This window comes from Rosa rugosa, chromosome 5 (assembly GCF_958449725.1).
Source record: "Rosa rugosa chromosome 5, drRosRugo1.1, whole genome shotgun sequence".
In the NCBI taxonomy this organism is placed as follows: Eukaryota; Viridiplantae; Streptophyta; class Magnoliopsida; order Rosales; family Rosaceae; genus Rosa; species Rosa rugosa.
This window is the reverse complement of record NC_084824.1, coordinates 4,936,914-5,005,670: the sequence shown is the minus strand read 5'-3', so window position 1 is coordinate 5,005,670 and position 68,757 is coordinate 4,936,914. Positions and strand designations below refer to the sequence as shown.

Sequence of the window (68,757 nt, the reverse complement as noted above, 5' to 3'; positions counted from 1 at the left end):
GGCTGACCTCTTGTTCTAAAAAAAAAAGAGATATGTCTACAAATTCTTTTACCAATATTTTTCTTCATTTATTTAAATTCTTTCCTATAATTTTTCTTTCCAAATAGCATAAATATATTAAATTAGGTGTCAAGAAATAGGCAATAACTTTTCTTTCTAAATATTGATTAATTTCATCCAAAAAATAGCATTAATAAATTGAATTTGGAAAATACGTATGTCTAAATTAAGAGGTAAGAAAAAAATTTCATGTTAATAGCAGTCATTAATTATCATTTACAATCTAAATATAAGGAGGAAAAAAAACAAACAGAAAATAATAAACTAAAATATAGTGTTTAAACCCTAGCTACATAAAGAGAAAAGAATGAACAAAAGAACATATATAATCACAGATTTGCTCACCTAAGGGACAGTTTTAAGGGACAAATGCATCTCAACCACATGCATTAAATATAAAAGCAGAAATTATAACAACTTAAAACTGTGCATTTATTTTCAGCCGTCAGATTCACTTGTCCCTCACAATCCCTTAAAAACTGTCGCTTAGGTGAGCATGCCTTTATATAATCATATAACTATGTATTTTTCACATTATATTTTCAAAATTTACAGAAACGCAATAAAGGTTGAACTCATATATACATGTGTTATGCAAATCTATTGATCAAATGTATGTGCAAATGTATTGACTGAATTACATGAAATTTTTTCTATTCTTGACATTGTTATTTAAATCTAAACATGAGTGTAATGAAAAGAAAAAAAAAGCCAAAATAATTTTTTCTTTTAGAAAAAAACCAAAATAACTTAAGAGTCATTAGATTTTGGAAGGATAAAATAGTTTTTTTTCTCAAGAATTACATGGCATGATTTGACAAATAGATGATGTGTGTAGGTGACACATGGCATGACACCTAATATTGAGGCCATAAATCTTAGGCCTCATTGAGGCCACAAATCATTTTCCTTTTAGTTTACTTCAATGTCTAAGAAATTTTACATCTCACACAATTCACAAAGTATACGTAGATGAGCTATGGTGGTATGGTAATCCATGTTTGTCTCATATACTACATAATATAGTGTGATAGTGGCATGTGAAACTATATTGGCATGTAAAATCACACAGTATATATAAAAGTAAAAAAAAATTAAAATTACATGTTAGATCAAACACAATTTTTGAATGACAAGAAGAGACGGAAAAAAGATGTAAGAATTGATTGCTGAGGAAATGAAATTCCCAAATATTCATTTGTTTCAGTCAAAATAATATATATCCATATAATTACCCCAAGAATGTTAATGTTTCACAATAAATAGAGAAAAACCTAGCTCTCTCTCCTATAGCGGTCCAGGTCTCCTTTTCTTCTTCTAGTGTCGCTCATCCGGCGGCGGCTCGGCGTCGGTGTCGACCTTGGTTACGCTGATGCTATGGAAGCTGCTGCCGGACAGGTGGTGGTTGGGCTTGCTTTCGGGCCTAGGGTGGTTTTTTGCTTGGAGGTAGATCAATGGTGGTGTCGGGCTTAGGTCTGGTCTCAGTGCAACGTTTGAGGCGGTATGGTCATGATCGGTTTCATGGGACGGCGCTGGGCGGCGTGGGATGGTTTCACCAAATGGCAGCGACTGTGTGTTGGCGTAAGGTGGTCACCAGACGGCGGCGGCTGTGTTTGGTACCTCAGAGGTGGCGGATCGGGGTGCGGTTTTTGGGAGGATTGTTGCGGGAAGCCCTCTGGAGATGGTGTCGAGGTCCGTCTGGCTTTGATGGTGCTCCGTTTTGTGAGACGGAGGTGGCGGTCGTTGGGTCTGATGATGTTGTACAATGAGGTAGGGCTGGGCCAACTTTTAGTTTGCCTCTGGGCTGGGCCTCTCTTGGGCTCTTGGACTGCTGCTCTTAATTAGTTTTTTGCTTGTTTTTATTTGTCAATAAACCCCTTGTTTTACAGGGGATTGTTTTAGTGGGCTTCGGCCCGGTCTAGGCTTTTTATTTCTTGAGTCGTTAGTTAGGTGACAAACCTCGGTCATTTTTAGCTTGATCAGGTTTGTCTTGTCTATACTAGTTGAAGCTCCTCTAGAAGTCTTTGTAGAAGTACTTGGTTTCAACGTACCACAATAGCGTGCTCGGCGTTTGGAGTCAGGTAGAATAGATTCCCTACGAGGCGAGGTGTTTTTGTTAGCATAGACTACTCTGAGCTACCAGTGTCAAAATAGAGTAGTCTTTTTTTTTTTTTTGAGAAAAGGAGATAATATCATTCAAATATCCATGGCCAGAAGGCACGTACATCAAATGCTGTCTTACACCACAATCATACATGATATAAGCTACCAGGCAAAGGACAGGTGACCCTCACTGTTAACAAATGCGCTCACTTATTGAGCCTATATACAGGAGATCAAATCCTCACTACAAAACCTCTCTTTTGAAAAGTAAACCTAGTCGCCTAGAGACCTCAATTGGTGTACAACTAGAGAGAACTAAGAAGCAAGTAGTAAAAGACTCAAAGTCAAGTACTAGGCAAGGAGACCCAGGAACCAAAATCTTCCCACGTCCTTATCTCGAGAATCCTCCGGCTTAACTACTCAAGAGGATTTGCTAAAGGCACGAAAGTGCGTAGTTCTCTAACAAAATTAGAGAGTATACAAACCTAGGATTCCCAAAACAAGGAAATAGTAGAGTAACTAAAAAATAAAATAGAGTAGTCTTCTTAGTCCTATTCTTTACCCATGAATCAGAGTCATTTTAATTTATGTACTCTTTACCTCAAAAATATATATCCATATTTTGCGGTTTCCAATATTCGAACCAGCTGTAATGCACACCGAGTGAGGAAGTCAAATCAGACTGAGTTACCTGCTGTTGAACTTAAATAATGGAAAATTGCATGGTAATGTTACAATCTGTGGTCACTATTTTCACACAGATGCAGAATCCATATAACTAATTTATCAAAAAGTGGAATATTAGTGGTTGGAGAAAAAACGCTTACAGGTAGTGGAAGAAGATCAGTCGAGTGGAACTAGCATGAGAGCTAGTGATGACTGATCAGGTTGGCACGACAAAGAAACAAAGAAAGACTCCCAATTATTTACCTTATATACTCAAATACTCTTAACTTGTCAGGTTGGCCGACCTTGAACGATAGCATATAAACCTAACCCTAAAGCTCTGAACTCTTTAATTAATTTGCTTGGAACAAAAGCATCCAGCTAGCTTTCTGCAAAAGAGTACTACTTGTGGTAATGGATGATTGAGTTCAGACTTCAAACTTCACCTGCACAATCAAAAGGTTGATTTTAAGTTAGTAATGGAAGTTGTGGCTGGGAATTTCTTTTCTTTCACTTTGATTGTAAGCAAAAAGAGATAAGTGGACAAACTGACTTCTCTCGATTAAGTACATGCCATATTTACACTAGAACAGCTGGGCGAAGTTGAGTAGGCTAATTGAGAGACACTTTCAGATCAATTTGAATTTGTTGGTGTAGGTAAACCAGTCCTTGATAGAAGTTTCAGATGTAACATGAAACATACTTTTGTGCAACGAATAATATCCATGTTTTCCTCGCAGTTTCTATTAGAGGTAGAAAAGTTAGCATAAATTTTAATCTGGTTTGAAATAAAGTAAATGAAATGGAAAGAGTATAGTACACCATCTTCATTAACATGTCCAGCGAAGAACAGTGGATAGATTGCTTCGTTTAGTTTCAGGTTTGAACCATAGTGATAGGCTGATAGCTAGCCATCATGTTTCAACTAGGAGTTAGGGCCTAGTTATTACTGAAGTCTTATAAATACTGATGACGCGGCTGCACTCGACAATCTGCTTCCAGTTTCGTGGAATTAGTATATATATACACTCTTGCATGCAGCCAAAGAAGATTGGTCTCTAGTTTCTACATGTCTTCTGCACAAGACAGCTATTAGCGCCATATCTTAAGTCGTTAACTTGGTAATCAACCAAGTTAATTGTAAAAGTTAACCTTGATACAGAGTATTTGGAACCATCTTTTACCAGTTAACATCACACGAATTTCCCTTTGATTCAAAAGAAAACCAAACCAGCGCTCCATCTATATTCTCCGGCTGTATATCTCATCCATGAATGATGTATGTTATTGAACAGTACTTCTTTGAATCCCTTTGATTCTATCAATATCACTATATCAACTGTCCATCTTGTTGGCATGAGTTATGGAGAAGGAATTGTAGTATAATTAGGATTGTATAGTTAAGGAGAATATTGTGTAGTTAAAGGGGAGAATATATATCACGGTGTAATTAGTTTCCTATTAGGATTGTGTATACTTTGTATATGTATTCCGTCTTTGGAGAAGATCAATACATCAGAAATTCTCAAACTTCGTCTTTGCCTTTGTTCTGTTTGACTTGATATCAGAGCAGAGATCAGACTGGACTCTGTTCGTTTGTTTCCGCTGCAAATTTGTCTTTGTACTCTTTAAGAGTTTGTCCTTTGTCTTCGTCCTCTGTTCCTTTTGATCTAAAACCCTAAAGTTTGCAACACCTTGCCATTAGCCTCACCTTGCCATTAGCCTCTCCTTTCTTAGCCGTGTCAAAGTTTGTGATTTGTGTTACTGTTTGAAGAAGAAGAATGACAGATTTGCCCCTTAGTTCGCTGTTCAATGGAGGAAACGAGGGCTCTCCTTTCGCCCCTCATGATGTTGTGATTGTTCAAAACATCAACAATCAAAGGTATCAACCAAGTCAGAATTATAACAGGGGACCAGTTTCATTCAATAGTCAGGTGAATTGCAACAATTGTAAAACTATTGGCCACTACAAGAGTCAATGTCCCAAGTTGCTAAGACTCAACTCTAATAACTCTGGTTGGAAAGGGAATAACATTGGTCAGAAAAGCAAGGCGGCAATCCAATTGGTGCAGGTGCAAGAACATGATTTCTATGGTGTGGAGGGCCAAGATCAAACAATGGGTAATGTTTCCCTAACTCAGAAAAATTGAGGTAAAATTGGTGCTGCTTTAAATATTTCTGGTTTTACTGGTAGTAATACATGGATAATTGATTCAGGTGTGTCTGATCATATGACCTATGATAAGTCTTTCTTTGTTAAGTTGTCATCCCTATCCATAACACATGTCTCTAATTCCAATGGTGAGTCTTTCCCGGTCTTAGGAATTGGGTCTGTCCAGGTTACACCCCTTCCATTACTCTTCATAATGTTCTCTTTGTACCAATGTTCTAAAAATCGGCCTAGGCGGCCGCCTAGGCGCTAGGTGGTAAGGAACCGATCAGATTTTGGCCTAGGCGTTGCCTTTAGGCACTGGGCTACTAGGCGGGCTAGGCGGTGCCGCTTGGGCGGTGCTAGGCGGCCCTAAACCCTAATTTATTCTATATTTTGACTATTTTTATATTTATAATTAATTTTTATACTTTAAATATTTTTATTTATATTATTATAGGTCATAAAAATAATTTAAAAATTAAAAAAATAAAAACCGCCTAGTCCTCGCCTAGGCTCCTAGGCGCTAGTCCCCGGGTTACCGCCCGACTAGCGCCTAGCGTTTTTTAGAACCTTGCTTTGTACTATCTTTGTCTCATCATCTCTTATACGTGTCTCAGTTGAATACACAAAACAAATGTTCTGTAACCTTTTATCCTATATATGTCATCTTTCAGGATCTATGCACTCGGATGATAATTGGCAAGGGAGACCTGAGGGAGAGACTGTTTCACTTGGATTGCATGTACGCAGGACAGACACAAGCGCTGCCAAGTCTGCAAAACCCTGTTGCCCTGACATTGAGTTCTAATCGGTTGAATGAGTTGTGGTTGTGGCATCGCCGTTTAGGTCATCCATCCTTTGGAGTTATGAAGAAGTCCATGCCCTCTTTGTTTTTGGGAATAAAGGAGTCTAGCTTGCATTGTGAGACTTGTGCTGTAGCTAAAAGTCATAGGTCTAGCTATCCTTTCAGTTTTCATTCTAGTACAATGCCATTTGAATTGATTCATTCGGATTTATGGGGACCTTCCAAACATTTAACCCTTTCTGGAATGCGTTATTTGTTTTATTCATTGACAAGATTGACTTGGGTTGTTTTACTTAAGTCAAAAGATGCAGTCTTCTCTGCCTTTACAGCTTTTCATAATCTTGTCCGTACCCAATATGATGCTTGTATTAAGATATTTCGGTCTGATAATGGGGGGGGGGGAGTTTGTTAATCATTCATTTCGTGATTACTTCCAATCTTATGGAATTGTTCACCAAACCACTTACCCACAAACACCAGAACAGAATTGGGTCTCTGAGCGGAAGAATCGTCATTTGTTGGGTCGCATCCTTCTCCTTAGTGCCAATATGCCTAAATACCTTTGGAGAGAGGCAGTGTTGTGTGCCTCCCATCTTTTTAATCGTCTCCCATCTTCCTTTCTTCAAGGTTGTATTCCATTTGAGGTATTGTCTAGTTATGTCTCTATCCCATCTCTTAATACCTTCCTGCTCGTGTCTTTGGTTGTGTAGCCTATGTCCAATTTATAGAACCAACGTTCCAAGTTAGATGCAAGGGCTCTCAAGTGTGTCTTTGTCGGGTATGAGACTCAGCAGAAAGGATACAAGTGTTATCATCCTCCCTCTCAACGATTTTATGTCACCGTGGATGTGACATTCAATGAGAATACATGTTATTTTCCACTTCTACGACTCATAGTCAGGGGGAGTAGGGTGTTTTTTTATGAAGGATAGTACCAAACAGGGCCAACGATCGATCGCTTTATCTCAAACGATCGATCGTTTAGTGAAGAGGAAATGTCCAGTGGCCCAGAAACCAACGACACTCCTGCAGAAACAGAAAAACCGATTGCCGAACAGAGCATTGCGAGTTTCGAAATAGAAAAGGCAATTGCTGAATCGTCTACCCTTCGCCATGCAACTACCGAATAGAGCATTGCGAGTTCTGAAACAGAAAAGACAATTGCTGAATCACCTACCCTTCACCATGCAACTGTCGAACAGAGCATTGTGAATTCCGAAACAGAAAAGACAATTGCCGAATTGTCTACCCTTCAAGAAGAAGCTCCTAATCATTCAATCTCTCCCTCTCCATCAGTGGTCTCCCTTGTTCAATCTTCATCTGAAGTACGTAGTAGTTTGCCTTTGTCCCATAACCCACCTTTGTCTAATAGTGTTACTCCTTTATACGAGTCTTACCAGAACGGTCCAATCGTGGCCAGCCTGCCAAAAAATATGAACAAAGTTTGTGTGCTAAGGCCAAATATCTTGTAGCTAATTATGTGTCTACTCATAGGTTGTCTAAACCATATGTAGATTTTGTGAATCAATTATCTTCTGCGTCACTTCCTAGTAAAGTGCAGGATGCAATGAAGGACGAGAAGTGGGCAAAAGCAATGGCGGTGGAGATGGATGCTGTTAATGCTTGGATCCGTGGGGATCTAATTAATGATAAGTAAAGAGAGAGAGAGTGACACAAGCGAAGTATAGTGGTTCACCTCCCGCCTTAGCGGGAGACTACGTCCACTTGAAAGCTTAACTAGTGTGTGTCGAGCCTTGCGGCCTAACAAGATTACAAAGTGTGTTGTAATGGAGTGAATGGTGTTTAAGTGGGAGGAGAGTTCCTTTTATAGGTGAATGAGTGCTCTTCCTTTACATTGTTTTCGATGTGGGACAAGTAACAACTATTCTAGTATAGAAATGCCTAGTTGTGAGGGCATGTTGGCAAGGCCGGAAAGGTGGCTTCCCGGCGACGGATTTGCGACTTCCGGATACCGTAGCGTAGCTTGAACATAGGGCTACAAGATGCAAGTCTCGGTTGGGCCTCACCATGGCTTGTGGATGTCCCAAAGAGGGTGTTACTTATGCTTGGTGAGATAGCAAATACTCCATATTGTTGGAGGTATGTACAAGTCCCCGAAGTCCCCAAGTAAGAGGAGCTTCTTGGTTGGGGAGTTATACACATGATGTCACCAAGCATAAGTAACCAGGTGGTACGGAGCCCCTACAAGTCCCCGAACTCCGTAAGCAAGAAGAGACTCGTTTAATCCTGCACAATGAGACAAAAAAAAAAACGCGCATATGTAGAATGCTTGTTGTATTGGTTACCGTTCGTATTAATGGAATGCGAAAAGAATTCGATTTGTAGCGAACAACAAATGGTAGAAGAATTCAATATTCCATTAATGTGTATGAACATGTAAAATATTGGTAGTTGTATACGTGGATCTTATGGCCATTAATACGCACAATAGATAGTGGCAAGTGTAATGGGTGTCCATAGTAATTTTGTGGGAGTAGTCCCGGTGACATAGTATGAAGCGTTTGTGAACTTGGGGCTTTAAGTAAAACATGTTGGACATGATCGAGCAAGTTGGGTGTAGTTGAGTGTGTAGGCGCTGTGCGAGCATGCGAGGCGTGGCCCAAGCGTAAGTCGTGGCCATACTCGATACCCAAGCAAGTCGTAACCCGAGCAAGTCGTTTATCCGAGCATGTTTTAGTAAGTCGTAAGTGTCACAAGCTTCTAGATGAGTGTCACATATTTATTTAATTGAGTTGCAATTAAGTAGTAGCATGGCATACGCGTATAGCATGTACTTGTAGTAAAGTCGCTAATAACATTTTGTAGGCATGCGTAAGGGTCTGAAGACATGTATAGTCATGGCAAAGGCTCTAATTGCAAGAGCGGAAAAGATAAGATATAGTTACTTATCTTAAGCAAATTTGGAGCGAGTTGGAGTTGAAATTGGCACAGGTATCCAAATCATGTTGGAGTTGTCCAAGCATGACGCTCCATTGCATCGGCGAAGCACCATAGTAGGAAGCTAATGATTTCGTTGACTGAAACGGTGCTTGTGCCTCCTTAACATAAGAGAAATGATTAATAACTAATCCATGTAGTTTAATTGATTAAACATGTGTATATGTAGCCTCGTGTTACGATGTTAAAAATGCTACAATTCTACGCAATTGCTATCTCACATATACGCACAACGTCAATTTACAGTTACACGCTTGAATTTTATAAGCATGGCCATGTGCAAATTTGAACTTTATTTGAATCATGTGACACAAAAATCTGAGATCTTAGGTATTGTGCGGTCAAGATCTGTGACCAAACATCACTAATTATCAAGGACAATTAAAGAACTCACAGTAAGGCCATGTCCATGAGGTTAATAAAATATGGCGGCAAGTCTTGGTTTAGATGCCTAATGCTAGTTGAAGCATGAATAATTAATGAGCTAGTCTTTGATGCATGCACAGAAGCTATTCTCTACAAGAGGACAAAAGAATGGCCACTGATGGTTTGTGCTTAATTTGAAAGCAAAAGATAAATATATGGCGTGATATGTGCATCAGAGTATAGCAAGCTAAGTGGCTAATGTAATTAAATAGATGATAGTGGTAGTGCATCAAGTACCAAGGTATGTGTCAGGAGGTTATATACTTAACTAATAGCATATGAAGACATCAGGCCTGATCCCCTGCTCAATGAAAGTCAATGCTCATTTGGTCACTCACCGTCCGATTGAAAATCAGACGGTTGACAAGTAAGTGACTAAATGAGTGCTTATCTGTCAACCGTCCGATTGAAAATCGGACGGTGAGTGACCAAATGAGCATTGACTTTCATTGAGCAGGGGATCAGGACTCGATAGACATATGGTGTAGAATTTGAGAAAGCTATAGTACCTGCAAAAAACGATGAAGTATATAACATTATTGATCGGTGGGCATCACATTGAAAGTTGAAAACTGAGACTCCTGCTTATGTTCACAAGGAAGCACGTGGTGTGCAACTGTGCATATCAGTAAAGATGGGATAAAGTAGAGTGAAGGAAAACTCAGCTTTTTGAGTGTTCTGACCACCACAGATCGCCGAAGCGCGAAGCCATGATTGAAGGGAGGTGCCCAGATGACCGCCAGTTGATGAATTATATTGATGGAGAACGTAGCTTGATGGCCAAATCAATCTCAGGTATCAGAGCAAAGTGAGCTCCAGAAGGCGAATTAGACGAGTTTAGGTGGGTGGAGATCGAGTTCAGTTGACCGTGGTGAACCCTTCACGTTCAGTTGGCGAACCCGTCAAGTTTAGTTGACAGTGACGAGCCTCGTGGCGGAGTCGATTGGCGAGCATTCCTGGTGAAGCTTTGTTTAGTGGAGGTACAGTCTAGCGGTGTTGCCTTTAGCCGGCGGAGGCAGGCTAGCTGAGATTGTCCGGTGGAGGGGGGTTAGCAGAGGAGGGGGGTTAGCGGAGGAGGGCTAGCTGAGGTAGTCCGGCGGAGCGGAGCTTTCTCTAGCGGTGGTGATCGGCGGAGCGGAGCTTTGGTGAAGCTCAGGCTAGCGGTGAAGCTCGGCGGAGATATGCTCAGCGGTGCTCCTGGTCAGCGGAGGAGTGTCGGCAGAGCATGGTTTTTGCCAGCGGTAGTGGCCAACGGAGGAAGCCTTGGTTGGAGGGAGTTGTGGCTGGCGGACTGGCCTTGTGCTTGCTGTTGCCTGTGGTTGCGGAGACTTAGGCCAGCGGAGGAGATGGTCAGCGGTAGTGGAGCTCGGATGTGAAGCTATCCGGTGGTAATGGCCAGAGGAGGCAGCCTTGGTCGGCGGAAGTTGCGGTCAGCGGCGTTTTGGTGCTCACCGGAGGATGGCTTTAGTAAGCAGAGAAAGGTTAGGCCAGCGGAGCAGGGTGTTTGACCGGCGGAGCGGAGTACTGCCCACTGGTTGCAGATAGCAAACTACTAGTCTAAGCGGTTTGTTGGTTGCCAGCGGGGGCAAGCGAGCGGAGGTGACCTGCGAGCGGTAGAACTTGCTAGGCTTGGAGGAACTGTGTCCGGCGGTGACAGCACCTTTGGCGTTGACTGAGCAGAGAAGAGAGTTGAACCATCTGGGCGGCGGTGGAGCTGTAGCCAGGGTGGGTGCCTAGCGATGCTGTGAGCGGAGAATGATGATATGAAGGTGGGAAGGTGTCCAGATAAGACCGCTGGGTGTCCAGAGTAATTTGGGCACCAGCAAATTATTATTATTATTATTTTTTTTTTGTTTGCTGCCGTTGACTAAGTGAATAGTTCAGCGTTGACCAAAAGTTGATCAAGCCTTGTTCGGCGTTGACCGACTCCGCCGGGCGTTGACCAAGCATTGACCGGCCCATATGTTGGTGTTTTGAGCAGTTTCTGCAAGTTTTGACCACTCCTTGGGCGTTGACCACGTGTTGACCGGCGTTGACCATCCATGTTGGGCGTTGACCGGCCCCGATGGCACAAGTTACCGCTAAGAATTTCAATTATATAACTCAAAGAAAGAAATTATTTTGAGCTCGGTTAATATGACTTAACTCAATGGTAAGTGACGAAGCCTTTGTGTTGGCTTCCCACAGACGGCGCCAATGTTAATGCTTGGATCCGTGGGGATCTAATTAACGATAAGTAAAGAGAGAGAGAGTGACACAAGTGAAGTATAGTGGTTCACCTCCGGCCTTAGCGGGAGACTACGTCCACTTGAAAGCTTAACTAGTGTGTGTCGAGCCTTGCGGCCTAACAAGATTACAAAGTGTGTTGTAATGGAGTGAATGGTGTTTAAGTGGGAGGAGAGTTCTTTTTATAGGTGAAGGAGTGCTCTTCCTTTACATTGTTTTCGATGTGGGACAAGTAACAACTATTCTAGTATAGAAATGCCTAGTTGTGAGGGCATGTTGGCAAGGCCGGAAAGGTGGCTTCCCGGCGACGGATTTGCGACTTCCGGATACCGTAGCGTAGCTTGAACATAGGGCTACAAGATGCAAGTCTCGGTTGGGCCTCACCATGACTTGTGGATGTCTCAAAGAGGGTGTTACTTATGCTTGGTGAGATAGCAAATACTCCATATTGTTGGAGGTATGTACAGATGCACTTGAGAAAAATTAAATGTGCGAGTTAGTATCACTATCTCCTGGAAAGAAAACAGTTGGGTGCCGATGGGTGTATACAGTGAAGTACAATTCAGATGGTTCGGTGGACAGACATAAGGCAAGGCTAGTAGCGAAGGGTTATACCCAGAAGTATGGTGTGGACTATGATGAAACTTTTGCACCAGCAGCAAAGATCAATACAATCCGGGTACTTCTGTCTCTAGCAGCTAATCTTGATTGGCCTCTGCAACAATTTGATGTTAAAAATACCTTCTTGCATGGTGATTTGAATGAAGAAGTATACATGGACTTGCCTCCAGGATATGGTACTTCCACTGGAGTCAAGGTGGTGTGTCATTTAAGGAAGTCCCTATATGGTCTCAAATAATCTCCAAGAGCTTGGTTTGGTCGATTCATGACATTCATGAGGAGGATTGGGTACAGGTGACTTGATGCATATACTCTCGCATGCGTACGAATCGTGTCAAGATAAGGAAGTATTAAACCCCAAATTATCGTACCACGGAGATTAGTGGCTAACCCACAATCCTTGGGTAGTCGGAACTAAAGTCATTTAGCATGCAAAAGAAGGACAAAATAAACAAAAATTCTACTCTAAGGCACCAAGCCTTAATAATGCTCGGCTTTGATATTCACCAAAGCCTAATCAAAACTAAGAGCCTAGTGGTGGATATGCACAAATGAGTGGAAGAGTTTAATGTTTGGGGGTTGATTCTAACTTAACAAATAGTAATGAAATGTAAAGAAATAAAAATAAAAATTAGAATGCCGGGTGTTAGGGAGGTTCAATCATCAAATCTCATGTGTCAGAAGCTAATCTAATATAGATGCAAATCTCCTACATTGGCGGTAGTCGTATCCAAGGCGGTTCAAGGCTCAAGGACCGAAATTCCCTTACATGGTATTCCTACTCCGGTTCAAGGGTCGTAGGAACTCACTTGACATGAATTAGAGCCGGTTCAAGGGTCCCTAATTCACATTAACAGGCCTAGAGATCGAGGAATTAGTTTACTAAGTGACCCGCCCGCGCAATCACGCAACGGGTGTAAATCACCATGTTTATAACTCCTCGAATACGAAATTGAAGGTTTCTAGCTTAGGAATTAGAGGGGGTCAAGCCTCTAACTCCGTCCTAAACATGCTCAAAATACACACCCTAGAGTTGACTAAGCTCCTAGACATGCATTTCAACCCAACAATAATTGATATAAGCATCCATCATATGAAAATTGCATCATTACATTAAATTAAACATCTTTTACACAAAATTTGGGTTAGGGACACAACTCTAACCCCCAACAAGAAAATTACTCACAACCCATAATTATGAACATCAAAGATACAAAATTTAAAGGGAAAAGAGTATAGAAGTGTAAGAGAAAACAAGAATAATCACAAATAGCTAAAAAACTAGCATGACTAGTCTTGAATTACAACTCCCACAATTACCCAAGTCTTGAATCTTGTAGAGGTAAAGGCCTTTGATGAATTCTTGAAGTTTTGGGTGAGTAATTCTTTAATTCTCTAAAATAAAACTAACAAAAATCTGGAAAATAGAGAAGGAGGAGAGGAATGAGAGCAGCCCTGTTTTTGGTGCGGCGCTGCTGTTGTTCTCCTTCTAGGGATGATTGATTCCATATATATAGAGTCATGGTGGCCTATGGTCAAAGAGAGAGGGATTGGGAATGCATCTCGTCCGTTGGTGGAAAGAGGGGATGAGAAATTAATGGTGATGGCTGCAGGGAATGTAGGGATAAGGAGCACGTGGGTGGTACCTGGGGATAGAAAGAAGACAGAGAAAAAATGTGGCAGTTTAATTAGCTTAATTAAACCAATAGAGACGTACAGCTCCATTTGCAATTAAGCCATACCCTTTGTAATCAAACCACTCTGGCCTATATAATTATTAAGCTGCTACCTTTTTCAATTAAACTAATATGTAATTAGTTTAATTAAATCAGCTTCAATTTCCTTTCTTGTCTCATTTGTTGATCCATTTTCGATGATGTAGACTTGTAGTTAACTTTTGTCTTTTGGTTGAAAATTTTACTTTGCTCCAATTCGTACTATTTTCCTCCGATTTCCGATATTCCGCTTATTTCCTACAAAGAAATAAAAATAGATTAATTACATAATAATTACTTTAGAGATTAATTAGCTTAATTATAGTGTTTAGAACGTAATTACGCGCATAAAAATGTGTGTAATCAACAGGCAGAGCAATTCATATCATACCCTATTCCTTAAGCATCAGAAGGGTAAAGTTACAGCTTTAATTATTTATGTGGATGACATGGTGGTGACAGGTAATGATCTTGAGGAGATTAATAAGTTACAGAATGCATTATCAGTAGAATTTGAAATGAAAGACTTGGGGAGTTTGAATTATTTCTTGGGAATTGAAGTTTCTAGAGGAAAAGATTGTATTATGTTGAGCCAGAGAAAGTATGTCCTTGACTTATTAGCAGAGACATGTATGCTCGATTGCCAACCAGCTGACACACCCATTGAGCAGAACCATCGGTTAGCTGAGTATCCAGATCAAGTACCCACGAATAAGGCAAGATATCAGAGGTTAGTTGGAAGATTAATTTATTTGTCACACACTAGACCAGATTTAGTTTATGCAGTTAGTGTTGTGAGTCAGTTCATGCATAATCCTAGTAAGGCTCATATGGAAGTTGTAGTTCGGATCTTGAGGTACTTGAAGTCTGCTTCTGGAAGGGGTTTGGTGTTTTCTAAGCATAGACATTTGGATGTTTTGGGGTATACAGATGCAGACTAGGCAGGTTGTATAACTGATTGACGGTCCACTTCCGGATACTTTACGTTTTTAGGTGGGAATTTAGTTACTTGGAAGAGTAAGAAGTAGAAGGTGGTGGCCCGTTCTAGTGCTAAAGCAGAATATAGAGGAATGACTCGTGGAGTTTGTGAGATGTTGTGGTTAAGGCACTTGTTGAGGGATTTGGGGTTCAAGCAGAAGAAAGCCATGCCCTTGTTCTGTGCTAACAAAGCTGCAGTTGAAATTGCTCATAATCCTGTCCAACATGATCGCACAAAACATGTGGAGGTTGATAGACACTTCATCAAAGAGAAGCTGGATCAACAAATCATCTCTTTTCCCTTCGTACCTATTGAGGAGCAGCTGGCGGACATTCTTACAAAGGCAGTCTCTAGCAAGGCGTTTTATGACTCACTTGACAAGTTGGGCATCCGTGATCTGTATGCTCCAACTTGAGGGGGAGTGTTGGCGTGAGTTACTCTCCATAATTATAGGAATTGTGTAGTATAATTAGGATTGTATAGTTAAAGAGAATATTGTGTAGTTAAGGGGGAGAATATCACGGTGTAATTAGTTTCCTATTAGGATTGTGTATACTTTGTATATGTACTCATTCTTTGGAGAAGATCAATACATCAGAAATTTACAAACTTCCTCTTTGCCTTTGTTCTAACACAAGTTACCCGGAACAGAGGATTATTTTCTCGAAGGGAAGATCTTTCTCCTAACTAATGAACTGTCTATGAAACCATTAGTACTTCAAATTGATGATATACGACAGACATCATTTTCTTTTGTCAGCAACAGAACATAAATATCCAATTGTCTCTGATTTTATTAGTAATAAGCAGCATAGCAACAATGAAACAATAGTGCGTATTAGTACTGCGTTTGATTTTGGTGTTTTGAAATTTAACAAAATAAATCAAGTAAAAGCTTTAATGACTTAGAAAGTAAGTGAAAGAGTTTTGACAATTCAAGAAAGTATGGATGCTAGGTTTCATTCTTGGCACATTTGATCAAAATAACACATATCCAATGAACATTGTCAATTTCAATGCCTCTTGCCAAATCTTTAATTTCAAGGTATCAAATGCTATAATTTTTCTAAGGTATTAACCATCCTTTATAGCAATCGAGTTAAATCACTAACATATAGAGATTAGCTCTTCTAGGGGTCTAATTCTCGTTCTTAGTGGTAAATGATCTAAACATATTCATCAAAGCAAACTAATCCTACATCTAAGCTAGGATCATAGTTCATCAAATTAATAAAAAAAACTCTCGGTTGAGTTGGCCCTAATTGTACATAATGCCTTGATAGTTTCTCTCTACTATTCCTTAGTTACCTCATTTTCTGCAAATAATTTGGTTTCCTTCAGTATCTCACAAAATCAACAGAGTTTTTATACCTTGGTTCAGTACATGCTAATTCATGTCTATCTAGCATGGAGATACAATACAAATATATAATGGGTGCGGCTATTGCCACCCTACAATTTTCTTTGTTCACCCATTTCTCTTTCCAAGAATATCCTTATATGACATATCCAATTAGAAAATAAATATTTTTAACGAAAATCTCTCATTTAATTTATACTCATAAAAAAATTAAAATTTATTAAAGTTTCCTAATAAAATCATAATCTGATTTACTCCCATTTAAAAAAAAAATTCTTTCAATTTCAATGTTCTTTTTTTTTTTTGATCAGGAATTTCAATGTTCTCTATTTCAATCTATAAGAAAAGATTAGTAAATTTACAACTATGATCAATGAAGAAGATATTGATTTTTTTTTTCTTCGTGTTTTAAATTTTTACTTTCAGTGTTCACAAAAAATATTGCAAAAATTTTGATGAAGTTAAAGGTAATGGTTTTGTGAATTGAATAACGAATTAACGATGAGGAAGCAACAAAAAGACAAAAAAATAGTAATAAATTCAAATTTGGGTTGAGAAGATAAAGATTAATGTTATTCAATGAGAAATTAAGAAGTCTTTGTATTTAATTAATTACTTATATATTTATTTTTTCTTACATATTTGGATTTTATAAAATTAGTGTACTTATTAGTCATTTTACACTTGAGTAATATAGTACGTCTTTCAATAATTCAAATGTTTGAAGGGTGAACTAAGAAAATGGTAGGGTGACAATAGCCGCACCCATATATAATTTATGAAACTATATATAAAATACTAAATGGCCCAGTATATATGAGTACACAAGAAATAAATGGACATGCTAGATCCACAAAAATTGAATGAGGAAACACAACGTAAGACTTACTCTAGTCAACAATACCAGACCAAGTTCTAACACAAATTTAAGACTTGATTAATTCAATATCCAAATCTACAAATTCAATCGAGTTCAAATACCACATATATTCTTGATTTCTCAGAGTTAATTTAAAGTTGTAATACATATTGACGAGTCTGTTTGGACCCAAAATAAGCATTTTGGCCTGACAAGGTGTGTCTTGGAGAAATTGAGCCAATGTCAGTGGCTCAAGCTATATATTGTCGACAAGTTCGAAATATATATTTAGAGGCTAAATAAAGCCTACTATGAAAGCATGGAAGCATGGAAACATGAAAAGTCAACTTTAGCACATTTTCCTACTTCGGCTAGGAGAAACCGAGCTAAACAAGGAAGGAGGGGCGGCAGACTGACCAAATGAACTTGAAATGAGCTGAAACTCTGCAGATCCATTCTAGACAGCCCAAGGATCATTTATTATGAAGAGTTCCAGAGCTTTTTTTGAGTGGAAGGCCTTCAAACAATCAGCCCAATTTTCTACAGAAGCAAAACTGGAAAACTGGACCTGTAAGAGGTTCAGCAGCATTTTCGGCCCAACCACATGGAATAAAAATCTGAAAATTTTTCAGGATGATCTACACTCATAGTGGAACATTTCATATGAAGAAGTCGAAGGCATATAATGAAGTCTTGTTGGAGAAATAATTGAAGGAATAAAGGGGCAGAAACTGACCTAAAACCAGCTCAATATTCACATGTTCATGTTTCCTACCCACATGAAGAAAGCTAGATGTTTTTCTCTTTTTCCTTGGATATATTTTTCTTCTACAATCTCTTTAATAGATCATCACCACTTCCATGTTGCTGCACCTTCATGCTTTGCTTTCATTTCATCTTTTCTCTATCTTTTCCATATTTTACAAGTGAACTTAGATCTACTTTCATTATTTTTCTTCCACTCATCATTTCACTCTTCTTTTTCTTCCCTATATAAACACCTTCTCCTCTCATTCAAAGAAACACACCCATTCACAACATCAAAACATCTCTAAGATGATCTAAGTTCTCTCTAGAGCAAACCTCTCTAAGAGCAACTCCTCTCCTTCTCTTTCTCTTAGCGGTGATCACACTCCTAGTCCTAGTCTTCTCAGAAGCCGACTTTCAGTGCCACCAAACCCTCTGTCAACGTACTTCGGTCCTAGTCTCCTCGGGAGCCGACGGTAGTGCCGCGACCACAACGGTTACAGAACCAGCCAAGCAAGGGTAACGCCCTAGCAACCCAGCCAAGCTAAAGTCACGCTTTAGCAAGTTCTCCTCACTTCCCAGTGGTTCTCGCTCTGCTCGATCTACAACATCGAGTATCGATTGTGATTTTCAAGAAGCTCAGCAAAAGTCCTCGCCACGAGGCACAAAGAATCCCACGACGAGGTTGGTGCTCTCCTCGTCCACAATTGCTTGAAAGAAGTCAGGTCAAGGGACACCCCCGACGACCGCACCCGAACGGTGCTGGCACGCCCGCGCAAGAAAAGAGACTGTTGACCAGCTGCAGCAAAATTGGAGCCAAACAGAGTCAAATCAAGAATAAGTTACAATATATCGTCATCACAAAGATGCAAAAATTTCATAATATATTGCTATCGTCGGTCTTGGCGACATTGTCGGCCTGGTTCTTGTCTTAGCTAGAGTTGTAGAGGATGCCGGAGCTGATGGTGGTCCCCAACTTTGTTTGTGTGTCCAGATTAGTGTGGCAGGCCTTTTTTAGGCTCAAAGTTTGCAGCTAATTTTTGTCCTTGATGGGCTTTTTGGGCCGCTAGTTGGGCATATATGGAGCCTTGAAGTTAGTTTTTGAGCCTGGTCTTCTTGGGTCGAGAAGGGCTATTGAGTTTTTATACCAATTTTTTAGTTAGTTTCTGTTTAAACTTAGCCGATAACTATGTGTTATCTTGTTTATAGTTGAATAGGCTTGCTTAAATAAGTGAGCCTTAAGATGTATAATGAGTGGACCTATTCCTATGTATCACCATGATACCACCACAACTTCTTATAGTGGAAGAGTATGTAATGACTATTCTAGTTTGAGTATCGATCAATTAAATGTTTATAACGATTTATTCAAAATATAAATAAATTAAAAAGCGGAACTAATATTGCTCAGATCGAGAAACGATTGTATCAATAAGTGGAGGTCTAAGAAGATCATTCAAGTCGAATTACAACGTCTATGGATGAAAGTGGTTGGCAGGCGCTTAGTGCTGAACTGCTGATGCCACAAAGCACAGTACGTGTCTCTCTTAATCTTCCTGTTATTTTTTTTAAAGAAAGAAAAATAGGCTTCATATTTATATGGCCATAAATGCTGTAATGTGTCATGTTGGCCGAATATACATAGCATATCACTACTACTATAAATGAAGGCCATTCTTTTGGTGTCAAAGGCTTCATCAAAATTTGGATTGCCATATATACCTTTTGAATATAGTAAATTGAATTCATATAAAAAGCATGTAAAATGTCATTATGGTAAAATACTAAAATTAAATAAAGAAAATTAAAAAAAGGAAAAAATAGTGGTTGATCGAGAAACACAAATTCAATCTAAAAATTACTGTAGATACCTAATTTTTATTCTGTTTAGTTATTGAAATTTGAGATCAAAACACATTAAATTCCTGATTATTACCCGAGTATCGAACGAGTATAACGCTAGTATTGATCAACAAGAGCTTACAAGACAAATTTGACTTCTCTCGATCGAGTAAATAGTTATTTAGACTGGGCAGTTGCTCAAATTCAGGTAGGCTTGAGAGACTTTCAGTGGTGTACACAAAGCACTAGATCAATGTTTAGACAAGTTATATATAAACAAGCAGATAATTTACTAAAGCTGCAAACTACATGTACCTAATAAATATATAGGCTAGTTATCCCATCGAAAGTATATTTCACTGGATCTTTAGAATCATTAGTATAAGCTTAGCATTTTGGTCATTCCTGCCTTTTATGCAAGGGACTATTTAGGACTATGTTTACACACATGCATGTTTTCCTCACATTTGCAATAGAGGTAAATGAAACGAAAACAGTCCAAACATGCATGTACTCGTTTGACGTTTGAACCTACTACGTACCGTCTTATATATTGATGAGGCAGCGAGAATCTGCTTCCAAATTGTCTTGGAACTCTAATTAAGGAAAATAGTTTCTACTTTATTACTATTTCCAAAAGGGGATCGAAAAAAACTACTAAACCTGTGAATGAATTAAGCTATGAATTATTGTTACCCTACTTGTTTTCTTGAAAATTACTATTCAACTACTTATGGCCTTCTCTCTCCAATCTCCATGTACATGTGCTGATCGATCTGCTACTATCGTCTCTTGGATTCGTTCATGCCAACCAAGAGGTAGTATTGCATCAGCTGTATCATTTTGTTGGAGAGTTAATTAACTTAGTCTTGCTTGAATTATTTGAGGGAATATTATTAATGATTGTATTTTGTCTCAGTTCAGCTGTGGGGGTGTGGAAAAAGATGTTTTGCCTCGTACAGATTCCAGAAATGAACATCACTCACTCCGGCAAGTGTGAGATGTATGTACTGTCTTGATACATCGACCACATCTTAATCAAATATGCTCTTGTATATCGACGTGAGATAAACATGAGCATCCCATATCTCATGTGGATCATCATTAGCTAATTAGAATCCCATGTGGATTATCATGAGAAGTAATATTGACAGAAAGTTCAACAGCAGGTTAACGATTCAACCAATTCCATACTTCATTGTCTTAATAAGACACTAATCAGCTACTAAAGTTTTGATTATTTTTGTATGCTCAAGGGTAATGCTATGGTATACATGTCCTAATTCATGAAATATTTCACTTTTGAGGACATGAGTTACCACTCCTACCACTCATGTAGTAACTGGGAAAAAATCTTTGTTAAGGTAAATAAGGTCCTCATCTGAGTAAACTAGGTTCTCGTTTTAGTAATTAAATCCTAAAAGTAATAGTTGTATGTATGTCTTATATTAACATATTGTAGAATTTCTGAATTTCCCATATGGTCAAAATATATAGAGATAATTCATTGAAGGTTTCCTGCTTTGAAATTGACAGCTTGCCACACTTTGTTTACCTTCACATTTTGAGATGGCTGAATTTCCTGCAGTTTGTGGCTCCATTGCAGTAAGTTCATTTTCGAGATCGTAACAAATGGTATTTGTCTTTCAAATTACTTTCAATAATGTGAAACTATCTTCATCCAGTAAAATGAGATATAACGTACCCTTTCTTTCACCTTGAAAAAAGTCCATTTGGTGCATATTTTTGTTCATCTGATGAGTACAATCCATGTATGAACAATAACAGGAGCCTAAAAGCACTATATGTTGTTCGTCCAAAAGATAGAAAAGAAAACATTGGTCATAATTATTATCATGCTTGTATTACAAATGCAAGTGTGCATGCAAGAAAAGTATTTAAACAGATATGTTTTTCTGTATAATTAATTCTTCCCTTTCTTACTGGTTCCTTGGTGATTGATTAGTGACATATTGCTCGCGTCATTTTCAGTAGGGCTGACTGTGATGGACACAATGTTAATGCAACAATTAGCTTTCATATTCTTTGGTGGGATCGATTTTGACAGGTTCCTTTTGTTGATGATCTCTTTTTTCTTGATTCCTGAGGCCATCCATATATATTCTTCTCATCTTCTATCCTACATATGCTTTTTATATATTGCGAGATCACCACTATTGGGACCCCTGAGGAATAATAATTGATGAGGCTGAAGAGGAGGAAGAGGGGTCACCTTTGTTTATGATGACTTTTTGATTCACTGGACCTTCTCTTCTCCTACTGAGAGACCTAAAAATACCAGGGGCCATTTGGCATCATCCTAGAATCTCCTTTACCTGCTATGGAATATATTAAAGCAAAGAAAAAAAGGAGCTTCAAGTACAGCAGCTAGCTAGGTGCTTAAAGAGAAAGGTATTACTACTACTGCTACTTCAATAACACTCTCTTCCTTTTTTTCTTATTTTTCAAACATTCGGGCCACCTTACCACAAGAACTTGTGCAATAATTATATTCCTTGCTTGCAATGTGATCAACTACGTATGAGCTTAATCGCTTACTCAGCAAGAACTCCCCTAACTTAGTGGAATCAATTAGTAACTACGTATGATCTCTCGATGCTTTTGAATAGCGGGACATTTGTTAAACAATGCAGCAGACCAAGCGAATGTGTAGCACTGGGAAGGCAAGGGTTTGGAGATCAATTAATGATTGGATTTTGATTCCAAGTGATCAAACCCTTGACCGAAACCCGAGAAATACGAAGATCAATCGCATATGATTGACTTTTACGATTTGTTGTTGGCCATTGTGGCATGGCCTCTTTCCTTTCCTTTTCTTCTTTTCTTTTTCTTGAGTGAGAAAATTTCTTCTTTCAGTTGAGCTTTGGATATGGATTACAGAATTAAAGCTAACAAAACAATCCCTTTGGAATATAGTTCTTTCTTTATAAGACTTTTTATGCAGAGTGAGCCCTCTTGATTGGCCTTTATGTCATTTCATTTTGTGTTGGCATTTATCACCTACAGATCGAATGAGAGAGATTAGTAAAGTCCTACAAATCACTACTAGTTTTTAATTATGCATGAGCTAGCAACTAAAACTAATAGACAGAATTATGTATAATAGAAAAAGAAAACAGGAAAAAAGGATAATAAGTTCAAGTCTATGTTGCAATTATAGTGGATTTGAACCATTGTTGATTGATGGATGTTACCCTCTTCTGGCTTTTAGTGTCGTTTTTCAATATCAAACCAGGTAAAACTAGGCTGTATGACAGGCTTGCTGTGAAACTCAGTACCAGATTCTCCTCCTGTACTTGGATGTAGTCTTACAAATATGAACATATTGATTCCTTTTAAATTAGTTTCCAGAAGAAACTCTATTCAATTGTTGATTTGATTCACTTTCTATGGAATACTTCTTTTGAAGATAAAAATAGGTAATGGCTTGGGGTCCTAAAATCTAAGGTTAGATTCTTTGATTCCTCCATCCATAAGAAAGAACAAAAGGAATCTGCCAATCACACTACATCCTCCTCAGAAAAAGAAATAAAAAAGAAAGGGAAAGAAGAAAATAAAAAAGAAAGAAAGACGTATCTCCCTTTCAATCACCAAAAGAAATATCCATGATGAAGTTCCCATCAGCTTAAGCAATTAGTTATTTAGTTTAAGTTATATTGTACATGTTGGTTCTCACACTATTAGGAAAGTTGCACCACCATTATTCATCATGGTGGGGGCACTGGGGCTTGTTATTCACAAGGGAATCAAGAGGGAGAGAGGTGGGAAAACAGCAAGATAAAACAAACCATACACTTTTCCTCTTTTCTCTCCTTTTAAGACTCAAATTGAACTCTATGTTGCTTTCTGTGTTTTTTGCTACATCACAGATTCTCTTCACCTCTTTCAAGTCAAAGAAGAAAGAAAATGAAAATGAAAAACCAAAAAATAAATTTAAAAAAAAAGGGAAAAAGAAAAGTTGGTATGAAATGAGAGATGGAGGAAAGAAGGTTACTACAGCTCATGGCATATATTCCCCCAACATAACCCCACTTATGTTTCCAGATATGGAGTGAGAACACAGTACAGGCCAACTAGTCCCCAATTATAAAGAGCTATAATAGCTGCCACAAATTCGGATCAAAACCAATATATATGTTTTTGGGTCTTCTGCTATCTCTTTCTCATCCACAACACCAAAATGGGTCTGCAGAATATGCAAAATCAGAATATGAATTTGGTTTTGTCCACTGATGCAAAGCCTAGGCTAAAATGGACTCCAGAACTTCATCAGAGATTTGTTGAAGCAGTCAATCAGCTTGGAGGTGCAGACAGTTGAGTATATAAGCTTGATCATTGTATTCTCTTTTAAATCCATTAATATACAGAAAGTTCTCATGCTTATGTTTCATATATGGGCAGAGGCCACACCAAAGACTCTGATGAGGGTGATGGGAATTCATGGACTCACTCTGTACCACCTAAAGAGCCATTTACAGGCATTTTCTCTTTCAATTTGATCATATGTAATCTATTTCCATACCATAATGGAAAAGAATGATTCTAATTCTATTTGTTTTCTTGTGCAGAAATATAGGCTAGGGAAAAGCCAACAATCAGAAAACTGCAGTGACAGTTTGCAAGAAGGTAACTCCAATGCATTAGATAATCGAAAACTCTAAAGGATCATCATCTGTACTCATTTGCATGTAAGTGAAAATCTTAATATTGTGATGCAGATTACAAAGAGATTCAGAGCAGTGATGGCCATTTCTGCACAGATATCAATGATGAAACTCACAGCCGGATAAATGAGTAATATATAACTAGATCCCATATTTTTTTTATGAAATTCGATTCATATATGTTCCACACAAAAAACTCATATTAACTATGTGTTAATGTGTAATGTTCATCAGAAGCGCCCAGATAGCTCAGTCTCTCCGATTGCAAATGGAAGTGCAGAGGAAATTACATGAGCAAATCGAGGTAACACCATCTTCCATCCATTAACAAATTACTATGTCCACAATATATAAACCAAAAAAATTAACCAAGAGTCCTATTTTCAGGTGCAGAGACATCTTCAGTTACGAATCGAAGCTCAAGGGAAGTATTTACAATCAGTACTAAAGAAAGCACAGGAAACTCTTTCTGGGTATAATTCTTCATCAGTGGGTGTAGAACTTGCAAAGGCTGAAATCTCTCAGTTAGTTTCAATGGTCAACAATGGCTGCCCCAGTTCTTCATTCTCAGAGTTGACAGAAACAGGAACTCCAACCCTAAAAGACATTGAAAGGAAGCAAATTAGAGGCACAATTTGTTCAATGGAAAGTTCCCTCACATCTTCTGAAAGCTCAGGGAGAAAGGAAGAAAAGTCTAATACAACCTGTGTAGAACTACCATTAATGGAAATTCACCCAGAAGTGAAGTCATTGAATAATGTTACAAGCAACAATCAAAATCACGGGATTGGGAGGAAGAGAAGTATAAGCAGTTCCATTTCTGATGGGATGTGTGTCGAGCAACCAGTTGCTAAAAGATCATCAGCAACACACAGAGATAAAAGTGGCAACCATCTGAGATTTGTCACAATTGATTTGAATAGCAAGTATCAGAATGACATTGATTCTGGTTCAAAAGTACTAGACTTGAATTCCAAGGGAATTTAATACCTTAAAACGGAAACCGTCTGGGTTTAGAGCAAATCTTGTATTATATACTATGTACATTGTTATATGTATGGACCCTTTTGAAAGGATATTCATATCAAAAGAAGGTATTGTATAATGTATACTACCACCAACCACACCTGGAAACTGCTTAATGCTTGTTTTGCAATTAAACTTAAAAATCTCAGTTTTGGGTACATTCCTGTATCTATTGCAGGAAAGTTCTAGACTCAATTAACGTTTCGGTTTATCAAACGTAGACCAACTCCCTACTTTGTAGCTTTACATGTTGCATGACTTGATGGAAATGAATGTGTCACATTTAATACTAGAAATTCTAGTATTCTCTGAAATATATGTATTCTATATTTGTTAGAAACAAGAAAGCAGGGTATGCTTAGGCTCTGAGCAACATCCAAACAGCTCCACTACGTACTTGTTTGCACTAAAGTGCCTTAAGAAATACAACTTCCACTAATCATAGCAAGTTTAGGAACAAAATCATTAGGGGTTCCAAGTATGGATCATTAACTAAGCCATGCGCATACTAACTAATGAATGCTTTAGAATATTATATGCTACCAGCAAAAGAAGTTGATTACTGTGTCTCCCCCACATGTCTACTCGCCTTAATCTGGTTATATGAAAGCACCAGCCTTGAAGCTTCTACAGTTCTACTGTTGCTGATCACATTCATGCTGATGGGGTTTCCATTGCATCTGTTGCTTCTATTTGTTCACTCGGCTATATGTTCTTCAGGGCAAACATTCCCCTATATGACTTCAGATGTCCAAGAAGTCTCCGGTAGGTTCTTCGACTACATTGTGGTTGGAGGAGGCACTGCCGGCTGCCCCCTGGCTGCAACCTTGTCTGAGAAATTCTCAGTGCTGTTGGTGGAACGAGGTGGCTCGCCTTATGGAGACCCCTTCATCTTAGAGTCAAAGAAGTACGGATTCTCATTGCTCCAAACTGATGAATATACATCAGTTGCACAAAGCTTTGTCTCGAAAGATGGTGTCAGCAATCTCAGAGGAAGAGTGCTAGGAGGATCATCTGCTCTCAATGGTGGGTTTTACAGCAGAGCAAGTGAAGATTTTGTCGAAAAGGTTGGGTGGGATAATGGAGGAGTAACGGATGCTTATGAATGGGTGGAGTCTAGAATCATCTCTAAACCTGATTTGACTCATTGGTCGTATGTTGTTGCCTTTAGCTTTCTTGAAGCTGGAATTTTCCCTTATAATGGTTTCAGTTTGGAGCATATTCAGGGCACAAAGATTGGAGGAAGTTTGTTCGATGAACAGGGAAGAAGACACTTATCAGCTGATCTTCTGCAGGCAGGAAATCCAAGCAATATTACAGTTCTCTTGAATGCAACAGTAAACAACGTCATCTTTCATACAAATTGTAAGCATAGTAGTTCTTTAAATAGCATCTAATGAACAATGTGTAAAATAAACCCCAGCCTCTATCGCTGATAATGTAAGTGGTTTTGCAGGTACCAGAGATGAGAAGATAGCTCGAGGTATAAGATTCATCAAGAGCGATGGCAGCTCAAACCAGATTTATGAAGCTTACCTCAACCAGCCAGACAACTCGAGTTCATGGGGTGATGTGATACTAGCAGCAGGAGCTTTAGGCAGCCCTCAGATTTTGTTATTAAGTGGCATTGGCCCTCAAGAACACCTAAACAAATTTGATGTCCCGCTAGTACTCGACTTGAAGGGAGTTGGAGAAGGAATGCGAGACAATCCTGGTTTTGCAATCTTAGCTGACTCCAAGCCGCAAAATCGAACACCAGAACCTCCAAAAGTTGCTGGTATTGCAGATGACTTCAAAATCATAATCGAGGCAGGAATTGCACCTATTAGCTTCAATGCGACAGTAATTCCCATTGCTGCCAAAATTGCCTTCCCAGAATCTGTAGGAAAGCTTGAACTCAACAGCACTGACCCAAGAACAAACCCATCAGTGACATTCAACTACCTATCAAGCAAGAAAGACCGGGCACAATGTGTGAAGCTGGGTCAGCTGCTTGAGCGAGTTGTAAGGTCCGAATCAATCGCCTTCTTTCTGGGTTCAAACGAACACCAAAACAAGCTGATGTCTACCAAAGATGAGCTCAGAAAGCTCTGTAAGAAGAATGTCAGAACCTTCTACCACTACCATGGTGGTTGCACAATGGGATCAGTGGTCGACAAGAGTTATAGGGTTTATGGTGTTAAAGGATTGAAAGTGATTGATGGGTCAACCTTGCTGGAATCACCAGGCACAAACCCAATGGCCACTCTGCTAATGCTTGGAAGATATCAAGGGATCAAAATTCTTCAGGATAGAAAAGATGCTTCTTTTATCAATCCCAGAACCTGATCAGCTTGTATTAGCCAATTACTGCATGTGTTCATAAATTTAAGAAGTTTCAGTCTTTGCATCGGAAATTTGAGACAAACAGGCGAACAGCAGCCTATGCCTAATTTTGAAAGTTCAGTTCTAAAAAAAATAAGGCAAAAAAAAAGTGCCAAAGAAGATGAAAAATCTATATTGTTCCATTACTCCAAAGAGAACTCGAACTTTGACACTGTACAAAACTATACCCCCCTACCAATTTCATATTACGTCTTTGAATTTTTGTTCTAACTGTGCTTATGAATATGATCACAGATCACCATCATCATCAACTGCTTCGCTTGGAGTTTAATCTCAGAAAAAGAAGAAATAATTTGAAACTATTTTTTATTTGAATTTCTATTATATTTTAAAGTCTTTATGGCTTTTGAAAATGTGTCAAATTTTATCTTTTAAGGAGATTAAACTGGTCGTCGTTATCGGTTCGTAGAAATTTTCAGTTGAAAAAGACACTCATGTCTAGGGCTGGGTATTTTAACCCGGAAACCCGAAAAACTGGTCCGGACCGCCGGGTTCGGGCCGGGCTTTGTAAAAAAAAAACACGAAAATTTAAGGCCCGGACCGTTTATGAATAAAACGGGCCGGTCCCGGGCCTGATATCTCAGCTATGTAAAAACCCGGATAACAGCCCGTATAACCCATATGCCATATGTCCCTCTGTGATAGGCTAGTTATTTGAGTATACTGTGGAATTGACCACAGGTGATCACTGAAGCCTACTCAATACTCACCTAAACGACTCGTATTGGAAAACCCTTTCGTTCAGCACGACCTCAGGTCCTCAACTCTCTGCCTCTCTAATCTCTATTCTTCGAACCCTAAAACCCCCAATTTTAGATTTCCAATCCCAGCCTATTTTCACTATTCGTTCAGCACGACCTCAGGTCCTCAACTCTCTGCCTCTCTATTCTCTATTCTTCGAACCCTAAAACCCCCAATTTCAGATTTCCAATCCCATCCTATTTCCAAAATCAAGCTTCGATCAATTCGGGTATAGCTTCATCAGCCTATTTCGTCCAATATCCAATTCAAAGCACAATCCAGTTAGTAATTCATCATTCATCAGTTCGAAATAGCCACTTCTGGGACTGAGATGGTGCCGGTTAATCCAGCCACTGAGGGCGGTGCGGCGATTGATGGCGGTGGGGCGACTGGTGGCGATGCAGCGACTGATGGCGGTGAGGCAACTTCAAGCCAGGTGGACACAGCAAAGAGAAAGAGGGAGGATTTGATTCGGACTCGAAGCAGTAGCTGTCGCTCTAATGTTTGGGAGCATTTCAGGCTTTTTTTCCAAAAATTATTTGGGCCCGAAAAGCCTAAAGGACCGGCCCGTTTGTTAACGGTCCGGGCCTTCCCGGTCCCTAGATGTTGAAAACTTAATATGGGCCCGGCCCGAACTATTCGGGCTCGGTCCCGGGCCCAGTGAAATACCAAACGGGCTCGGCCCGTGCCCAGGCCTACTCATGTTATTTAAAAGTAGGGGTCATCATGGGCCGGGTTAGGGCCGGCCCTACCCTAAATTTTAGGGCTTAGGGTCGGGCCGGGCCGGGCCGAGTCAAAGTCAACAAAATTTAGGGCCGGGTAGGGTCGGGCTGGGGCTTAAATATGCTAACCCTTACCCGCCCGAAAAGCCCTATCCGTTAGGGCCTAAAGGGCCGGGTCGGGCCGGCCCTCAAATAGGACCAAATAGGGCCGAAATGGGCCAAAAAGGGCCTTATTTTGTTTAACAAAAAAAAAAACATTATTTTTCTTCTTCTCAAAATATGGCTTAATGGTATATATTAGTGATAAAAGACTCATTGTTTTTTATTGAACATATTTTATATTCATATAATACTTGTAACTTATAACATTTATTAATATTACTTAAGGTGGTTATATTCAATTAACTATCTATATAAATCTCCCAATATTAATTGTTGTGTAACAAAGAAAATAGAAATTAAAGAAAACAAAACTTATGAAATCAATTACAAAGAAAGAGATAAATTGCATATTATAGAAAAAAGAGAAACGTAATTAAAAAATAGAAAAACTAAAAAAAAATTATGGCTTATTCGGGCGTGCCAAAAATTTCGATATGGAAATCGATCAATCTGACAATGCTCATGGAGGGCAACAAACCTAATAAACTAGTTATACTACATTACAAGGCATATAAGGATTATGTGCGATCCAAAAATTTTGAAATGAAAATCGACCAATCTGAAAATTCTCATATGTTTATACAACATTGATAGGTATTGTGTAAAGAAATTAGGCCGATCTGCCGTGAATAAGGTGTCCAACGTAGCGGTCAACGCTTTGCACAAGCAAACTTCCCTAAGAGGAGCGGCACCATGCGCGGACAAACGTTGCAGAATTTTGACATCCGTAAGTAGACCCCCTACCCATGAGAGTGTGGGAGCTGAAAGATCGAAAAAAGTGAATTGCCAAGGACCAGTTAAGAGCATATTTGTTTTATGTTCTATTTAGGGTATTGAGTTGACCAGGTAGATCGAGGTCCAACCGAAGGCGGAAATTGCTGAAATTTCTACCACTAACATATATTCATATGAAAACAACATCCAGCGGTTCATTTTAAAAAATTCCATTTCGTCCCCCATTTTGCTCATGGAGGCTAACAAGCCTAATAAACTAGTTATACTACATTACAAGGCATATAAGGATTATGTGCGATCCAAAAATTTTGAAATGAAAATCGACCAATCTGAAAATTCTCATATGTTTATACAACATTGATAGATATTGTGTAAAGAAATTAGGCCGATCTGCTTTGAATAAGGCGTCCAACGTAGCGGTCAACGCTTTGCACAAGCAAACTTCCCTAAGGGGAGCGGCACCATGCATGGACAAACGTTGCGGAATTTTGACATCCGTAAGTAGACCCCCTACCCATGAGAGTGTGGGAGCTGAAAGATCTAAAAAAGTGAATTGCCAAGGACCGGTTAAGAGCATATTTGTTTTATGTTCTATTTAGGGTATTAAGTTAACCGGGTAGATCGAGGTCCAACCGAAGGCGGAAATTGCTGAAATTTCTACCACTAACATATATTCATATGAAAACAACATCCAGCGGTTCATTTTAAAAAATTGCATTTCGTCCCCCATTTTGCTCATGGCGGGTAACAAGCCTAATAAACTAGTTATACCACATTACAAGGCATATAAGGATTATGTGCGATCCAAAAATTTTGAAATGAAAATCGACCAATCTGAAAATTCTCATATGTTTATACAACATTGATAGGTATTGTGTAAAGAAATTAGGCCGATCTGCCGTGAATAAGGCGTCCAACGTAGCGGTCAACGCTTTGCACAAGCAAACTTCCCTAAGGGGAGCGGCACCATGCGCGGACAAACGTTGCGGAATTTTGACATCCGTAAGTAGACGCCCTACCCATGAGAGTGTGGGAGCTGAAAGATCGAAAAAAGTGAATTGCCAAGGACCGGTTAAGAGCATATTTGTTTTATGTTCTATTTAGGGTATTAAGTTGACCGGGTAGATCGAGCTCCAATTGAAGGCGGAAATTGCTGAAATTTCTACCACTAACATATATTCATATGAAAACAACATCCAACGGTTTATTTTAAAAAATTCCATTTCGTCCCCCATTTTGCTCATGGAGGGTAACCTCAATCATTTAAATGCAATGTATAAGTTATACAACTTTAGGAGGCAAATTGGTATAGACCAACATATTTGTAATTAAATTTGAAATTTTTATCTTATATCTATGCACATCCATTGATGAAATATTTAAAAATGTGATGTAAAAAAATTAGCACGTTTTGCGGTTGTCACGCCATCGGTCAACCAAGAAACATACAAGTGAATATGGTTGACCAATCCGATCGGGTTCGAAACTATGGTGAAATTGACTAAATTTTTAACCACACGCATAATTTATTGTAATAATCACATCAAACGGTTGATTTTCTCATTTTCTTTGAATTGATAGAGGTTGCTCTTTGGAGTGTATGATATAAAAATATAGATTTATAAAAAAAATTAGTGTCCATTCTCTTTGGAGTGTATGATATAAAAATTAGATTTACATATATTAATTGGGTTCAAATGTTCAATCTAATACCCATTCTCTAAAATAACATATTTCTTATTTCTTTTTATATAAATATGTAATATAGAAAAATAATAAAAATAAAATATAAATTTTAGGGCCGGGCCGGGCCGGGCTTTTAGGGCCGGGCCGGGCTTGGCCCTTTCGGGCTCAATCGGGCCGGGCCATAGGGTAGGGCCGGGCTTCATTTACATAACCCATACCCTACCCTATTTAAAAAAGGGTTGGGCCGGCCCGCCCTAATGCAAGGGCCGGGTCGGGCTTCGGCCCTACGGGCCGGGTGGGCTTAGGGTAGGTTTAGGGCCGAAGGGCCAAATGGTGAGGCCTATTTAAAAGTTAATATTATCCAAAATTATTAAAAAAAAAAAAAAAAAATTCAGGCGGCTACAGTTAGACCGATCATTTAATCACTGTTTGATCAGGACCGTCACCTTGAGAAGGATCAGGATCATATCAGACCACATAACCCGTTTTCCTTCCGAAGGCGACCCGATCTTTTCTCCACTCTCCGGCCATCTCCCGACGTCGTACCGGCACTGTTGGCTTCCTCTCAAGTCTCAACAGAGCGAAGCGGAGCCTACTTACCTTTTCTCAGAACTAGCAGCGATGATGGCAGAACGAATCCTGAAAGTTCACGGGTTTTCCTGCGGGTTTTTCCGATTCCGGCCATTTCATGGCTTGGCAACGGTGAAGGAGGCTTCGTCTCGACGTCGTGGACGTCCCTGTGCTGTCTGATAGTGGCAAAAACAAAGCATGAGAGAGAATAGACTCCAGGAACTTCGGTGCTCTCGGGTTTTTTTTTCGTGTGTTTTCTGGCTGTTCAGGAGACCGTCGACGACAAACAAGGCATCAATCTTCATATAGTAATCGAGCTCTACAAGATGGTATAATTGAATTTCAGTTTTATTTGGTATTAAGAAAAGTTGATGATTTTGGTTTTGTTCGGCTACTGTGTAATTACGGTGAACTTTGATAGTTTTGGTGTTCTTTGGCAAATTTCGGAGCATGAATTGATGTTTTGGTCTGATTAAACCACAGTGAATGAAACTGGAATTTTGGGAGTTTTATGTTCACTGCGGGCACACTGTTCATGATGACGTTTTGGTTCTGTTTCGTCAATTTCCGATCACAACACAAACCTCCGAGTAGGAATTGATCAATTGTTGTCCCTCAAATCCGAGCGCCTGCAGAATTGGAGGAGGCTTTGGTCACTTTGTATTAAAAAAAATACAAAAATTATGAAAAAATTATGATATGTTAATGATTGAACAAAATAACGGGAAATTCTAGTGTGCTGGTATGTATCCCATACCCACACTTACAAAGTGAGAACAAATTTGTTCTCAAAATTGTAATTTGAGTCCTACTTTGTGTAATCTTTTGTTCTAATAATGGTAATTACACCTCTTACGACACTTTTACAAGTTTTGAACAAATTCGTTGTCAATGTTGTAATTTTTGTTCTCAATGTTGTAAATAGTGTAAATGAATATGATAAATTTTGTTCTCAATGTTGTAATTTTGGTTCAAATATTTGTAAATTTTTGTTCAAATTTTTGTTCTCATAATGATAGGTACCATAGCTTGTCTCGAAAATAACATATATCAACTTCTAGATAGTTTTACGTATGCAGGATTTTTTGTATTCAATTGTTAATTTGAAGAGAGTGCGTTGTATCCACGTGATAGGAGCATTTTAATGCGACGTTTTAACTGTTATTTCCCTATATTTTCTGTGTTATTTCCTTAATAAAACTCTGTTTAGGAAAGTTTCCATTCTTGGATTAGGAAAGTTCCTTATTGTAGAAAGTTTCCATTTTTGTAGTTTCTATTTTCCATTTCTAGCAAGTTTCCATTTTATTGAGGAAAGTTTCCATTTCTTGTTTTCAGAAAGTTTTTACTTGTATTAATAGTTCCTATTTTCAGGTTCTTGAAAATAAATGAGCTGAAATAAGCTCATAAATGGAAAGAAGGAGATGGCGTGAAAAATTAAAGAGGAAATCAAGCAAGAGGAAATCAAGGAAGAGTTTTTAAAAAGGAAACTATATTTTCCTTGGGGATTAAATTTGCCGTGTAATACTTAAGGAAAAACAAGGTGACAACATGGGAATTAAAGATGACTGATTGAAGATTTCAAGGAGAGATTTTCTTGGGAAACTTTTATGGAAAGAAATATTGTTGGAGGAATAATTTGGTGTGATTGCCAACGTGAAAATCAGAAATAATCAAGGAGATTATGCCAAGAGAGATTCAAGGGAGATATTTATGGAAGGAAAATATGTGTGCACCAAGGAAAAGCTAAAAAGGCGTCTAGATTCATCCCTAAATTCCCTAAAGGAATGTTGGCCGAAATTCATGAAGGAAATCAGAATAATTTCAAGGAAATTCAGAAATTAAATATTAGGGAGGTATTTTAGAGAATTTTGATTGGTTGGAACACATCACACGGATTACTTGGCATTCTATGATTGGTTGGACTACATCACAAAGCTTACTTGGCGAATTCTCATTGGTGGAAGTTATGTGGAAATTTGTGATTGCTTTGTGAACCCTAGCCGTGCTCCTATATATACCCACCTCTTTGACGTTGAAAAAGGGTTCCACATCCCTTAGAAAAATTCAGAAAAATTATATTGTTGCCGTGAGCTTCTCTCATTTTCTCTCCATTCTCTAGTTGCAAAGTTCTGCGTTTTCAAGCAAGGAGAGGAAGAAGAAGAAGGAGCCGTGAAGATCACATCCTCCATCATCCAACTTGAAGGCTTGCTTCCAAGATTCAAGATCCAACCATCTAGCTCTCCATCTCCATCTCCACTCACGGTGTAATTCGTTCCTTTTCCTTGTAACCTTTTTGGTTTCCTTGTTTGATTTCGTATGAACTTGTTTCTAGTTAACCTAACGTTTAGGGCGAAGTTTAAGCCCAATTTCTATGTTTAAATAAAGTTTTTGAATTCTATAATTGTGATTCGAAGTTGCTTATGTGAGTTTGTTTAATTAAATTTGCTTTATAGATAACTTTTGTATTTTAATCTTATGTGGTTGCAAACACTTAGGGTTTCGATATAATTGGTGCTAGGTTTAAGAACATGAAATCGACTTTTCGTTTTGTGTAAACTTGAATCAAAGTAGTAAAGGTTTTGAGCAAAGATCGAATTTAATTAACGAGGATTGCAATTAGGTGGACTTTTCCATACTAAGTTGTACACTTGAGTTGATAGCCTTTCTCTATGTGTAATGCGTTAAACATGACATGATTGACTAGCTTTCTAGGGTTTGATTGCATGTTTGATAGGATTAATCTAGGTGCTTTCGCTTAGATTAATTAGCATTGAAAAGTAAAAAATGGGAATTCATTTGCTTTCGAATGTTTCACATGATCAACTCCTTTCTCATGACTTAGATGAACAATTATAGGGTTTCAATCGAATTTGATTACATGGAATTGGTTTTTATCTTTGTTCCTTGCGTTCCACCCTTGTATATATGTTTTTACGTTTTCTTTATTTGATTTAACTTTTGATTTTATAATTCTTAAACCCCCCTTTTATTTCGTTATTTGTATATATTCTTTTTGTAAATAATACTTTTTACTTTTACTAATTAATTAATTGTTTTTGCAATTACAGGTGTACCCTCAATCCCCGGTTAGAACGATCCCTACTTATTCTATACTAACAACTACATGCAGGGTTAAATTGCGCGCTTACTTTTAGCGTATCACCACGTGAAATGATTTCATATTTGTATTATTTTTTTTTTTTCAATTTGAAATTTCTGGAGTCACCATGGTTAACAATGGTGTGAAACCGAATAAATTATAAAAAAAAACAATTGAAGCACCATTGGCAATGGTAGGCGCCGCCGCAAGAGGATAAGGTTTATTAAACAATTATATGCTACCAACACTGAAGAACAGTCAAGAACTTGAAACTATATATCTCCCCACATGTCAACTCGCCTTAATCTACCAGCCTTGAAGCTTCTACAATTCTACTGTACTGTTGCTCATCACATTCATGGTGATGGGGCTTTCATTGCATCTGTTGCTTCTATGTGTTCACTCGGTTATATGTTCTTCAGGGCAAACATTCCCCTATGTGACTTCAGATGTCCAAGAAGTCTCCGGTAGGTTCTTCGACTACATTGTGGTTGGAGGAGGCACTGCCGGCTGCCCCCTAGCTGCAACCTTGTCTGAGAAATTCTCAGTGCTGTTGGTGGAACGAGGTGGCTCGCCTTATGGAGATCCCTTCATCCTAGAGTCGAAGTACTACGGATTCTCATTGCTCCGAACGGATGAATATACATCAGCTGCACAAAGCTTTGTCTCGAAAGATGGTGTCAGCAATTTCAGAGGAAGAGTGCTAGGAGGATCATCTGCTATCAATGGTGGGTTTTACGGCAGAGCAAGTAAGGATTTTGTCAAAAAGGTTGGTTGGGATAATGAGGAAGTAAGGGATGCTTATGAATGGGTGGAATCTAGAATCATCTCTAAACCTGATCATTTGACTCCATGGTCGCATGCTGCTGCGTTTAGCTTTCTTGAAGCTGGAATTTTCCCTTATAATGGTTTCAGTTTGGAGCATATTCAGGGAACAAAGATTGTTGGGAGTTCGTTCGATAACCAGGGAAGAAGACACTTACCAGCTGATCTTCTACAGGCAGGAAATCCAAGCAAGATCACGGTTCTCTTAAATGCAACTGTAGACAAAGTTATCTTTCAAAGAACTCGTAAGCATCGTAGTTCTTTAAAATAGCATCTAATGTACAATATGTAAGATAAACCCTCTGTTGCTGATAATGTAAATGGTTTTGCAGGTACCAGAGATGAGAAGATAGCTGGAGGTATAAGATTCATCAAGAGTGATGGCAGCTCAAACCAGACTTATGAAGCTTACCTCAACCAGCCAGACAACTCAGGTTCATGGGGTGATGTGATACTAGCAGCAGGAGCTTTAGGCAGCCCTCAGATTTTGTTATTAAGTGGCATTGGCCCTCAACAACACCTAAACAACTTTGAAATCCCGCTCCTACTCAACTTGAAGGGAGTAGGAGAAGAAATGCAAGACAATCCGGCTATTGCAATCTTAGTTGACTCCAAGCCACAAAATCGAACACCAGAACCTGCCAAAGTTGCTGGTATAGCAGATCACTTCAAAATCATAATTGAGGCAGGAATTGCACCTATTAGCTTCAATGCAACAATAGTTCGCATTACTGGCAAAATTGCCTTCCCAGAATCCGTAGGAAAGCTTGAACTCAACAGCACTGACCCAAGAGCAAACCCATCAGTGACATTCAACTACCTATCAAGCGAGAAAGACTTGGCACAATGTGTGAAGCTGACCCAGCTGCTTGAGCTAGCTTTAAGGTCCAAATCAATTGCTTCCTTCCTGGGTTCGAATGAACACCGAAACAAGCCGATGCCTACTAAAGACGAGCTCCAGAAACTCTGCAAGACGACTGTCAGAACCTTCTACCACTACCATGGTGGTTGCACTATGGGGTCAGTGGTCGACAAGAATTATAGGGTTTACGGTGTTAAAGGCTTGAGAGTGATTGATGGGTCAACCTTGCTGGAATCACCAGGCACAAACCCAATGGCCACTCTGCTAATGCTTGGAAGATACCAAGGGCTCAAAATTCTTAAACACAGAAAAGGTGCTTCCTTTAACAGTCCCAGAACCTGATCAGCTTTTTATTTATCCCATTAGAAGCTCAGAAATTAAATAAAAACAGCAGCCTATGCGTAAGTTTAATAATAAATGCCAAATTCCAAGTTCAATATGATGAAAATTGAAAAAAAAAAAAAAAAAAAAAAGGCATAAAGAAGATGAAGAATATATATATTGATTCATTACTCCAAAGAGACAGTACCACAAAAGTGGGCTAATACCACCATTTTCTGGGCACAAATCGGCTACTGGTGTCTGTGGGAGATATTTGAGTTGGATGTGTACTTGCTATTTGTTTATTTAGTAGATGGTAGCTAATATTGGGGCCAATGCATTTTTCTATTATTACGGTGGGCGGGATATAATGGGGTGCTACTATATATATTTGATATTTCTGTTCATGCTTGTAATTCTGGTGTCTACGACGACCCCTAAGACTAAGACGTCAGCAAGTGAGAAGCTCCTAAAAGCGCTTTGCTCGCTCTCATCACCCAGGGCTTCGACGTCTCCAATTTTGATATGAGAAAATTGTGTTTGAGCTCAAGTTGGTGAATGTGAATCGCAATTGTAGGTTGTTAAGAACGTAGCAACTCAGTCATTGCAAGTCAAGCTCGCTTGTACCCGTTACATTAATCTGAACCATACTACCTGATGAGCTATCTGGTTCTTATGGATTCAAATCATAATGGGTCGGTCTCCCACCTCAAGTCTCGATTCGAGATCAGATCATCGGCCTCATCTCTACTCCTCCTCATTCCGCCCCAAAAAGGTAAAAAGCTGGTTTTTTTTTCGTTGAATCTTACAACTTCTTCCTCAACTCACACTTACATTTACGTGATGGGACTAGTACTATTACAGGCACAACAACTTCCTCATCTTGTTTATAACTTTTCATTCAACAACTGAAATAGCATGCAGCCATTTTCTAATTTCGTTTTGTTTATGGGTATATTGATATAGATTTTGTAGTGCCGACACTTTTTTTTCTTTTCTTTTCTCTGGATAGAAGGCAAATCCTTCACCCAATTGGATTTTGTGCATTATCTGATCCAAACAAGAATTTAGATGATATCTCCAATTCTGTGATTTCATTTTTTTTTAATATAAAGTTTTCTTTTTAGATATATGAGACTCTCTTGGCCTGCTAACTGCAGTCCGTGTGTTGGTTTTTATCTTAATGGGTGCTGTAAGCTACATAAAGCATCACATTATTTCATAATATGAAACAATTCACTGTTGCATTTGCAGCGAATAAGTGTAGTCTGGAGATCAATTACAAGCAATTTATCTAGCTAGCTTAGTTTCATCATGCTCTAATGATGTGCAGGCTGATTCATTTGAATACCATTATTCATACTGGAAGGGTTGTGACCCGTTGCACTGAGTTGTTTCCCCGGCTCCATTAAGTAGAGTATGATTGTAACAAATATGGAGCAGTCTTGGGGCTATTCTTTTAGAATTCTCAGAAGTTAAGTTGGTTCTTGCCCTCAGTGTCAATCAAAAGGACCCTTTACTGTCAATATTGAGCAGGTAAATGTTTTACAAACCTACATGTGTCCAGGTATTCTTATTGGCTGGATAATCACGCAGAGAAGAAAAGGAGTTAATATTGAATTTTACAATGCTTCTTTTCCATTTACATGCATTTGTCTTCAAAATAGCTCTGTAACACCAATTTATAAGACATCCATCATTCTTGTTTCAGACTATAAAAGGTCGGCATATGATTCCTCAAAAACATTTCCACAATGTTGAGTTGACAGATTCTATCATCTCCCCTTTTGACATCCTTTGTGATGTGAAGGTCAGAAATTCGCAAACTCTATTCTTCTTTTCCACTTTTTTGTGTTAGCTCGTTTGCTTTTTCACTTCATTTTAACAAAAGATGGAATTTGGTAACATGTAATTAGTAGTTGATAGTCATTTCAAGTTGCAACCCAAGGGAGCTAATATAGATGATATATAACCATAGACGAGTGTCAACAAGATATCCAAGCTTCCACCAGTCAAGTAGATCCTTATTTATATCCCATTTCATACTTAATCTCTCAATTTGGTTGCTTTCATGTTTGTATGAAATTAAGTTGTTTTCTGATTCTCATTGGGTTTTCCTTCTTTTGAGATACTTCCTCAAGACTTGCTAAAGCTTGTAACAATGCTTGAAACTTGAATCAGATCATACTGAATGATATTTGGTATTGTATTTAGCCATAATCAAGACTTGGCTTTGCGGTTTTCATTTCCTTTTGTGCTATTTCTTACTCAATTTTGTTTCTGTTTCGTTGATTGTCAATATGGCTCTGTCACTTTCAGGAATCCATGGTCAGCATTGATCTACCAATGACATGAATAGCAGGGTATGTATTTTTTCTTCTTTGTGAAATTGGATATGCACCAAGCTTATGTTTTTGTATTTCAGAAGTTTCTTTATATTAACATTGTCTGATGTAGTGCTTCGTGATTGAAGGAGAAGATGGATAGCATCACTGCTAGTATAGGAACATTCAATTTCAAGTAGTTTAACGTATATCAACTTCTAGATAGTTTTATGTATGCAGGATTTTTCGTATTCAACTAGTTAGTATTGTTAATTTGAAGGGAGTGCATTGAACAAACTAAGGATAACTCTGTCATGCATGTTTTTCAACATCAAAGATCTGTTAAATTAAAAGATGAGCTGAAGACTAATGAACCGAAATCTAAACCGAACGGCATCCAATATTAAGGTTGAATGAATTGAAAGTTGGTAAGTTATTGGCGAAGCAAAAAGTTATTAAATTTCAACATTTTTCTACTGTTCCTAAACTAATTCAAAGGTTGGGTTGAAAACAAATAGGAAAGGTTTGGTTTATCAAGTTTCTGTGCCAGATTTTATATAAAATTTCTGATTTTGAATTATGGATTTGATGTAAGATTTTCGATTTTGATTGTAGATCGTTGGGGTAGGAAAAAGAAGAGGAGAGATCCAAGATTTTGGTTGATTTCGGAGGAGGGTTTGGGTTTGTTTCGGAAGAGGTTGCTGCTAAGATTTTGATCGAGTTTGGGAGAAAGCTTTCAACAGAAGAAGAGGTATATGTTTGATTTGGGTTTTTTTTCAGTTGTCTAAAATTGTGGTTTTGAGTTTTTTGTTTGTAAATTTTGTCTATTTGTAGATTAGGAAGTGAATGAAGGTAATTTGGGTTTAAGTTTCGATTTGAATGGAGATGGGAGTGAAGGGTTTACGATGTATAGGGTTTACTTCCATTCCCTAGACAAGATGCCATTGCATATACATATATATGTATATCCTTTATATTCCATTAATACCAGAAAAATGGTAGAAAAAAATGATCATGTACAGTTTGTAGGGAAACAAAGTCGGCAAGTTCGTATCTGTGAAAAGGTTCCACCATCAAGCAATAAAAGGAGTTGGGGTGGGAGAGGTAAGTTCTGTATGAGATCTGAATCAGTTCCTCAAAAATAGGCTACAGAATGATTGTTTTTCCTTGCTGTGGTTCTGGTTAATTTTGGCAGGCAACTACAATGTTTTCCAACACAAAGAGCAACTTGCTGAAGAAAGCAAAATAAGACTATCTTAAAAGGTATTGTAATTTCTATACAAACTAATATAGCATACAACATGTTTTTAGAGCTGATCAATGAAAAGTAGCTTTCTGAGCCAGGCTATACTACAATGTTCAGAGAGATTTTCTTCTCTTTTTTTAATGCAGGCTAAAATCTTCTTATGCTCAATTGCAAATTTTGAAACTAATGGTTTCCAAAATACTAATTTCCTTTGTCTGATACCAATAGAAGAATATAAACATGGTACAGATACATTTCAGGTAGAGTTGTGGGATTCATTTTGTTGAGTAGAGAAAGAAGTGGCCTTTGAGCATGTTCATGAAATTTTTTGGATCTGTGAAAATTTTCCTTTTTTGTTTTTTTGGGTGAATTTATTACGTTGACTTTCATTTTGGTTTTGAATAGGGAGGAGTTTAGAGAGAAGTACAAGAATGAACATCCCAACAACAAATCGGTCACTGCTGTAAGTGAATCTCATAATCTTTCGAAAGCGGAATATTTTTAATGGTATGTATCAATAGCAGGGTCTTAGTTTTTGTGAAAATTTTCCTTTTTTGTTTTTTGGGTGAATTTATTTCGTTGACTTTCATTTTGGTTTTGAATAGGGAGGAGTTTAGAGAGAAGTACAAGAATGAACATCCCAACAACAAATCGGTCACTGCTGTAAGTGAATCTCATAATCTTTCGAAAGCGGAATATTTTTAATGGTATGTATCAATAGCAGGGTCTTAGTTTTTTAGGGTGATCGTTTTACTGATGAAGCTTATGAAGTTCAAATTATGGGTGATGGTTATACTGATCAAGTCAAAGTGTTTTCCGTATTTCATTGTTTGATAACTTATGTTTAATTGTGGTTCGGTTGAAATGCTGTTTCTCATCTTTGATCTATATTTTAGGGCCTTAACTTTGTGTGGATTCAAAATATTTAATCAGAAACTCAAATTTCCAACCTATGTTGAAGTTCAAATTATGGGGGATGGTTATACTGATCAAGTCAAAGTTTTTTCCGTATTTCATTGTTTGATAACTTATGTTTAATTGTGGTTCGGTTGAAATGCTGTTTCTCATCTTTGAACTATATTTTAGGGCCTTAACTTTGTGTGGATTCAAAATCTTTAATCAGAAACTCAAATTTCCAACCTATGTTGAAGAGTAACTGATGTTAACGATTATTAATTGACATTGTTTTGGTATCTTCTGGCAATTGGTGTAAAACCTTTGCAATGTTTTGATTCAATTTGTGGCCTGCAATTTAATTAATACGTAATTCATATTTGTTTAAAAAAGAATTGAGCAAATACGGTTGGGTTCATATGTGTGTTTAATTTGAACTAGTCCTGACCTATTTTAGCTTAGTCTTTCCCTTTTTACGTCACTGTTTGGTTTAGTTGTGCAATTGATTTGATATGAATATTGGGAGAAATGATGAATTAATTTCATGATTTTCATTGTCTGTATTTGCAGGGGTCCATTCACGTGCAATTGTCATGACTTAAACAGAAAGAAGAAGACTTTGAGCAATACAAAGGTAATGCATGCCTATGCATATTGCAGATTAAAGTTTGAGTCTTGCAATTGAATGTTTAACATTTTTCTTTTCAGGACTTCAAGATTTGGAATTTATATAAGGGGTTCAAACCAGGTGGGATTTCTCTGGCCCATGCTTTTGGTTTAGTTTGGATTCTTAGATCAGTTGCTGGAATTGATGCAGAGAGAATGGTTTTGGGTACCAGTACAATGGCCAGCAGTGTCTAAGTGAGTTATCATCTTTGATATTTTGATCATTATTTCTTTTCATGTTTTATAATCCTCTTATATAAACTTTGTTTCCTTTTACCGGGATTATTGTTTTAGTTGTGAATGAATCTGAATCCATTGTCTTTTCGTTCAAACGTCTCTATAGTGCTTAATTAACGCATAGTAGCTTTTGCTTTATCTCTCAGTGCATTGACAAACTAGGAGGAACTAAGATGAAGCATTCTAAATGGTTGGTTTCATTATGTTTGATGTTGTTGGTGTAAAACCAAAAGCACTTCGGTAATTCCTATATACATTGTCTGTGCTTTTTGACTAATTCCACGGAAGTTTATTTATTCTTAACTTCCTCTTTTGTTTTCTATTGAAGTGAATTTAGTAATCAATTAGTAATCCATTCGCTTATGAATATTTTAATGTATTTGTTGGAGATCGATTTTGACTTGGTGAGCTGCATTCGGACAATTCATTTTGAAAAATAGTCAGGTGCCTAAGTTGTTGCATATATTGTTAAGGGGGTGTATAAATGTAATTGCTTTAATTGTTATATGACTTAAGTTTCGCTTCTTTTGCCAATAAAATTATATAATTTAGCTGTGGAGGGAAGCATTGTTCATAGTTCATCATTCATGATAGTTTCTGGGTTGGTGGATTAAGGAAAGTTCAATGGCCTTCAACAAGATTTGGGCTTCTGGGTTTTATGGCCTGAATGGGTAGGATAGGATAACTTTACAATATGTCTTCTTCTTCTTTTTGTTTTTGAGGATTACTTTACCAGCCAAGTGATTTTGGTTTTTCCATTATGCATAGCTGAGGTAACTGCCATTGTTATGATCGTTTTTAAAGTCATTTTCTCCAGCCAATCCTCCCTCTTCTTTGTTAGCTGCTTTCATTAACCCCTTTTTGTGTTGCATGGGGTTTACAGAAGGCTTTGGCCTTTGCATGACTACAAAAAAGGCATTTCATATTCTTAACATAAAACAAAACGGAGAGAAGTGGAACCGCCAAGGGAGATGGTGGTGGGAGAAACTACCGGTTTTCTATTCACATCACCTCCACCTCTAATTGACTTTTAATTTGAATGTCCTGGATTAATGTTGTTCTTTTTGTAATGATCTTATTTCTTAGCAGACAGGATTGTCCAAAACAGCAGATCATAAGCAAATTTTTCTAACCCACAAAAGACAACAACCTAAAGATTCAATTTATTTTTCACAGGATAATAATTTTAACTGTAGATTTTTATATTTATAGGGGTCAAAATTAAAGTCTTAACAACCATAGCATTTCAAGATACAAGAAAAGGGAGTACTATAAAAGCAAATTAGAGAAAATCCAGCTAGAGAAGTAGACTATGTATTAAATTAATTCATATCCAGCCAGATACAAGGGGGAGAAAAGACCAAAACTGAAATTTGATTTCGTGACAACAAACATGCTCATCCTTGAGTTTCAGCACCATTTGTAACATCCATAGGTTGAGCTTCGGTAGACTCCTCCGCTTTATCACCCTTCTTACCTGCAATGTGCAAAAACATCAGGAATGAAACATTACAAAACACTCCAGCAAATTGATAGCAGACCTCCTCACTCAACATTTATCTAGGTTACCTTTTGTCTCTCAAAATTAATTGACCTTAGATTGAATTGTTGTGCTTTGTATTTTTTTTTTTTAATATTGATGTAAAGGTTTTTGATTGTATTTTGTCCTTGAAAATTAATTGAAAGTTGTAAACTTATGTTTGATTTTAATCTTGAAATCAGTTTGTATGCTATTCTTCTTCTTTTAACATTGTTATCTCAGTGAATATTAACTAATAATAGATTATAATCATGATCTGATTCCTTTTGTGATAAGAATCCTGTCTATGACAGCTAATGTATGTAGAAGGTCAATATTTGCAGATCTAACAGATTAATATTAATGTTTTTCCAAATCTTTCATCATGTACTTTTCTATTTACTTTTCCAGCATTTGAATTCCACATCTGATACAAGTTAGGCTCTATTAGTTAAGTTGTAAGAATGAGTTGCAATTTGTTTCTATCACTTGAAATGTTTTGTTGCAATGTAAAATTAATAATATTTTATTGAAAAGTGTTGGCCTGCCAATGTGTAGTTCTTCTTTCTTATATTTAAGCAGGGGCCTGTTGGTATTTTGGTTTTTCCCATCTACATCATGTACATTATAAACTTTTCCTTTCATGACAGATGCTTAGGCTAACAGGAAAGAATTTCTTAAAAACATTTTGAGTCTAAATACAATTAAACTTACTTTTCATTGCTCACTTCATACGCAAGCGCGCTGTTTTAAGGCGTCAGAAATAAAATTCATTTGATTTATTGCAGGAATCCAAAGAAGGAGAAGACTATCTTTGTTGGGAAATTATTGGTAAAGGTGAAGAAGAAGGTCTTGATCAGAAAGGTTGTTAAGTTTGAAGAGGTCGAGTCTGTGAGGATTTGATCAGAGCTGATGATAAACAATGTGAGTGTTTTACCAGAATGTTTTTCAAATTTAAGTATTTCTGTTTGGGAATGCTTTTGCTTACTGAAGTTTTATATGAATATTTTTAGATGAAACTTATGTAGAGTTAGCATCGTGCATATATCCATATCTGTTTGAAAAGTTGAGGGACATAGTCACATAGGTTTAGTAATTAGTTGAATCTTACTAGCCTCATTTCTCTACATAAAAACATACTCTGTTTTCTTTTGATTTATGAAACATGCACTAGAGTCTGTAGTAGCTCTAGAAATTTCATTTGGCAACTGGATTTTTGATTTCAATATCTGCTTCTGAACATTGAAGTTTGATTTTTTTTTTCTTTTTTTTTGGGTATTGCTATGCTAATGAAAATTGGTTACCTTAGATTTAATTGATTGGCATTAGAAACTTCATTTGCTATTGGGTTTTTGGTTTCAGTCTCTCCTTCTGACATTGATGTATTGGGATCACAAATTCTTAATCTTTTGGTATTACTATGCTAACAAAGTTTTCGGGGTCTTACAGTTGGCTAGCTTGGATTTGATGAATTAAGCTTTACAGTCTATAATAACTCTCGATTGGATTTTTTTTTTTTTTTTGGTTTTAGTATCTGCTTCTGAACATTGTTGTTCTGTTGGGTCTTGCTCCTCTTCTATATATGATTGTTAATTGTTACTGCTTTGATTGATCAAAAATTAGTGAGATGAAGAAAGAGAGAAGCTGGAATCTTAGATGGCTTAAATTGAAACATAATTGATTAGCTGAAGCCCAAAATGTTAATTCATTGAGCTTACACCAGTTTGCCTTTTTCTATCTTCATATTGAATATACAAAAGCATGTGTACATATCATTACAGTATAAAAACTGAATTCAAATACAACATTTCTTTCTATCTATGACTTTAATACAATTGATTTGGAATTTATTATCAGCAAACTTACATATCTTATCTGCCATTTTCAGCTTGAAAAAACAATGAAATCTACATTCATTCGTGAGATACAAGCTTTTCAGTACAACTTCAAAATGAGACTTCGTGTATCATGAGTATGGAGACCAAAGAAGTTCAATGCTGACATATATGATGGCCTCCATTATGTCTTAGTTGACGAAAGAGTAACCACTGTTTTTTGAATCAACTCCAGCAACAACTTTTCCTGACCAACTCCAGCATCTAATGCAGCTGCAACTGAAGCAATCAGCTAGAGCATTTTGTGCATCTGTGATTGGAGCAGTCACTTTTTTGAACAAGCTCCAGCAATAACCTTTGCTAGATTAACTTCGGACCCTTTTGTAAAACTAGCATTTTTGCACCAGCTCCAGTTGAACAAGCTTCAGCTAAAATGTAACATGTATAAAAACTCTTTGATACTTTAATAATATGTAACCATGTTCCTTCAATATTTCATCATGCTAATTCATTTACAAGAACAAACTCTGCAGCAGCGGGAAAAATTTCTAGTAAATATGACTAGAGCCCCATACGTTGCAATTTTATTAATCATTTTCTAAAATGATCTTCAAGGCATCAGATATTGAACATGAAGAATTGTTGACAAATCAAAAGTATTCGTGTGGTTCCCTTTAAACGTAGTTGCTACTTTGTCAAATTATCTTGTACACAATGCATCGTTTGATTGAGTAGATATTTCAAAGAACCAAGAACTAAAAACAAAGCTTGTGGCCTTCCTAGTAGATTTGATTTTCAATTGGCTAATCCCCTCGAAAATACTCGAGCGACTTTGTTTGTTTTCTAGGTTGAAATAGACGGGAATGTTAGTCCTGAAGAAACGCATACATATGTAGGAAGTAGCGTGCCGTAGCGGCGTAGCCGTTAGAATATCGTCGGCATTTGCACGTTAATTTCCCAGAAGTGTGTGATTAACAACAATACAGTAGCAGGCTGATCATTGGATGAAGGCATGCATCGAATCGATTGTGATCTTTTGCATCGCAAAGTCTATCCATGTGGCTCGTCTCATACACTCCGGTTACAATTGCGAAAGTTTAGATTAGAACTTAGAAGAAGAGAAGTTGGTTTTGGGAAGCTTTCCTCAGACACACAGCCTGTCTTGTTCTAGCCGCCTACGTATACACGCGTAGGATATATATTTCCAACATTTCTAACACGCCATCTAAATTGTTGACAATGGTGTGAAACGATCGAGTCACCATTGGCAATGGTAGGCCCCGCCGCAAGAGGATAAGATAAGAACTGAAGAACAGTCAAGAACTTGAAACTATGCTTGTTCAACAATTATATGCTACCAGAACTGAGGAACAGTCAAGAACTTGAAACTATATATACATCTCCCCACATGTTAACTCTCCTTAATCTACCAGCCTTGAAGCTTCTACAATTCTACTGTTGCTCATCACATTCATGGTGATGGGGTTTTCATTGCATCTGTTGCTTCTATTTGTTCACTTGGCTACATGTTCTTCGGGGCAAACATTCCCCTATATGACTTCAAATGTCGAAGAAGTATCCGGTAGGTCCTTCGACTACATTGTGGTCGGCGGAGGCGCTGCCGGCTGCCCCCTAGCTGCAACTTTGTCTGAGAAATTCTCAGTGCTGTTGGTGGAACGAGGTGGCTCGCCTTACGGAGACCCCTACATCTTAGAGTTGAAGTACTACGGATACCCATTTCTCGTAAGTGATGAATATACATCAGCTGCACAAAGGTTTGTCTCCACAGATGGTGTCCCCAATTTCAGAGGAAGAGTGCTAGGAGGATCAGCTGCTATCAATGGTGGGTATTACGGCAGAGCAAGTAAGGATTTTGTCAAAAAGGTTGGTTGGGATAATGAGGAAGTAAGGGATGCTTATGAATGGGTGGAATCTAGAATCATCTCTAAACCTGATCATTTGACTCCATGGTCGCATGCTACTGCGTTCAGCTTTGTTGAAGCTGGAATTCTCCCCTATAATGGTTTCAGTTTGGAGCATATTCAGGGAACAAAAATTGGTGCTACTTCGTTCGATAACAAGGGAAGAAGACACTTACCAGCTGATCTTCTACCGGCAGGAAATCCAAGCAAGATCACAGTTCTCTTGAATGCAACTGTAGACAAAGTTATCTTTCAAAGAACTCGTAAGCATGGTAGTTCTTTAAAATAGCATTTAATGTACGATATGTAAGATAAACCCTCTGTTGCTGATAATGTAAATGGTTTTGCAGGTACCAGAGATGAGAAGATAGCTCGAGGTATAAGATTCATCAAGAGCGATGGCAGCTCAAACCAGACTTATGAAGCTTACCTCAACCAGCCAGACAACTCGGGTTCATGGGGTGATGTGATACTATCAGCAGGAGCTTTAGGCAGCCCTCAGATTTTGTTGTTAAGTGGCATTGGCCCTCAACAACACCTAAAAAACTTTGGAATCCCGCTCGTACTCAACTTGAAGGGAGTAGGAGAAGGAATGCAAGACAATGCTGCTATTGAACTCTTCGTCAACTACAACCCACAAAATCCAACACCAGAACATTCCAAAGCTGCTGGTATAGCAGATGACTTCAAAATCATAACCGAGGCAGGAATCGTACCTATTAGCTTGAATGGAACAACTGTCAGCTATTTCATTGGCAAAATTGCCTTCCCAGAATCCGTAGGGAAGCTTGAACTCAACAGCACTGACCCAAGAGCAAACCCATCAGTGACATTCAACTACCTATCAACCGAGAAAGACTTGGCAGAATGTGTGAAGATGACCCAGCTGCTTGAGCTAGCTTTAAGGTCCAAATCAATTGCTTCCTTCGTGGGTTCGAATGAATACCGAAACAAGCCGATGCCTACTGAAGACGAGCTCCAGGAACTCTGCAAGACGACTGTCGGTACCTTCTACCACTACCATGGTGGTTGCACTGTGGGGTCAGTGGTCGACAAGAATTATAGGGTTTATGGTGTTAAGGGATTGAGAGTGATCGATGGGTCAACCTTCCTGGACTCACCAGGCACAAACCCAATGGCCACTGTGCTGATGCTTGGAAGATACCAAGGGCTCAAAATTCTTGAAGAAAGAAAAAATGCTTAATCCAAGAACCTGATCAGCTTGTAATGTATCATATATTAATTAAATAAAACAAGCTGCCCATGCATTTTTTTTTTTTTTTTTTTTTTTTTTTTTTTTTTAAGAAAGCAAAGGAAGAAGCATAGTTTTTTTCAATGAAGATTATTACGATTAAAAGAAAAGAAAGGAACAAAGGGAGGAGGGGACATAAAACCTAACCTCCTCCAAAGAAAACAGCCTAAAGCCAAAAACTCCTCCAAAGAAAACCAAAGGAAGAGAAAACAAATGCTAAGTACAAGAAAAAGCGTAACTAACGAACACGAAAATTAGGCAACCCCAAGGAGTCTTTCCGACAATGAGAACGAATAAGATCTGGGGGTATGTCCCACCAGGTTAAACCCGTAGAAGAAAGACCCATGTTGGCAAGAGCATCTGCAGCTTGGTTTCCCTCACGATAGATGTGTGAACAGCGAAATTGCATGTCACGCCCCGGATTTTGAATAACAAATTCAAATCCGAAACATGAATTAATACAACTCACATAAATACAACATGAATTTTTTTCTCAAAACAACCACACTTCACACCTCTCAATATTACAATAAATCAAATCCTCAAGTTAATTATTACAACACACTCTCACCAAATCAAATTCTAAGGCTCAATGAGCTTAACTCACCTCACTATTACAAATGCTGTAAAACTATAACAAATACTCTAACCCGCTCGATCACCGCCCTGATTCTCCTGACCTGCAGGATTACCCGCCACACCGTTTGAATAGTGTACCGGGATTGCAACAATACAAACCCGGTAAGCTTTTTGCAAAGCTCGTATGAGTAAACGAAAGGATTGCACGATTTAAAGTAACACAATCAACTCAAGCACATTTTAATTTTGTTTTGCATAAGAATTGAAGTGTACAACGTCACTTCAAGCATCAATCAACTCACATCTCATCATGACTACTCAAAAATAAACAACTTCTTACTCAATATATACTCACAGGCTTATGATTTATTTATATAAATCATCCCATGCAGTATATTATACTTACAGGCTTATGATTAATTATATTAATCACCCCATTCAGTATATCATACTTACAGGCTTATGATTAATTATATTAATCATCCCATTCAGTATGTGATGTCATACCCAAGGGCATATGATAACTCGTTTATCCCCCAAGCAGTATGATGACAGACAGACTAGAGCTCTAACTGTATCGTAAAGTGTCACCTGGGCCAAGGTTCACCTTACGAATGACTGCTTTTCTCAATTCACTCGACTCCTCATTTAATTCATCTCAACGACTCAACTATCGCATTTTACTCAATTACCCATTATCATAGACAACACAACATCTAAGATAAATCACATATTCCAAAGGGTAATGCTCAAAATATAACTCAGTAAATCACACCATCCAATATATATTCCACGTAAATATATATATATATAGTCACCCACACAAGAGTGACCACTAATACCAACTATAGTTCACATGCAATAAAATCTAGAAATTCATTTTTTTATAGTTAAATACATTTTACTTACCTATGGACCGTAGTCGATCAAGTCCATATAATTTAAAACAAATATTTATTTTCATAAAACAATTTCCACAATTTCTCAATTAAATAAAATCACCGAATTTCGGTTCGTGAATGAACCATGTGCGATTTACTCACCTCGATATTCCCGCTGCGTCTTCAATTCAACACAATACACACCGAAACCGCTCACCCAAGGAAGACCGTCAATCACCTAGTCAAACATGACCTTAACTTAGCCAACAACTCAAAAACATACTCAAACGACAATCCAACGGTCGGATCGAAATTAAATGATGATCCAACGGTCGGATCCTCACGGATCGCCTTTAGGATCACCCTCCAAAAATCATCACGAAGATCCAACGGTCGGATCTTCCTGAATCGTCCTTACTAACATCTTCACAAATTTATACGAAAATCCGACGGACGGATTCTCACGAATCGCCTCCCTAATCACTGTTTTGCATTTATACGAAGATCCAACGGTCGGATCTTCGCCCATGACCACACAAAGTCATCGGGACAGTCATACGATCAACATGTTATAATTTGAAGTAAAACCGATGGTCAGATCTTCGCAGATCGTAAACCGAAGATAAAACGTAAAAACGTTAAATAGTAACGTCAAAACGTAAATCCATTATTTATCCACATTTTCTAAAATAACCTTGTAATATATCAAAACGCTTGTATGGATGCGTAGATCATCGTCCAGATAATATAAACTCAAAATAAGGTCCGACCCGCCGCCACAAGCGGAGGACAGACGGTGGTCAACGAAGGTCAACCACCTCTGATGCAAAAGTCGTCAACTACAAACTTCTTCAAAATGAAAGGGTGATCAACTTTCATACCTGGAGCTAAGCCTGGTTCGGCCTAGATCGTCCTAGATCAAGCGTTGAAGTTGAATTAATCTCGGCCGCACGATCGGATCCTAGATTGAATCAAAGGCGTCCAAAAAGTCAAACCTTGATCTAGCGGTCTACACTCAAAATCGTCATCCAAGGCTTACATGGGGATGATCAGGGGAAGGAGGACAACCCAAAAAGTCGAAGAAATCTGTCGGGTGGTCGCCGGAAGTAGGAAATCCGGTCGGGTCCGAATCCGCTTGGCTGAGCATCTTCGATCCAGGTCTGGGGGCAGCGGCTCGGCAAAGCGATGGGAGGGGACGGTTGGGCGTGGAGCGGCGATCACGGGGGAGTCCGGGTCCGGGCCCGGAGGAGGTCGGAGGGCCGCCGTTTGGCCAGGTCGGGTCGGTCGGAACCCGAGGGTTCTGAGGAGAGACGGAGAGAAAACGCGGGGACTGTTCCGCAAATTCAACATGTTTTCGTCCTTAATGAAAAAAGTCAACATTTTTTTGATATTTATAGAAATTTCTAAATTTTCAAATATTCATAACTTATTCATACGAACTCCGAATATTGCGTTCCACATGTCCACGAACTCGTATCGACGAGCTCTACAACTTTCATGAAGGAAGTTTTCCCAAATTTTGAACGTATAAAAAGTCAACTTTGTTGACCCCCTAAAAACGTTCGTTTTCGAAAATAAAATCGTTCGAACTAATTCCACAACTTCTCCAAGCTTCGTACTCGCTCCTACTATCGTGAAATCATTTCTAAAAATCCATGGAATTTAATTTGGATTTTTCGGGGTATTACATTGCATCTGAGAGATACGATGCAAACAATTATGCCACTCAATTCTTAGCTGCCAAGGTACCAAGTGAGCTGCCCATGCATAATTTTAATAATGAAGGACAAATTCCAAGTTCAATATGATAAAAGTTGAAAAAACAATATGCACCGAGCTCTGAGACACCCTACTAGGAACCCAAACTGTAAACATTGCCCTGAGGAACCTGAATCTATGATTCATTTATTCAGGGATTGTCTCATGAGTCAGGACTACTACCATCTCTGGGACTTTCAAGCATGACTGGAATACTTGGATAGCAGCTAACCTTTTGCAAAAAAAAAAAACTGTATGTTTTTGGGATTTGAATGGTCTCATTTGTTCATAACACCTGTTGGTTTATTTGGAAATGGCGCAACAAGTATACTTTTGATGATGGTTTCCAAAGACCTCATAGTACTGCTTCCATTATAATTCAGTACATTAGAGAATGGAGCTCTTGTCACATAAACCCTTAAGAATATTTCCATCCGTCAACTGAGATGTTTGTGTTGGGAAAAACCTTCTGTTGGCCAATTCAAATTAAATGTGGATGGATCCTGAAGCAATAATGGTTTCATTGGTGCTGGAGGGGTCATAAGAGACAGCTCAGGAATTTGGCACCATGGCTTTATGCAGAACATTGGTAGTGGCGAAGATCTTCAAGCTGAAGCTTGGGGGTTATTTACAGGTTAATTTGCAGATTGCTATTGAGCTTAGGATCAAGCATATTGTTGTGATGGATGATACTGATGGCATGTTCTAGGCCTAGAACCTTTATGTCTTTTGAGATAGACTAGTAACTAGTCTGTCTTCTTCCTTGTTTCTGGGCCTTGTGCCCCCATTGTACCCAAATTATAAAAAAAAATTGGCACAAAGAAAATGAAAAATATATATTATATTGATTCATTACTCCAAAGAGAGAACTCAAACTTTGACAATGTACAAATCTAAACCCCCAACCAATTTCATAAAATTTCCAAAAAATCAAATCTAAAAGTCTTTGAATTTTTGTTCTAACTCTGCATATGATCATCATCAGCTGCTGCTTCGCTTGGAGTCGAATCACCAGTTGGATCTGACTCTTCACTTGTCGTCGCCCTTATAAATATGCTGACAGAAATTCCAGGCTCATTCTTCTTATCCGGCTCTTCTTCCTCGTCGGCCGGCATCGTGAACCGGCAGACCGGGCAAGTCCCGTGAACCTTCAACCACTTCTCAACACAATCCCCGTGAAACAAATGACTGCAAGGCATCTCTTTGGCCTCTCCGCCGACCTCAAACTGGTCGAGGCAGATCGGACACTCGCGGCCGCTTTCCGCAACCGTCACCGTCGGCATGGCCGCGATGGAGGCCTTGGACGCCGGCGGGTGGCCGTCCTTGGCCAATTGGCGCATCAGAGAGTCGATTCCGCCGGAGCCGCTCTCGATCACCACCACGTTTTGCTCGTCGCGATTGACGACGACGAGTCGGTTAACGTGCTCCGGTCTACGATCGTCGGTTTGCTGTTGATCGGAGCCTGTCGTGGATCCGGCGACGGCCAAGCCCATGATGAAGGGGATGATCGGAGGGAGGTCTCGGTCGCGGCGGAGGCGATCGAAGAAGGAAGCGAATTGGGAGACGGCGTCGGAAGCCATGAAACCCTAATTTTGATTTGAGAGTGAGAGAAAAGGAAAATTGAGGGACCTTGGGGAAATCAGAGGAATTTAGAACAGGGGAGGCGGAGATTTGGGATTTGGGGTTTATAAGAGGGAAAGAAAGGAAGGCTGTGGAAGGATCTGGAATGCAATTATTTTCAGGGAAAAGAAAAGAAAAATAAATCTGGAATGTGCGCTGGTGGTTGGAGAAACCTAGGATAAGTTTCGAAAGAAAAAGATATCAGAAAACACCTGGCTATGTTTTGGTTTAATAGTGACGGGCCATTAGAACACACTTACTAAAATGAAATATATATTCAATGTACGGATATATTTTTATCGAGTACTATATTTCTGTTCTGTGGCAATTCGGTTTACCACCTCTATAATGAACTACGTTTATTTAATATATCAGTGATGTACTATATTCATCATTTTGTAATTATGATTATTTATTATAAATTATTTACTATCTTAACAAATTGCATAAATTAATTTTATTATAAATTATTTTCTCCCTCATTTTGTTAGCCACCTGGCCTTTCAAGCCACACGCCAATATGAAGTTCTGAGAATATTAGACGCCTTCAAATTTACTGTAAAGACTGCCCGTAAGGTGTTCGACGAAATGCCTGAATGAACTTGCTTTGCTTTTTTTTTTTCCTGCAGTGTTTCAACAATACCCAATTTGCTACTTTAAATCTTTTTCATAGTATGGCTCTAGTGAATGTTGCTGCTCTCCAGTTTACAGCTTCTGCCCTTTTTGGGACTCGTTCTGCGACTTCAAACTTTCAGGTCTTGCAGACTAAGAGAAGTAAGTGACACCCCATTTCCACTAGTTATTATTTTACCCCGGAAACTTTCTCACTGGTTGCGTACTAGTAGACTAGTAGTCCTAGCAAGTTTGCATTCTGGATTTAGTGTCCATTCTTGAGTTTTCTGTAGATTTCTCCATGAAGCCGGTAGTAATGAGAGCGAGGCAGCATGCCAGAACCGAAAGTGCGAAAACTCTAAACAGAAGAATGCAGAAGAAGGTAGTTTCACCCTGCTCATTTGATTGAAAAAGTCCTATGGGATGCTTATGTGCGTCTTGAGTTACAATAATGCATTCTTGTAATTACATTCCTTCGGGTTTTCGTAACAACGCATTTTTATTCCTCTGGAGTCATGGTTGTATACTTCTTGATCAGTACAATGGCACGCCTAAGAAGCCGAGGCTTTCAGTATTCTGTTCAGACAAACAATTGTATGCTATGCTGGTAGATGACCAAAACAAGAAGTGTTTGTTTTATGGAAGCACTCTGCAGAAATCTATTCGCCAGGATCCCCACTGTAGTACCCCTGTAAGTTCTCTAAGCTTGTGCAAGTTCTTGAACCCTCCTCCTCTTTGTTTGGCTCTGGAATGGTTCTTTATTCTATCTGCTACTTGAGCCTGCCTTGACTCGGTTCTTGTATTTGATAGGAAGCTGCAAAACGTGTTGGCGAGGAGTTAATCAAGGCCTGCAATGATCTCAACATAGGCGAAATATCGTCTTATGATCGCAATGGGTTTGCTACTGGGGAAAGGATTCATGCATTTGAGATTGCAATTTCAGAATACGGGTTCTTGTCAAGATAAATTGCATTCGCTTCTAAGTAAACTCTTGTTGATATTACTTGGAACTGAGTAGTTCTGTTGCAATATAAAACTTCTACACTGTCTGAAGAACTTCCCACTACAACTTTTAACGGATGAATAAGTTTATTTTTGAAACTATTAAGAACGTCGAGATTTCGTTTGCATAAGGAGATCAAAAGAAATCATGTATTTAGATTAAATTGTTGAGTGTAATAGGAAACTGAACTGTGGATTTTGCATTTTATATCAATGATGATAACTGGGGAAGAGTGAATGGGTTTCAATGTTTCATAAACCAAGGAAAAAAAAAACATAAGGTGGAGGATTTAGCAAGTCAAAAAAGAGATGAGCAAATAGGGAAAAATTTTCTATGCACCATTAGTGCAAGTGAACCAGCAAATTCAGCGGATCTCAATAGTTGATATATATAGGCAATCTTTTTTTTCATAACAAAATATTACACTTACTGTTATTTAACCGTCCATTCTCGTCAGTGTCCTGAATACTCTCTCAGTAAATATTAAAGTAAATTTCATTTTTGTAGTTTGAAAAAAATGTAGGAAAGTTTGAATCTAAAAGTTTGTCTGTGTATAACAATCATTAAATTAAACAATTTTATTCCACATCCTAATTTTTTTTTTTTTTGAATAATGGGTGGTGCGGCTGCCCTCAAGCCTTCATTAATGAAACTGTAGAATACAAGGGGGGGGGGGGACAATGAACCAAAACCCGCACCTCTGCCACTGCCACCACCACGTCACCATCACCGCACCTCTGCCTTGCCACGATCTCCAACCAAAACCCAGCCACCGGAACATTCCGCCTTGCCACGCTCTCCAACCAACACCCATCCACGATCTCTGGCATGAACCCACATAGCCAACTCCCTGGCAGAGACAACGCAGCCTCAGAACCACAGATCAATAGCGTAGCTTCAGCCACGGCGACCGGAATCCTCCATCCCCTCCCTCTGATCCGCATGTCCCCAGCCATCCGTTGCCAAGCCCAGCAATCTATCCCGCCATCCAACACACCCAACCTCATATCAGATCTGATCCGATCTAGATCGAATAGGTCAGTACCACCAACGGCCACAACTCGGCCACCACTCTCACCTCGACAACAGAGGAAGGATATCAGGCCATTAAAGCCCACAGTGGCCCGTCCGACGACGACGTCCATGGGACGCGCTGCCGGACGGAGCATACTCTCTCTTACAGACGACAGGCGCGTAAAGCGCGTTCTCTTAAGTGGTGTTATTTCTCTTTAAAAAAAAAAAGTAACATCTCTAATTGTGACAACAACTATGGCAATGCATGTGTAATTAATTCCTTATGAAGTATTTAAAACATAATCACTTTCTTACTGTTCATAAGAAATCCTCTGATTCTGTAGCTTGGAAAGGCATACTTGAAGCTAGAGATCTCCTTACTCAAGGTATGCACTGGATAATTGGTGATGGTCGATCAATACATTTATGGTCTTTTAATTGGGTTATGCCCTTTCCTTTGAGTTCAATTATTCCAGAAGACCAAAGATCTTCCCTTGATTGGTCTCTTAAGGTAGATCATTTCATACAAAATATGTCTTGGAATAAGGAGGCTCTTCTAGCTCTTCTTCCTGAGGAGGTTGTCAATGAAATTATTGCTATTCCGCTACCTATTCATCCTACTCCAAATACTTTTGTTTGGGGTCCTTCAGGATCAGGTAAGTTTTCTATCAAGTTTGCTTCGTTCATTCAGACTCAATTGGCGTCTCAACATTCTCGTACTTCATTGTTATCTAAGTTGTGGAAGTTAAACATTCCCCCTAAAGTTAAAATTTTTTCTTGGATTTTAATTCGTAATGGTCTCAAAACAAGAGATAAAATAGCTTACTATAATCAACAGGTATCTCCTTTTTGTCCGTTTTGCTCTCAACATGTAGAAACAGTTGATCATTTATTTATGTAGTGTTCATTTGCTAATAATGTCTGGTCTAAGTCGTTTTCCCCTAGGCCTTTCAATTGGAATAATTCTTTCATCGACTGGCTGGAACATCTTTCAAATCAACCTCACTATACAGAATATTTGTCTATTAATTACCTTACTCATTGCTTGGTCCATTTGGCATTCACGAAATAAATTGATTTTTCAGAATCTTAATATTTCTCCTTCTCAGTGTTTTTCACAAGCTGTAATGTTTGGATCGAATTATGCTAGAGCAAATCTTAAATGCTCTAATCCAAAACTTTCGAAATATTTTCATATCAAGTGGCAACCTCCTAATGTGAATCAGGTTAAAGTTAATTTTGATGGTTCAATCCGCAGTGGTAAGGCCACTATTACTTTTGTTATTAGAAATGTGGATGGTAATCCTCTGTTTGCAGCTCATAAGAAATTAGGAAGCACAAATGCTCTTTTGGTTGAAGCAACAACGTTAAGAGATGGTTTACATACGGCAAGATTACATATGTACCAAGATGTCATAGTTGAAGGGGACTCAAATTACTGATTGACTCACTCACAGGTAAATGTGACGTGCCATGAGAATTCGGATCCTCGTGCAAGATATCAACATTCTGGCTCGACAGTTCAATTCCATTATTTTTAGGCATATTTATCGGGAAACTAATTTTGTTGCAGATCATCTAGCTTCACTAGCTCATACGTCTCCGAACAATGTTGTTTGGTTTTTTTGTTTACCCTTATCTGTGTCCCCAGCGTTCCATTTGGATCAGCTGGGAGGGGGAGTATGTAGAGGGTTTGCCACAATCTCCAACAATAGGCAATATGTAGTCATTTTGACTCAAAAGTCAAAAGCCTAGTCAAATTGGCTAAAGATTGTAGAACGAAAGCCATATTGGCTTCGGGAACATACGTGGGCCCCAGCGTCCACTTGCATGTGGGCTAACAACAATTAAAAAAACAACGGCCCAAATTCACTCCTTTTAATGCAATTTAAAATGCAAGGCTCAGATTAATTCGTTCTAAAAATAAAAAAGTACATATATATTTACAATCTGACGTTGGAGAAAATGACATGGATTAAAATCAACGGTTAATAATAAAGTAATTGTGTTTTAAACCCAAAAAACCTTTAAAAATACAAGAAAATTTTCTTAAAAATCAGAAAAATGTTGCTTTATTGACACGTGGCACGAATACATAGATTCCCAAAAATAAATAAATAAAATTTAAAATTCAATTAATGATGATATAATAAATAAAATAATTATGTATGATATATAAACTCATATTGTAGTTGGATAATTGTCTAAAATGATTAATTTATTAAATGACTTTAGTTTTTTATAAAAGATGGTTGGAGATGCAAAATATGAATGAATAATAATTACACTAGGGGAGTCAAATTTTACAAGTGAGTTTGGTTTTTGACTCTATTGTGGCACACAGGCCACAGCCTGTCTTGGTCTAGCCGCCTACGTACATGCTTTTCAAATTTCCAACATTTCTAACACGCCATCTAAAATTATAAATTGTTGGACAAATGATGTGAAATGACTGAGTCACCATTGGCAATGGTAGGCCCCGCCGCAAGAGTTATCTTATCCGGAAGAATTATTCAACAATTATGTGCTACCTTAAAACTATATATATATACTTCTCCCCACATGTTAACTCACCTTAAACTACAATTCTACCGTTGCTCATCACATTCATGGTGATGGGGTTTTCATTGCATCTGTTGCTTCTATTTGTTCACTTGGCTATATGTTCTTCGGAGCAAACATTCCCCTATATGACTTCAAATGTCGAAGAAGTAGCCGGTAGGTCCTTCGACTACATTGTTGTTGGCGGAGGCACTGCGGGCTGCCCCCTAGCTGCAACCTTGTCTGAGAAATTCTCAGTGCTGTTGGTGGAACGAGGTAGCTCGCCTTACGGAGACCCCTTCATCTTAGAGTTGAAGTACTTCGGATTCCCATTTCTCCAAACTAATGAATATACATCAGCTGCACAAAGATTTGTCTCGACAGATGGTGTACCCAATTTCAGAGGAAGAGTGCTAGGAGGATCAGCTGCTATCAATGCTGGGTTTTACGGCAGAGCAAGCAAGGATTTTGTCAAAAAGGTTGGTTGGGATAAAGAGGGAGTAAAGAATGCTTATGAATGGGTGGAATCTAGAATCATCTCTAAACCTGATCATTTGACTCCATGGTCGCATGCTGTTGCGTTTAGCTTTCTTGAAGCTGGAATTCTCCCCTATAATGGTTTCAGTTTGGAGCATATTCAGGGAACAAAAATTGGTGCTACTTCGTTCGATAACCAAGGAAGAAGACACTTACCAGCTGATCTTCTACCGGCAGGAAATCCAAGCAAGATCACAGTTCTCTTGAATGCAACTGTAGACAAAGTTATCTTTCAAAGAACTCGTAAGCATGGTAGTTCTTTAAAAATTAAAATAGTATACAATGTACAATATGTAAGATAAACCCTCTGTTGCTGATAATGTAAATGGTTTTGCAGGTACCAGAGATGAGAGGTTAGCTCGAGGTATAAGATTCATCAAGAGTGATGGCAGCTCAAACCAGACTTATGAAGCTTACCTCAACCAGCCAGACAACTCGGGTTCATGGGGTGATGTGATACTATCAGCAGGAGCTTTAGGCAGCCCTCAGATTTTGTTGTTAAGTGGCATTGGCCCTCAACAACACCTTAAAAACTTTGAAATCCCGCTCGTACTCAACTTGAAGGGAGTAGGAGAAGGAATGCAAGACAATACTGCTATTCAACTCTATGTCAACTACAACCCGCAAAATCCAACACCAGGGCCTGCCAGCGCTGCTGGTATAGCAGATGACTTCAAAATCATAACCGAGGCAGGAATTAAACCAATTAGCTTGAATGGAACAACTGTTAGCTATTTTATTGGCAAAATTGCCTTCCCAGAATCCTTTGGAAAGCTTGAACTCAACAGCACTGACCCCAGAGCAAACCCATCAGTGACGTTCAACTACCTATCAACCGAGAAAGACTTGGCAGAATGTGTGAAGATGACCGAGCTGCTTGAGCTAGCTTTAAGGTCCAAATCAATTGCTTCCTTAGTGGGTTCGAATGAATACCGAAAAAAACCAATGCCTACTAAAGACGAGCTCCAGAAACTCTGCAAGACGACTGTCAGTACCTTCTCCCACTACCATGGCGGTTGCACTATGGGGTCAGTGGTTGACAAGAATTATAGGGTTTATGGTGTTAAAGGCTTGAGAGTGATCGATGGGTCAACCTTCCTGGAATCACCAGGCACAAACCCAATGGCCACTGTGCTAATGCTTGGAAGATACCAAGGGCTCAAAATTCTTCAAGAGAGAAAAGATGCTTAATCCACAAACCTGTTCAGCTTGTAATTTATCCCATTAATTAAATAAAAACAGCTGCCTATGCATAATTTTAATAATGAATGACAAATTCCAAGTTCAATATGATAGAAGTTGAAAAAACAATATGCACCGAGCTCTGAGACACCTTACTATGAACCCAAAGTTCATATACATAGTTACATACACAGTACAGTCAGTACTGTTATGTAGAAGTCTAATACGATATAGTGCATCTTTATGTCTCAAAATTAACTAGTTATAGATGGATTTTATTTTTTATAGTGGAGGCAGAGAGAAGAAGAGAAATATTACCGGGGTACGGACAACAATAGAAGTATTTGCGCCGAAATTTGATAAGTCGTAGGCAATTTCCATTCCAGAATTTCCACCTCCAACAACTAAAACATTTTTCCCACGGTACTTCTTGCCATTTCCATACTCACTTGAATGAATGATTTCGCCTTTAAAGCTACCCAATCCTTTCGTTTGAGGAAAATAGCCTTCACTATTTTCTCCGGTCGCAACCACAAGAGATTTCCCGTAGTAACTTTCTTGTACACCCTGTTTTGTGTTGTTGACAAGGACACTCCATTTTTCCACATCCTCATCATAAAAAGCAGCCTGCACACTTCTGTGGTAAAGAGGGTTTATCTTGAAAGTGGACACATAAGTATCCAAGTATTGAATAAACTCTTTCCTAGGAACATATGTGGGTGCATTTTTAGGGAAAGGCATATACGGTAGTTCACAGAATTGCTTTGCTAAGTGAAGCTTCAAACGATCGTATGTCCTATTCTTCCAAAGAGAAGCATAGCAATCTTCTCTTTCGAGTACGACATTTGAGATATTGAGGCGGTTAAGCCATGCAGAGGTTGCTAGACCAGCAGGACCTGCACCTACTATGACTACCTCTACTTCCTCCATTTTCAGATGACAAAAGTGTTTGAATTCAGCGAAAGATACTTGATCTAATATTTATTCAGCTTGGCTCTTACTTTGCATGTTTATATATACTGTTAATACTTACTACATGACGATGTTGATATATATGAAGATTCATGCGTAGATTTGGGAACCATATACATTCATCCATCCTTGTCTACATTCTAAGCACTTAGATTTCATTAGAGAAAAATTAGTAATAACTTGTGTGGAGGAAGATTTCATTCTTAAGTGTATAGGCTGTGGGTGAGTGACATATATGTTATTGGTTTTACTATTTTACGAACTAGTATAGCTCCCATCTGCATGGAGTGGTTCTAAAAATGGATACATATCTGATAAGAATGCTAAATTTGTTAACAAAGCAACAAAATATCTCACAGATGATGCATGCCCCACCCCCCCCCCGAGACCTTCATTTAAAATTCAATTGTTATTAATCTTTTAATTCAATTTTGAAACGAATGAGTTGTAATTCTTCGAACGAGAAATTTTACGTTTTAAAGTTGGACAGATTTACATAAACAAAAGAAAAAACCAGACAGTTTGGGCTAGAGATTTTTTTCCCCTATCTTTTCTTTGTTAGGACAGTGCACTGTAAATGTTACAGAATTACATCTGCTGATTAATGCTAGCAATCCACACAGGCCATGCGAGTGCAATTTAAAGTCTCGGCATCATTCTTGTATCAAATGGCAAACAAAATAAAGAAATCTAACCTCTGTTATGCTGTTATGGTAACCGAAAAAATAAAAGATGGGCTTGTCGAGATAAATTGCAGCTAGTTCTGTGTAAGCTCTTGTGGATATTACTTGGAACTGAGTAGTTCTATTGCAATGTAAAAAGACTGTTCAGATATCACTACAAATTCCTTGATAACTTCTGCATGTGAAATGTTTGTCCATTTGTATATATTGATGAGCGAAGGGTCTGAGTTAAGAATAAGAAGTAAAATTCATTTAACCATGTTACATGTTACAACCAGACTAAAGGGATTCTAGGTAATAACCTAATATAGGTGTTTATCATGCTAGCGGATTCTATACATTCAGAACTCTCACGCTCATACTAAGCTGAATGCTTACCCTATGGCATCACTATATAGCATTACTATACAAAAATCGATCGGCCAGTTACTAAAATACAGCTCCTCTTTGGTTAGTGTAATCTTCTCGTCTTTCCTCGATCTTGGTCAACTACACTCTACAAAAAGATGTGGTGACCAAGATTTTTCTCTTCAACTCCGATGAAGCTTTAGAAAAGTTACCAATGGAATGATCTGATAATGTTTTCTATACCTCACCCCCACAGCATTTAGCAACTTGTCCTTCTTGAATTTTCTGCCAGAGACAAAGCATCTCCCTTGGACCTTGGTAATGGGCAACGATATAGCCATCTTTGCAACCCTCGTTGTAGACTTTCTCTTCCTTCTCATACCGTACGTTCAAACCCTCCTTTTTCATATCTGCAACCCAGATGCCCATCGCCACATCTTCTAGCTTAAACATCTGATGCAGCAAGCATTATATTATTTCAGATATAGAAAATTAGCAACAGACTATATAGTGCATTTTAGTAGCTGTAGATTGTTCTTTACCTTTAAACTTCCTTTTTTGTACCGCTGGGAAACTGCCTTTGCAATGTCACTTGACACCACATAGCCAGGACCATGTGCCCAAGGTGGGTACTTTTCTTCACGCCATTCCTTCATTATACCAGACATAGAAAAGTCACTAATCCGGTCAAGATATTGTAGTTTCATCTCTAATTTCAGGAATAAACCCTGTTGTATCACAAGCTTATGTGCTACCTATTTTCTTTAGTTATATTTTCAGGTATGTTAGAAGGAATCGCACCACCATTCCAAAATATTTAACCAAGTTGGAAAAGTTCAGAGTTTTTGAAATTATAGGTTGCAATTCTGATTGATATATGATCAAGCATAGCAAATTACCTCAGGGCTGATATACCACTTGCTGTCTGGATTTCGATGAGGTTGGGAATCTGAGTTAATGAGTCCATAAAGCAAGCCACTAGTCACCTTGATCCTGTTTAAGGAAGCTAGCACTTCATCCACACGGACAAATGCATCGTCATCGGTCTTCATGACAAACTTTGCCGAAACAACTTCTGTCTGTTGAAGTGATGAAAATCATCAATGAGACAAGGGACGGGTTACAGATATGCCATATCTAAGGAAAAGTTAGGAATCTTACCCCATAGATACAGATGGCCAAAGTTTTCCATGTGATAAGGCCATAGTAATCAACGAAAGGCATCAATTGAATGTCCCCATAGGTCTGTGCCTCTTTCCAGAGTTCCTCATTCACTATCTGGTTCTTATGCTGCAACACGTTTCAAACTTAATGAATTAACTTTTCAATACGAGAAAACTAACGTACAAAAGGGTCTTCCATTAGAACACCAGATACTCTTGTAATCCAGGAAACTGACATGCCATCCTGTCTTTAACGGATTTTTTTTTTTTTTTTTCCTACCAAACAACAGAAGATCACTAGTGAACTCACCAGACCAACGAAAAAGCGCACCGAAGCTGCCCCTGATTTCACTGGAGCATACTGCATCCATGTTCTTCGAACAGCCATCCTTCGTTTAAAATTGTTTGCGGTAGAGAAAACACCAATGAAGAGATCCAATTGTTTGTGAAGAGAAAGCGGAGCAGATTTGAGTTCTTCTAAATTAACAATGTGCTCCGAATCCTCTGATGTGGGTAACCCACTGGCCAGGACAGAAATTAATTGCAAGTCACCAGATATTCTTACTTCGCTAACAAGCCATGGCTCCAAAGTCTGAACAGAAAACCAGGAAAGTAGAAAATGAATTCAAAGCTATAAGAGGTTGTCATTGAAATTCCAAATGAAACTAAAATAAGTAAAATGAAATAACTTATTGAAATTCCAAATGAAACTAAAATAAGTAAAATGAAATAACTTACTTCGCGGACCGCAAAGGATGTTATATGCTTCCCATCAACTGTCATTTGAATTCCTTCTGAGCCCACTCTAAGTGTAGCAACAAATGGATAGCCTTGCTTAAAAGGGAAGTATTTTCTGGGCTTTGATCCATCTTGTAATGGAGACTTCCTTGAGACATTGGAACGTATTCTCTGCTCTCCTGTTTTTCCAACTATCTTGTTGCAGTTGTCCAACTCATCAACTAGCAACATTATTTAAAACAGAGGAATACAGTAAATATCAATGAAGGCTTGTAAAACTAGGAATAAACAAATACATGGACATGATTTTCACAGGAAAACCGTTCAGTCTTGACTCAGTAAACATTACAAAGCTAATGTACCATGCTATGGCCTAAATTGAAGTAAACACATAGACAGCTTTCGCCAGCAAGTATGCCACATAATCTACTGCAGGTTGAAAATTTTTAAACGGCCTTCATGATGTAACTGATATGAGTTCACCGTGTTTCTCAAATTATTGCACAAACATCAAAGTGTCTGAACCGGGTTATGTAACTATTGACATGCTTTCTCTCAACTGTCTAAGCATAACAAATTACTAACTTCTATTTAGTAAGGTTGAACCTCATCTGTTCCATTTATGAAGACAACGTTTTTCACCGATAAACGTACCCCACCAAGATGAGAAAGAAAATAATGATTTGAAGGAAAAGGCCTAACTTGACAGTCCAAACACTGCTGGAAGTCCGCATATGATATCGAAAACATACTGTAGTTGCAAGTCAAATATTTGCCACTAGTAACAGCAACTTAACAAACTATACTGAAACTTTGTGTTACTCGACAAATAGAAAATGAGGCCATAGGCATGTAATCTACCTTTCTTGTTCTTTTCAGGAGTGGGAGACGGGCAGCGCTCCTCATCACCCCAATCATGAGCAATAGTCCAGCTGTTTTGGACAATTACAGGGTCCTCAGTTAGCTTATCACCGCTTAGCCTAACATTGTAATGCAATATAATGGGTGGTTCAGGTTCCCCTGGAAGGGGCTCCCCTGTCAAATCGATCCGGAAACTGCCAAGAATTCCGTTTGGGATACCGATGACCGTAATCGACGAACCTTGAGTGAGACCACAAGGAACCCGCAACTTGTAACCACTATTATCGATTTCTGTCCCATTCATTTTACTAAGAAAATGCGGACACTGCTTCGTTCTCCCTGGTGAACTTTCATTAGTATAACCAAGTCTTTGCTCTTCAACTGAATCCATAAGGCTATTCCATGCACCTCCAGCTTCCTTTATAGCATCGACAGCATTAGGCAAACCCTGACCTTGGTTGATAAGATTCTTCAGAAGTTTCCATGTGTTCAAAGTTTGCTGCTCTTCATTGGATAGATTCCTATGAGCAAAGAGAGTAGAGACTATTTTCTCAGCAGAAACCACTTGAGAAACATTCTCTGGACTCTGAACCGCAGGTGGAGCAGTATTCAACCATTCAAGAGGATTAATACCAACAGGATTAGTAGAATTGGAGTACAATACATTGGTCAAGTAACTATCACCAATGGGATAGTTCGTGATGGCATATCTGAGGACTAGCAGCATGAATAAGGATGCAGCCACAATACCACCATAGGATTTCTTCATTCTGGTGATCTCAAAATTACAGGAAAAGCTCTGAGCCGGAATCTCCAACTTATTGATCGTCATGAAGCCCCCCAACTACCATGTATATGAATTACTAGAAGCCAATGCCAGAAATGCAAAAGGCCAATGTGAGAACAAATCCACAAATTAGATAGTTAAGGATCAATAATCAGAAACGTTTTGTCTGCTCTCAAATAATTTCAGTTCTTCCTTTCCGGTCTGCTATTCCATTGAAACCAACAACTGTGATTTGCCAATATATTCGCTGCCAGACAAATTAATTCTCTGGTGAACTTGAATCCAACGAACACACCAAAATGGTTCTTCTTGAAGCATCCGAGAACAGACTACCAGGCTGAAACTCAAACCAAATCAATCAGGCTACAAGAAGTCTTACACATTTGTTTAGAAAATTATAAACAAAGTGGTTTATATATCTGGGTATAGATCATGAAATCAAAAGCTTCAGGTGATGTCGTTCAATGAGGGAAAGCACACACTAGAAAATGGTGAGACAATTTCAGTGAAACACAAACAACAAATGGAAAACTAGACGAAATGACCGGATACAAGGCTCTGTTGATCTAAGTTTAAAGTTTGACCCAACAACAAAGCAGTTCAGCCTATACAGTTAACAGTTCCAAAGATAAACCTATGGTATCAATCCTATATACACCTTTTTCCTCCCTGCAATTGTTTCTGATGCAGCATCACAGAATTGACCTAAAATAGATGGAGGACAATTTCATGAAGCACAGCATTATTCATTTAGACTTTTCAACAAAATATAACCGAAACACTGAATCCTATACCAATTGGTCAAATGCATACGAGTAGTTTCGTTGATTATTCTATTTTCTTATTCCCTCAGGACCAGATCAGTGATGGCGTAGAGAAGTAAGAAACTAGTAGCCATACTCCAATTAACTATATTTTAAGGGAAGACGATTTAGATTGCCCAACCTACAATTCAGGTCCATCCTCACCTCTAACATCATCAATGTAGAAACTCTTATATCAAATTATTTGAAATGACGATTAGTGAATTCGATTTCGAATAATATCAAATTATTCATCTTCATTTGCTACAAAATTCTTGTTCTCACTGATTCAAAGCATATCGTCTCGTCCAAATTACTTGAAATTTCACACATACTACAGAACTGTTCCGAACCGCCATTAACGCCGGAGAGAGCAAAATCAAAATCAAAGAATTAAGCAGAAAATACAAATATATATATATATATATATATATCAAAATTGAAAATCATCGAAGCTCGGAAGTTCAGAGAAGTAGTTACCTTGTCGTCGTTTTGGTACTGAAACCAGCATGGAGACGCTGAGCTTAATTCCGATATCTTCTTCAACTTTTCCGGCGAGGAAACCAGTGGCGGAGCAAAATCGAGAGCCGGAAGTAACTGGACAGATCCGAAGGGGCAAAGCAAAGCCAGTAAAAACCAGTGAGGAAATTAAAGAGGGAGAGCTATAACTAATTGAGCAATATGACTAAAAAGGACAAGGTGGAATCGCTCTTACCTTGTAGTCTCGTAGTTTGAAAAGTTACTAGCGAGGCAGCTCCGGCGGAAGAATGCCGGAAATCGGCGAGAGAAACCGGAATGCAGAGAGAGAGAGAGAGAGAGAGAGAGTAGAAGTGGGGGATCGCAGGTGTTTGAACCTCCGCGTTAACGGTGGGAAACCATGAAAGAAACTGTTTTGGTGGGCTTAAGAGCGGTGACTTGAAAGACTTCATCCTTTTCAAGTCTACATTACCATTTTTTATTTATTGAAAAATAAGAAACTTCTTAATACAGATTTAGTAAAAAAAAATTCATATCTGTTTACCGAATGAATACTATATTACAGATTCTTAATATCGAAAAATCAACAAAATTTTTAAATCACAAATATAGAATGTAGGTCAATTTTTAAATCTTCATGTTCTTTATTTTTTTTTTCTTTTGTCAAAGTGTTTTCATTTTCAAACTTAAATTTAGTAAAAAAAATAAAAACTTTACATTTAGTACATACAGATTTTCTTTGGTTTGAATTTGGGAGAGAAAAGAAAGATTTTCTAACATGTGTTTTGGTTTCCTTGAAAGACCCGTTCAGCTGTTCTTTGGAATTTCCAATTGCCTGTCGCTTTATGGGTGAATATTGACCCAGGACTAGCCACCATAGTACAACGACATCTTCCCGCTATGACGCTCTTTTCAGATAATTACTCCCCTGACGTGGCACTTTCTTGTTGGAAGACTCCCGGAC

General features: G+C 38.5%; 9 protein-coding genes and 1 long non-coding RNA gene across 26 annotated transcripts; 7 read left to right on the top strand and 3 right to left on the bottom strand.

Annotated features, from left to right (window-relative positions):
- Positions 1-23,563: 23,563 nt before the first annotated feature.
- On the top strand, positions 23,564-25,328 carry LOC133712597 (myb family transcription factor PHL8-like). The gene is made up of 6 exons (XM_062138706.1): positions 23,564-23,853; positions 23,942-24,018; positions 24,109-24,166; positions 24,259-24,334; positions 24,439-24,508; positions 24,592-25,328. The coding sequence occupies exons 1-6, from the start codon at positions 23,721-23,723 to the stop codon at positions 25,189-25,191; spliced, it is 1,014 nt and encodes a 337-aa protein (XP_061994690.1). The 5' UTR covers positions 23,564-23,720; the 3' UTR covers positions 25,192-25,328.
- Positions 25,329-25,627: 299 nt separating this feature from the next.
- Positions 25,628-27,626, top strand: LOC133712596 ((R)-mandelonitrile lyase-like). Its single transcript, XM_062138705.1, has 2 exons — positions 25,628-26,595; positions 26,687-27,626. Exons 1-2 carry the CDS (start codon positions 25,746-25,748, stop codon positions 27,556-27,558), a joined length of 1,722 nt encoding a protein of 573 aa, XP_061994689.1. The 5' UTR covers positions 25,628-25,745; the 3' UTR covers positions 27,559-27,626.
- Positions 27,627-32,083: 4,457 nt separating this feature from the next.
- Positions 32,084-33,187, top strand: LOC133712657 (uncharacterized). Its single transcript, XR_009847528.1, has 2 exons — positions 32,084-32,560; positions 32,715-33,187. It is a non-coding gene; the product is annotated as an uncharacterized LOC133712657 (long non-coding RNA).
- A 1,719-nt stretch (positions 33,188-34,906) lies between these two features.
- Positions 34,907-46,567, top strand: LOC133710825 ((R)-mandelonitrile lyase-like). 14 transcript variants are annotated; one of them, XM_062136964.1, is made up of 16 exons: positions 34,907-36,401; positions 36,489-38,114; positions 38,673-38,875; positions 39,051-39,149; positions 39,659-39,702; positions 40,279-40,414; positions 40,686-40,767; positions 40,859-40,926; positions 41,315-41,416; positions 41,515-41,572; positions 42,374-42,437; positions 42,512-42,551; positions 42,621-42,664; positions 44,206-44,270; positions 45,014-45,149; positions 46,114-46,567. In XM_062136964.1, exons 1-2 carry the CDS (start codon positions 35,690-35,692, stop codon positions 37,358-37,360), a joined length of 1,584 nt encoding a protein of 527 aa, XP_061992948.1. In that variant the 5' UTR covers positions 34,907-35,689; the 3' UTR covers positions 37,361-38,114; positions 38,673-38,875; positions 39,051-39,149; positions 39,659-39,702; positions 40,279-40,414; positions 40,686-40,767; positions 40,859-40,926; positions 41,315-41,416; positions 41,515-41,572; positions 42,374-42,437; positions 42,512-42,551; positions 42,621-42,664; positions 44,206-44,270; positions 45,014-45,149; positions 46,114-46,567. The 14 variants fall into 14 exon arrangements, with proteins under 14 accessions (XP_061992948.1, XP_061992945.1, XP_061992949.1 ...); XM_062136961.1 differs by having other exon boundaries at positions 42,853-44,270; XM_062136965.1 differs by having other exon boundaries at positions 41,515-41,616; positions 42,853-44,270.
- Positions 46,568-47,407: 840 nt separating this feature from the next.
- Positions 47,408-49,260, top strand: LOC133709575 ((R)-mandelonitrile lyase-like). 2 transcript variants are annotated; one of them, XM_062135360.1, is made up of 2 exons: positions 47,408-48,254; positions 48,333-49,260. In XM_062135360.1, the coding sequence occupies exons 1-2, from the start codon at positions 47,534-47,536 to the stop codon at positions 49,184-49,186; spliced, it is 1,575 nt and encodes a 524-aa protein (XP_061991344.1). In that variant the 5' UTR covers positions 47,408-47,533; the 3' UTR covers positions 49,187-49,260. The 2 variants fall into 2 exon arrangements, with proteins under 2 accessions (XP_061991344.1, XP_061991345.1); XM_062135361.1 differs by having other exon boundaries at positions 47,411-48,245.
- Positions 49,261-53,278: 4,018 nt separating this feature from the next.
- LOC133709572 (E3 ubiquitin-protein ligase MPSR1-like) lies at positions 53,279-54,176 on the bottom strand. The gene has a single exon (XM_062135354.1). It carries the CDS (start codon positions 54,030-54,032, stop codon positions 53,412-53,414), a length of 621 nt encoding a protein of 206 aa, XP_061991338.1. The 5' UTR covers positions 54,033-54,176; the 3' UTR covers positions 53,279-53,411.
- A 284-nt stretch (positions 54,177-54,460) lies between these two features.
- On the top strand, positions 54,461-55,909 carry LOC133709573 (uncharacterized). 2 transcript variants are annotated; one of them, XM_062135356.1, is made up of 5 exons: positions 54,461-54,648; positions 54,746-54,846; positions 54,978-55,066; positions 55,223-55,375; positions 55,495-55,909. In XM_062135356.1, the coding sequence occupies exons 2-5, from the start codon at positions 54,747-54,749 to the stop codon at positions 55,648-55,650; spliced, it is 498 nt and encodes a 165-aa protein (XP_061991340.1). In that variant the 5' UTR covers positions 54,461-54,648; position 54,746; the 3' UTR covers positions 55,651-55,909. The 2 variants fall into 2 exon arrangements, with proteins under 2 accessions (XP_061991340.1, XP_061991339.1); XM_062135355.1 differs by having other exon boundaries at positions 54,461-54,846.
- A 3,379-nt stretch (positions 55,910-59,288) lies between these two features.
- On the top strand, positions 59,289-61,069 carry LOC133710463 (protein HOTHEAD-like). 2 transcript variants are annotated; one of them, XM_062136530.1, is made up of 2 exons: positions 59,289-60,022; positions 60,117-61,069. In XM_062136530.1, exons 1-2 carry the CDS (start codon positions 59,311-59,313, stop codon positions 60,968-60,970), a joined length of 1,566 nt encoding a protein of 521 aa, XP_061992514.1. In that variant the 5' UTR covers positions 59,289-59,310; the 3' UTR covers positions 60,971-61,069. The 2 variants fall into 2 exon arrangements, with proteins under 2 accessions (XP_061992514.1, XP_061992513.1); XM_062136529.1 differs by having other exon boundaries at positions 59,289-60,031.
- Positions 61,070-61,243: 174 nt separating this feature from the next.
- Positions 61,244-61,891, bottom strand: LOC133711086 (probable indole-3-pyruvate monooxygenase YUCCA10). The gene has a single exon (XM_062137256.1). The coding sequence runs from the start codon at positions 61,889-61,891 to the stop codon at positions 61,244-61,246; it is 648 nt and encodes a 215-aa protein (XP_061993240.1).
- A 953-nt stretch (positions 61,892-62,844) lies between these two features.
- Positions 62,845-68,221, bottom strand: LOC133709826 (beta-1,3-galactosyltransferase GALT1). Its single transcript, XM_062135724.1, has 9 exons — positions 68,032-68,221; positions 67,797-67,913; positions 65,727-66,850; positions 64,866-65,086; positions 64,438-64,719; positions 64,126-64,254; positions 63,864-64,043; positions 63,507-63,614; positions 62,845-63,417 (listed from the first exon to the last, which is right to left on the bottom strand). Exons 3-9 carry the CDS (start codon positions 66,556-66,558, stop codon positions 63,202-63,204), a joined length of 1,968 nt encoding a protein of 655 aa, XP_061991708.1. The 5' UTR covers positions 66,559-66,850; positions 67,797-67,913; positions 68,032-68,221; the 3' UTR covers positions 62,845-63,201.
- Positions 68,222-68,757: the final 536 nt, after the last annotated feature.

Coding starts and splice junctions, on each gene's coding strand:
- LOC133709826 (XM_062135724.1), bottom strand. CDS start 66,558: ATGACGATCAATAAGTTGGAGATTCCGGCTCAGAGCTTTTCCTGTAAT. Junction 65,087..65,726: donor TCCTGAAAAGAACAAGAAAG/GTAGATTACATG, acceptor TAATGTTGCTAG/TTGATGAGTTGGACAACTGC. Junction 64,720..64,865: donor CATCCTTTGCGGTCCGCGAA/GTAAGTTATTTC, acceptor TTTTCTGTTCAG/ACTTTGGAGCCATGGCTTGT.
- LOC133709575 (XM_062135360.1), top strand. CDS start 47,534: ATGGTGATGGGGTTTTCATTGCATCTGTTGCTTCTATTTGTTCACTTG. Junction 48,255..48,332: donor TCAAAGAACTCGTAAGCATG/GTAGTTCTTTAA, acceptor ATGGTTTTGCAG/GTACCAGAGATGAGAAGATA.
- LOC133709572 (XM_062135354.1), bottom strand. CDS start 54,032: ATGGCTTCCGACGCCGTCTCCCAATTCGCTTCCTTCTTCGATCGCCTC.
- LOC133711086 (XM_062137256.1), bottom strand. CDS start 61,891: ATGGAGGAAGTAGAGGTAGTCATAGTAGGTGCAGGTCCTGCTGGTCTA.
- LOC133709573 (XM_062135355.1), top strand. CDS start 54,669: ATGAACTTGCTTTGCTTTTTTTTTTTCCTGCAGTGTTTCAACAATACC. Junction 54,847..54,977: donor GGTCTTGCAGACTAAGAGAA/GTAAGTGACACC, acceptor AGTTTTCTGTAG/ATTTCTCCATGAAGCCGGTA. Junction 55,067..55,222: donor ACAGAAGAATGCAGAAGAAG/GTAGTTTCACCC, acceptor CTTCTTGATCAG/TACAATGGCACGCCTAAGAA.
- LOC133712597 (XM_062138706.1), top strand. CDS start 23,721: ATGGGTCTGCAGAATATGCAAAATCAGAATATGAATTTGGTTTTGTCC. Junction 24,167..24,258: donor CAGTGACAGTTTGCAAGAAG/GTAACTCCAATG, acceptor ATTGTGATGCAG/ATTACAAAGAGATTCAGAGC. Junction 24,335..24,438: donor ACTCACAGCCGGATAAATGA/GTAATATATAAC, acceptor AATGTTCATCAG/AAGCGCCCAGATAGCTCAGT.
- LOC133712596 (XM_062138705.1), top strand. CDS start 25,746: ATGAATGCTTTAGAATATTATATGCTACCAGCAAAAGAAGTTGATTAC. Junction 26,596..26,686: donor CGTCATCTTTCATACAAATT/GTAAGCATAGTA, acceptor GTGGTTTTGCAG/GTACCAGAGATGAGAAGATA.
- LOC133710463 (XM_062136529.1), top strand. CDS start 59,311: ATGGTGATGGGGTTTTCATTGCATCTGTTGCTTCTATTTGTTCACTTG. Junction 60,032..60,116: donor TCAAAGAACTCGTAAGCATG/GTAGTTCTTTAA, acceptor ATGGTTTTGCAG/GTACCAGAGATGAGAGGTTA.
- LOC133710825 (XM_062136953.1), top strand. CDS start 35,690: ATGGTGATGGGGCTTTCATTGCATCTGTTGCTTCTATGTGTTCACTCG. Junction 36,402..36,488: donor AGTTATCTTTCAAAGAACTC/GTAAGCATCGTA, acceptor ATGGTTTTGCAG/GTACCAGAGATGAGAAGATA.